We start from the raw sequence: 72,089 nt of genomic DNA on the forward strand, positions 1-72,089 counted from the left end.
AAAAAATATGACATAGTTGTCATGGGAGATTTCAACTATCCAGACATTTGTTGGGAATCTCTCTCAGGCAAAACTAACAGGTCAAGGAAATTCTTATCCTCTCTTGCTGACAACTTTATCTTCCAAAAGGTAGGGGAGAAAACAAGGGGAACTGCTACCTTGGATCTAATCCTTATAAACAGGGAGGAAATGGTTGAGGAGGTAAAAGTGGCTGGAACCCTAGGAGGTAGCGACCATGCTATTTTAGAATTTTGGATAACTAGAGGCGGAAGACCTGTGAAGACTCAGACGTCAAGGTTAGATTTCAGAAAGGCAGATTTTAAGGGATTCAGAAAGATAATAGGAGGGATCCAATGGCTGGATATCCTTAAAGACAAAAATGTCCAGGAAGGATGGGAAATCTTGAAAAATGAAATTCTCAAAGCACAGTTGTTAACAATTCCGAAAAGAGGGAAGAATAGGAAGCATTTAAGGAAACCAGGATGGGTGAACACAGAACTTAAGCACATGCTAAAAAGGAAGAAAAAAATGTTTATAAAATGGAAAGAGGGAGGCATATCTAAAGAAGAATATAATGCTGTCTGCAGAATCTGCAGGGCACAAATCAGATTAGCTAAAGCTGAAAATGAATTGAGGCTTGCAAGAGATGTCAAAAGCAATAATAAAGGATTTTGGGGATATGTCAAAAGTAAAAGAAAAGTCAAAGATGCTATAGGATTTTTACAGGATGAAAATGATGAAATGGTAAGACAGGATGTTGAGAAGGCTGAACTTTTAAATTCCTATTTTGCATCTGTTTTCTCTCAGAAAGGAAATGTAACACCAACTGTTATTCACTGTCCTATTAAGGGAATAGAAGAATCCAGGATATCTATAAACAGAAAGATAGTGAGGAAACACTTAGCTAACCTAAATGAATTCAAGTCTCCAGGTCCAGATGAATTACACCCCAGAGTACTGAAGGAGATAGCAGAAGAAATTTCTGAACCACTCTCCATAATCTTTGAAAATTCTTGGAGAACAGGAGAAGTGCCAGAAGACTGGAGAAGAGCAAATGTTGTTCCTATCTTCAAAAAGGGGAAGAAGGTGGACCCAGGCAACTATAGGCCGGTGAGTCTGACTTCTATACCAGGAAAGATCTTTGAACAAATTATTAAACAACATGTAAGTCAATACCTGGATAAGAATGAAGTGATCAAACAGAGTCAGCATGGGTTTGTAACTAATAAGTCATGTCAGACTAACTTAATTTCCTTCTATGACGGTATCACTGATTGGGTGGATCAAGGAAATGCTGTAGATATAGTATATCTTGACTTCAGCAAAGCATTTGACAAAGTCTCTCATACAATCCTTATTGAAAAAATGACTAAGTATGGAATGGACAAGGCAACTGTTAGGTGGATTCATAGCTGGCTTAGTGATCGGACCCAAAGAGTGGTCGTAAATGGCTGCACATCCAGTTGGAAGAATGTCTCAAGTGGGGTACCACAGGGCTCTGTCCTGGGCCCTGTATTGTTCAACATCTTTATCAACGATTTAGATGAAGGAATTGAGGGTAAACTGATTAAATTTGCTGATGACACAAAGCTAGGAGGGATAGCTAATACTAGAGAAGAGAGAGAGAGGATTCAAAAAGATTTAAATAAACTGGAGAAGTGGGCAGTAACTAACAGAATGGTTTTTAACAGGGAGAAATGCAAAGTACTACATCTGGGCAATAAAAATGAAAAAAGCATATATAGAATGGGAGGAATAGGGCTAAGTGACAGCACATGTGAAAAAGACTTGGGTATACTAATAGATCACAGACTGAATATGAGTCAACAGTGTGATGCAGCAGCAAAAAAGGCAAATGCAGTTCTAGGATGTATTAACAGAAGCATACAGTCTAGATCACGTGAAGTCATTATTTCCCTCTACTCCTCTTTGGTCAGACCTCATCTGGAATATTGTGTCCAGTTTTGGGCACCACATTTTAAAAAAGACATCAACAAACTGGAGCAAGTTCAGAAAAGAGCGACCAGAATGGTGACCGGTCTGCAAACCCTGTCTTATGAGGAAAGGTTGCAGGATTTGGGAATGTTTAGTTTGCAAAAGAGAAGACTGAGAGGAGACTTAATTGCTGTCTACAAATATCTAAAGGGCTGTCACATTGTAGAAGGATCAACTTTATTCTCATTTGCACAAGGAAAGACTAGAAGCAATGGGATGAAACTGAATGGGAGGAGACACAGATTAGATATTAGAAAAAACTTTTTGACAGTTAGAGTGATCAATGAGTGGAACAGGCTGCCACGAGAAGTGGTGAGTTCTCCTTCAATGGAAGTCTTCAAACAGAGGCTGGACAGACATCTGACTGGGATGATTTAGCGAATCCTGCTTTGAGCAGGGGGTTGGACCAGATGGCCCAGGAGGTCCCTTCCAACTCTACGATTCTATGATTCTATGATTCTATGACTACCAACAAATTTTGCAGCATAATGTAGGGCCCAGTGTGAGAAAGCTGGGTCTCCCTCAGAGGTCATGGGTCTTCCAGCAGGACAATGACCCAAAACACATTTCAAAAAGCACTAGAAAATGGTTTGAGAGAAAGCACTGGAGACTTCTAAGGTGGCCAGCAATGAGTCCAGACGTGAATCCCATAGAACATCTGTGGAGTGATCTAAAAATGGCAGTTTGGAGAAGGCACCCTTCTAATATCAGGGACCTGGAGCAGTTTGCCAAAGAAGAATGGTCTAAATTTCCAGCAGAGCATTGTAAGAAACTCATTGATGGTTACCGGAAGCGGTTGGTTGTAGTTATTTTGGCTAAAGGTTGTGCAACCAAGTATTAGGCTGAGGGTGACAATACTTTTGTCTGGCCCATTTTTGGAGTTTTGTGTGAAATGATCAATGTTTTGCTCTTTGCTTCATTCTCTTTTGTGTTTTTCATTTAAGACAAATTAAATGAAGATAATAATAATACCAAAGAATTTGTGATTGCAATCATTTTCAGGAAGAAACTGAGTATTATATGACAAAATTGCAGGGGTGTCAATACTTTTGGCCACAAGTGTATATATGATCAAACTTGTTAACCAGATAAATCAAGTCAGTTGTGGTAGGGCATTCCACAGTCTTACTGCTCTAATTGTAAAGAACCTATTTAGCTGCTGGAAATGGCCAAAAAGAAAAATAGCTCTCCTTTGCTTCTGAACCATGCCATGTGCCCAAACAGAAATGTATGACTACATAAACGGTAGTGCGCAGTAATTTATAAGGGTACATTTTTCTTTGTAGGCATTATAAAAATGAAACACTTTGATATACCGTATATACTCGTGTATAAGCCGAGTTTTTCAGCACATTTTTTGTGCTGAAAACGCCCCCCCTCAGCTTATACATGAGTCATTGTCCCAAAAGCCGTGGGGGGAGCGGTGGAGCAGCAGGTCACAGGAGGCAGGAAATGATGGATGCGGCTGTAACTGTGCCCGCTGCCAAAAAAATATGAATATTCACTGCACTGGCAATGTATATTTATTTCTCTTATAGCGTGCATAGTTACAACTGGAGCCTCCGGTTTCCAGCAGCTGTAAAAAAAAACCTCCCACTTACCTTCCCTGCGCACCCTCGCAGCATGTTGTTCTGGCATGATCGCTCAGCCGCAGGAGCTGCTGAAAGCTGGAACAACATGCTGCGAGGGTGCGCAGGGAAGGTAAGTAGGATGTTGGGTCTTTTTATGCTTCTCTCATGGGGAGCCATGCATACAAGGATAGGGATGAGGAGCCATGCAGACAAGGACCGGGATGAGCCATGCATACAAGGACCGGGATATGGAGCCATGCATACCAGGACTGGGATGCGGAACCATGCATACCAGGATGGAGATGCAAGGACAATGCATACCCGGCTCATACTCGAGTATATACGGTAAGTCAACTTATTTTTAATTACCAATGTAATTTTTCATTTAAATACAGCCCAATGTTAAAGAAATCGCTGCGACATCTGTGGCATAAAAATGTTCATCACATCCCTAGATGAATTTGTTGAGGAGTGTAGTTTCCAAAATGAGGTCACTTTTGGAGCTTTTCTGATTTTCTGGCATCTTGAAGACTCTGCAGGTGATGCATGCAAATTGTTCCAGTGAAATCTGAACTCCAAAAGCCAAACTTAATTTCTTCACTCCAGAGCCCTGCTAAAGACTAGTTTCTGCCCACATATGGACTATTGTTACATTTGGGAGAATTTCTTTTTTCATATTACACTGTTCATATTTTGCTACTACCCCTTGTGAAAAACTAAAAATTGGAGAATAAAGCATAATTATAGTGGAAAAAAGTAATTTTGAATTTTTGAGTCTCAATGTTCTAAACTTATATGAAGACCATTATACACCTAAATAAAATCTTTGAGAGGTTTAGTTTGCAAAATGGAATTACTTGAGGGGTCTCTGCTGTTAAAGCACCTTGGTGACTCTAAAAAGGCAACATGGAGTCCACAATCTCTTCTAGCCAAACTTGCGCTCCAAAAATCAAACAGCACACCTTCCCTTCTGAGTCATGCCATGTGCCCAGTCAGTATATACCAACCACATATTGGCATACTCAGGAGACATTGCTTTACAAATTGTGCAGTCCACTTTATCCTGATACTCTAGTGAAGGGAAAAATTGGGGGCTAAAACAACATTTTTGTGGAAAAAACAATTTTTTGTTGTTGTCATATTCCAATGTTGTAAAATTTTGTGACGCACCTGAGAATTCAAAATGGTCACTACACCCGAAGACAGTCCTTGAGGGGTGCAGATAACAAAATAGGGTCATCTGTGGAGGGGGAATTCTGCTGCTTTGGCACCTTAGAGCTCTGTAAATGTGACATAGTGTCTACAATCTATTCAAGTGAAAATTGCCAGTCTAAAAGTTCAATAGCGTTTTTCCCTTCTCAGCCATGCTGTGTGCCCAAACAGTAGCTTCCAACCACAAATGGGGTAGCTCTTACTCAGGAAGCATTGTCTTAGGCTAGTTTCACATTTGTGCCTTTTTGCACAGCATTTCGAGCGCACTTGAAACGCATTAAAAAATGCTTGCGAGCGCATGTAAAAGCAGAGATTTTTTGACGCATCAGCGTGCCCATGACGACAAAAAAATGCAGCGTTTGTATATGTTTTCATGCGTTTTTGTATGCGTTTGCATTTTTTAGGCGCATGCATTCTCTAGGTGTCCCATTTCACAGGAGAAAAATCCTTGAAAAATTCTTGAAACAGACTCCACCAATGGGACACCAGTGGGCGTGTCATGGGAATGCTAGACCCTGTTACAGCTGAATTCTTCAGATTTGTTTGCTTTTTCCCTTGCAAACATGGATCTGCATTGGAAGACTTTTCACATTAACTTGGACTTGGACATCGCGCTGGCTCAGTCTTTTGCATTTGCTTGCCAGCAGCAAAGGGAGAGAGAGAGACAGTGAAGGCAGCAGTTGGGGCGTTTATGGATACATCCGATTATTGAACTCCTGGAGAGCCGTGGATCGTACCACACCCTCTACAGCGAGCTGCAGGGAAACCCAGAAAAATGTAGTGACTATACCCGGATGTCCCAAGAAAGCTTCAGGGATTTGCTTGCTCATTTTCAAGGAGCCATCTGGAGACAGGACACACAACTCCGTTGTGCGATTCCTCCTGAGGAACGGCTCCTGGTCACATTACGGTGTGTAATATTTAAAAACCAATGCCTGCGTAATTGTTTTTGGTCTGCCATGTACTATTTCAAAGCCTGCAGAATTATTGGTCTGCCATGTACTAATATTTTTACATTTCAGTGTTTTACAAAACTCTAGACATAAATATTAATTTTTATTCTTTCTCTGTTTGGCAGATTTCTGGCTACTGGAGAGACCCTATCTTCACTCCACTTCCAGTACCGGCTTGGAATCTCCACCTTGTCGGGAATAGTTGCCGACACCTGCCGGGCTTTATTGGACGTTCTCTGTCCAGAATTTATGCCCCTGCCCACCGCGGAAAAGTGGATGCAAATCACTGAAAGATTCTGGACAGTCTGCAATTTCCCCAACTGTTTGGGAGCGGTGGATGGGAAGCACATATGGATAATAAAACCCAAAAGAACAGGCTCTGAGTACTATAACTATAAAAATTACTTTTCTACAGTACTCATGGCCATTGCGGATGCAGACTGTCTGTTTGTAGCGGTGGATATTGGGGCATTTGGCTGGGGGAATGACTCACAGGCTTTTAAGAACTCTGACATGGGCCGTAGTTTGTATGGCAACCATTTTAATTTCCCCACGCCATGGCCTCTTCCCCACACCGAAGGTCCGACACAGCCATTTGCAATAGTTGGGGATGAGGCATTCCAAATGTGCCAAAACCTTCTGAAACCCTACTCCAGTCGTGACTTGGACCACACCAAAAAAATCTTTAATTACAAACTGATCAGGGCCCGAAGAACTATATAGTGTGCTTTTGGTATTCTTGTCTCCAGATGGTGCATTCTTGGCACAGCCATTAATCTAAATCTGGAAAAAGTGGATGAGGTGGTGAAGGCGTGTGAGGTTCTTCATAATTTTGTGATGGCTAAAGAGCACCCTAACTTTGAACTCGAAGAACCAGCTACAAACCCATTGCGTGAATTCACTCAGCACCCTCTCTGGTCATCCGTTGAAGTTGGCCAAATGAGGGACCAATTTGCGGCCTACTTTATCTTTGATGTAGGACGTGTGGAATGGCAAGATCAAATGGTGTGAAATTGTTTTCTCGTGTGTATGTTAATAAAAAACCATTTTGATACCTGTACCGAGTGAACTCTGTTTTTATACACTCCAATACAATAATCACCTGCCCAGGTGTACCAGTGAATTCATGATGCTATGTTTTGCTCATCATGAATGTACTAGTACTCATGGCCATGTGACTACACACACACAAGTTGTATGACTTTTATCATCTCTATAGTTTGTGTTCAATGTGCAGCGACGGTGGAGATAATACAACTAGAGTTGAGCGAAACGGGTCCGTCAAATTCATAAGTCGCCGACTTTCGCTAAAGTCGGGTTTCATGAAACGAAACCCGACCATAGCGTGAGGTCGGCCATGAGGTCGGCGACCAGAGCGCCAAAGTCGCATTTCAAATGATTCTTCCAGCGCCCTTTTTCAGCCAATGATGGAGTACGCACACTGTGGGCAATGCGATGACATGGGCAGCGGTCACCACCATCTTTGAGTAGGGCATGCAAGTGATTGGCTTGCTTTGTGTGGCATCACAGGGGCTATAAAAGGGCGTGAACGCTGACCGCCATCTTACTTCTGCCGATCTTAGCATAGGGAGACTTTGCTGCTGCTAATTCTGAATAATAATATTGTTATTTTATTGTCAATTTTATCTATTAATATATTGATATTTTATAAGGATTGTATTATTTGGTACCATATTATTAATTTCTATGGGCAATATGTATATGTTATATATATATCCTATTTATTAATATATTAATATATAGGTCCTATTTATGAATTATATATACTTTTATATTTATATTCATGTTTATGATTATTATTATTATCGTTTATATTTTATTAATGTATATATATTTATATATTCTTATTATAGTAATTTACTTCTTCTTACCTGGGTGATCTTTTGCTGTGGCGTCCTGGAGTTGACTGGCGTTGCTGTTGTTTTTTCTGAAGATGCTTTGATGAAAAGAAAGAATATATAATAAATACCTGGCATATCTATATTGTTATGTTTATGATATATATATATATATATATATATATATTATTTATTTCACTGTTATATTATTATATTATTTTTTATTGTTTACTATTTATTATTATTCTTTATTATTTCTCCTTTTTTATATTTCACATTGTATTTTCATTATTATTATTTCATTCATTATTTGTATGTATACATTTCTATATTTCTTGACCGGTATTGTGATATTTATTTTTCTTATTTGGCACATATTAGCAGTTATTTATTGTAGGATTTTTTATTATTTTATTTATTTTTTATTTTTTGATTTTTGTAATATTCCTTGTTTAGCTTCTTTGTTTACATGGTGTAGGACCTTTTGTACCATGTGATTACTTCTGTCCAATCCCGGGACTTTAGTATTTACTATCAGGAAATTCACAGGACCTTCATACCACGTGACTTCACTGTCCAATGACAGCGGACTGAGTGGAACGCACGCTGATGTCACTCTCCAGGGATCCCGCCCGCCATGTCTGCGTCCCTCAGCGCCGCATCTCCATGCTGCGACGTAGGGGGATACACGTGGGCTGGCGGTGGGGGTTTGCCTGGTAGCAGATGATGCTAGTGCACGTCATGCTACACTTGCTCTTCTCTCATTGGTTATTTTGCCCTTTTTAAACCTCCCCATTCTGGATGATGCCATCCCCTGACGAAGGTACGCCGAAACGCGCGTTGGGGCTGGCACATCCCGGGGACCCTTGCAGCATAGAGGTACAGCACTTAGTATTGATTGTTCATTTACTCACAGTTCATCTTTGGCACTTTTTTACACTTTGTGTCACCTCTATTGTGTTGAGTTGAGCTATAGGTTGCTCTCTTATTTATCACATATCAGTTCATTGCTGCGCTGGTTTTTGCATCAAGCACTTTATAGTACTAGCTTGGTTGGTTTATACATTATAGCACGGTCACTTTATACATGTATTGATTTATTTATTTATTTATATAATGTACCCTTGCACATCCATTTACATTTTATTGTAAAATTTTGGTCCCCGGTAGTGCCTTATCAACAGCATTGGCCCTCTTTCCGGTATATATATATTTAATTTTATCCATTTATATGTATGATAATTATCAATAAATAAATTTTGGACATTTTTTCGGTGTTTCGCTGTTTTAATCTTATCATCCCGAGTTGTCTCTCTTATATTCCATGTGTGCAATTGTTGTATTATATTGTGATTTTAGCATTGCACTTTTTCCTTGAGTCAGTTTTAATTTGATTCTGAATAAGGGAGAGCGTTAGGCAGGGAAGAAGAAAAAAAAAACTGCTTCTGCTGGTAGCGATTTTCACTGTACAACACAACAGTTTGTGTGCAGTGACAGGGGAGGATATATTTTTGTGCATCAGCTCTGTTGGTTATTAGGCTGCCTTATAAGGCTCCCTGATAGCTGCATTGCTGTTTGCACACTGCTGTGCAAACTCCTTTTTTAAAAGCAAAAATACTTTTCTTCCTCTTTTCTGCACAGTTACCAAGCGTTCATTTTTCCACACTTTTGTGTGCAGCAGCCCTGCTTATTAGGCTGCTTGCTGCCATACTTGGACTGAGAGCATCATTGTCAGCCTCCTAAAATCTCTAGGGAGATTCAAATTCTCCCCAATACTATATACACCTTCTACCTTGTCATACACCAGCCAATTTCAGACTGTTTAATTGAGGTGTAATCTATAGTGGGCCTGAGATAAAAGTTCAGCCTCCTAAAATCTCTAGGGAGATTCAAATTCTCCCCAATACTATATACACAATGTACCTTGTCATACACCATCCTATTTCAGCCTGTTAAATTGAGGTGTAATCTATAGTGGGCCTGAGATAATTGTTCAGCCTCCTAAAATCTCTAGGGAGATTCAAATTCTCCCCAATACTATATACACCTTGTACCTTGTCATACACCAGCCAATTTCAGCCTGTTAAATTGAGGTGAAATCTATAGTGGGCCTGAGATAATAGTTCAGCCTCCTAAAATCTCTAGGGAGATTCAAATTCTCCCCAATATTATATACACCTTGTACCTTGTCATACACCAGCCTATTTCAGCCTGTTAAATTGAGGTGTAAACGATAGTGGGCCTGAGATAATAGTTCAGCCTCCTAAAATCTCTAGGGAGATTCAAATTCTCCCCAATACTATATACACCTTGTACCTTGTCATACATCAGCCAAATTAAGCCTGTTCAATTGAGGTGTAATCTATAGTGGGCCTGAGATAATAGTTCAGCCTCCTAAAATCTCTTGGGAGATTCAAATTCTCACCAATACTATATACGCCTTGTACCTTGTCATACACCAGCCTATTTCAGCCTGTTAAATCGAGGTGTAATCTATAGTGGGCCTGAGATAATTGTTCAGCCTCCTAAAATCTCTAGGGAGATTCAAATTCTCCCCAATACTATATACACATTGTACCTTGTTTTACAGTACCATATAGCTGGTGGTATTTTGGGTACATTTTTCAAAAAATGAGGAAGTATGGTGGAAGAGGCCGTGGAAGTGGGCGGGGGTTGCCAGCTGGTATTGATGGTGGTGGTGGTGCATCTGCTGGTAGTGGCAAAAGCACAATAGCAGCTAAGGCAGGAGGTGTTGAGCCTGCATCATGGTCTGGCTCCAGAAGGCCTGGAAGGCTACCTTTTCTGGGAGTAGGTTAACCGCTTTTAAAGCCGGAGCTCAGGATCTGGTTTTGGCTTACATTGCCGAAACAGACTCCAGCTAATATGCCCTCCTCTTCTGAAGTTTCAAAAAATGCAAGCACTGAGTCGTCAAGTGCTGGCTCCTGGTCAGGAAGAACCCCTTTCCTTGTGTCCTTCACCCCCACCAAAAGTGAATGATGCAGCAGGCCACACTTCACATTAGTCCACGTAGCTCTTTCTCACATACCTTGCCTGGGTTATCAAGTCAAATCGTGAATTCCCAGTCCAAGATGGATCTGACATGGAGTGTGGGTCGCCAGCCAGGGCGTGAGGTTAATCGGTACCGGACCGGTGTCTCAGAGGGATGTGTCACGGTGGTGGTGACCCGGTCCGTGGCCCTGGGCGTCCATGCAAAGGGGTGAACAACGTTTATAGGTGAATGATACGTGATGCCACCTGTGGTTTCTGATCAGACTGACCAGTGCTGCAGTGTCACTTCTCTGGGACAGATGTTGTGGTGCAGCTAAGATGTAGAAGCCCTGCACAGGTAGGGCCGTAGTCGCAGGGCAGATGAAAGAGTTGGTAGATGGTGTGCAGTGCAGGATGTAGCAGAGCCATGCGCCAGGCGCAGGAGAAAGATAACAGACACAGTCGTGCAGTTCCTTTACCTGTACTTGGTAAGTGCCGTCCAGGACCCAGTACAGATGGAGAAGGAGTTGGTCAGCCTGGAAGCAAATTAGGAATTCTCTCTCTGCAGATAGGTAGTGTGGCCTCCGTTCTAGCGCTTATCTGAGGTACTCGCAGTACTGAGTTCACTGAAGTTCCCCCTGTTGACTCTCTTTTGGAACTTTCTCGTATGGCAGGCAGCTGTAGCCTTTTCCTTCTGGCTCACACACGTCGCTGCTGGGGCCTCCGAGCCTTAGTTGGCAACAGAGCATTTACAGCTGCTACTTCCTCCGGTTTCTGCTGCAGGACCGTCAGTGTCCCTACAAACTCGGAGACCGGAATCCGGACCATGCGCTCCAGCTAGGAGTGAGCCTTAACTCTGCTCATCCTCCAGCTCCCCTTCTCACGTCCACACACTTCCCCTTCCCTTCACAGACTGCCCTAACTTCCCTCCTCCCGACCACAGAGAGCAGCTCCTCAGCAGTCAGGTTCAGAGCTCTCCCTGCTGGCCTGGAGTGGGAACTGTGTTGTGTGTTGGCTTAACTGCTAGAGAGATCCTTCGTTGCTCCCAAGCATGACATCACACTCCCTCGGAGGAAGGTAATGCTACTGTGGTGACCGTACTCCTGGGGGAGCCACAAGTACACTGATGCCCAGCCACTGCTAGATGATTCTGCTGGTACATTGACCCAGACCACTACATTCCCCTTGCACTCTACACAGCCAGAATCTGACCCTGATGAAACTCAGGTTCCCCTTCCCGCATACTATACCACCTTACACGTTGACAAAGAGGAAGGTGCAGATGAAAGTGCAGGTTCCTTGAGCAGGTGGGGGGGCATACTCATGGGCGACGGCACTGGCACAGGGCCCCTCATAGTACGCAAAAGTGTCTCTGCTGGTGGGAGCACCCACCCACTATCAGACACACCGCCGTACTATGAGGGGCCCTGTGCCAGTGCCGTCGCCAACGAGTGGGCCCCCCTGCTTGCTCAGGATCACAGCACTTGCAAAGTTGAAATACTTACCTCTCCCTGCTCCACCGCCGTGACGTCTTCCGCATTTCCTGACAGTGACATTCTGGTCAGAGAGCGCGATGACCTCACGTCTGTACGCCCTCTGCCTAAACAGTCCAAGTGCAGAGAGATGGAAGATGGGGACGACGAGGAGTCGAGAGTACAGGGATTCCCTAGCGAGGAGACTTATTTAATTGTTTTAAAGGTTGGGAGCAATTTTTGGGGAGCACTATACTCTGGAGAATGATATATCGGGGCCCACCATACACTGGAGCATTCCAAATGTGGACATCAGACACTGGAGCAGCATTTACAGGGCCCATTATACACTGGAGCATTAGAAATGGGGCCCATTATATATGGAGCATTATTTGGGCCCATAAGACACTGGAGCATCATCCATGGGGCCCATCATATACTGGAGCATTGTAAATGGGGCAGATTATATATGGAGCATTATTTGGACCAATCGTACACTAGAGCATCATCCGTGAGGCCCATCATATGCTGGAGCTTTCCAAATGGGGGACATCAGACACTGGAGCAGCATTTACAGGGCCCATTATACACTGGAGCATTAAAAATGGGGCCCATTATATATGGAGCATTATTTGGGCCCATAAGACAGTGGAGCTTCATCCATGGGGAACAGCATATACTGTAGCATTATGTGGAGCTCATCATATACTGTATCAAACATTATATGGGACCAATGATTCTGTATGGAGAAATATATGGGCCTCATTACTCTGTATGGTGCACTATGCGGTGGCCATAATACTGTATGGAGTAACATACTGTCCGTTTTTGGAGCTATTGGAGAATTTAAAATGGATATCAATCATGTGATGTAAGAAGTGAAGTATTTTTCATTGTACTGTACCACTATTTCTCTGCCGTATCAGAGGATCATGAATTGTGGCATGTGTTAAAGGAGCCCAGTGACAATCTTTGGCCCTGGGCCCACGAAAATCTGGAGCCAGCCCTACCCCCCCACAACTTTAGCCAAATAACCCCCAGTTTTCAATGCCTAACTATTATTAACTATTATTATAAAGTAAATTAAGGTTGACAAGCTTAAGTAATAAGAATTGATGTTTTTGGCATTAAAATGGGCACTGTAGGTGTGTTTCCTGTCCTCCACTCACTGCCGACTTTTCTTCCCCATTGACTTGCATTGGGTTTCGTGTTTCAGTCGGCCTTCGACTTTTCACGATAATCGGCCGATTGTGTTCTATCCGATTTTTGCGAAAGTCGGGTTTCATGAAACCCGACTCGACCCGAAAAAAGGCAAAGTCGCGCATCTCTAAATACAGCTAATATTTGTATCACATGGCCTGATGTTACAAATATTGATTTTGGGATGCAATTTTATCCTTCACTATAAATATTACTTGTAGGATCTCCACTGTGACTACAGTATGAACGCAGACTCGAGAGATGATAAAGTTTATACAACTTCTACAATCCCCATGCTGGGTGTCATGGTGGCGTTATCACACCTGGGCAGGTGAATACACATATGAGTTAAACTACAGCAGTCTGCATGCAATAGATAATGCAGACTGAAGCAATGCTGAAGGCTAACTCATACTGTATGTGTATTCACATGCCCAGGTGTGATAAATAGTTATGATACGAGGCCAGGGTATTGTACATATGATGTGTATTTTCTCCATCATCTCTTCAGTCTATTCGCCACAGACTGAATAGATGATGTGGTTAATTGCAAGGTATATCTAGAATCCCCGGCCTTGTGTCACAAAGAGTGAAATAATGATGGTCAAAACACGTCATCATCAATTCACTCTTTATGATTCATGGCAAGGTAACAATAGATATGCCTCGCACTCAACACCATCCTCTATTCAGTCTGTGCAATATTTGCAGACTGAAGAGAGTGGTGGTGAAAATACAAGTCATATAGTGGTGTTTTTGACTACACATATCTCACAAGAAACATGTGTCAGGTAATGGAGCCATGTGGTGGCAAAAACACAAAGTGGATGGCGCAGTGTGTACAGCGCAGTATGTGTAGCCGGCGAAAGACACATTAATCAAACATTATTGTGGTAAACCATAACTGAACATTTATTTTAAAAACAAAAAAAATCTTTTATTTGGAGCGACATTTTGGGGAAGATGGAGGAAATTTTGGGGTGTGGAGAGATGAGGAATGGCTTAAAGGGGGGGAAGGGGTTCTAGGGGAAGGGGCGACTAAATTAGTGGGGGAAGGGAGCTCACGGATGGAACTGGAGGTAGGTTGAGACACAGTAGGAGGTGATGGGGAGGGAGGGTAAGAGTCCTTCTCTTTTTGCCTCCTGTTGTCTTGTGGGTCCTGCCTGGAGCGCCTGCTACTTGTGGACCTCCTTGTGCTGGCTGACCGCCTGGAGCTGGTATCAGCAAATATTGAATGTGGGTCACCCCTCTGCTGCTGATGCTTAGTGGTGGCTGTGGCAGTGCTGGTCCAGGCAGGAGGAGCCATGGTGGTGCTCAAGGCAGGAGTATCGGTGGCGGTGGTGGTGCTTACAGTAGGAGGAGCGGTGGCGGTGCTGCTATCAGGGGGAGCGGTGGTGGTGCTCATAGCAGGAGGAGCGCTGGTGGTTTTCCTAGCAGGAGGAGCGGTGGCGGATCTTCTAGCTGGAGGAGCGGTGGCGGTGCTCATAGCAGGAGGAGTGGTGGCGGTGCTCCTAGAAGGAGTAGCGGTGGTGGTGCTCCTAGCAGGAGTGGTGGCGGTGCTCCTAGCAGGAGGAGTTGTGGCGGTGCTCCAAGCAGGAGGAGTTGTATCGGCAGAGGTGCTCCAAGCAGGAGGAGTGTTTTCTGCGGCAGTGTGCCAAGCTGGAGGACTTGTGGTGGTGGTCGTGCTCCAAGCAGGTGTGGTGGTGGCGGTGGTGGTCCAGACAGGAGCAGCGCTTGCCATGGTGGTGGCAGTGGAGTATTCAGCAGCACTCGGACTTGGGGTGGTGTAGTGGCATCCGGCTTGGCTTGGAATGCAGGTTGCTGTGCAGTGGTATGCAGCAGAAGTCGGTAGTGACGTGAAACGAGTCAGTGGTGGCACAGGTGGAAATGCCACCACTGACTGCTGCCCATTCTGACTCTGCTGCATAGCCTGCAAGAAAGCATTGTTGCAGGTCTGCATCACAGTCATCTGGAGATCTGGACTAAAGTGTTCCGCCATGGCCCGTTCAATTTTGCTGAAAAAATGGTGCTCTGGTCTGTTGAGGTCGGCTTCCAGACGGTCAAGGCGACTGTCAACAGAGTGGAAGCAGTGGTCCATGTGGTTAATACCGTGTTCCATGAGGGCAAAACCACTTTCCACTCTGTCTGCCAGCGGCTTGAGGCCATTCTGAAAGGCCGAGCCCAAGTGAGGGAACTCGAGCATGACATTCCTGTCCGAGGCCCTCTGCCGCTGGCGGGAGGTGCCCGCAAAACCAGTGGCAGAGACCTGGAACAGGGGAAGACCTGGCATACCAGCTTCCTGGTCTCCAGTTGTCTGTGTTCCTCACCTACAAGATGCTTCCTGGCAGTCGGATGGCTGGGACGGGTCCGAGGTCGTTGATGAAGAACTGCTCCAGGGACAGGTTGCAGGGTGCTGCTCCAGGTGCTGTGAAAAGAAAAACATTAGTATCATGCATTCACAAGCGCCAACTGCTGTGGAATAGAAAAGCACAGATTAAAAAACAATACAATACAACAAAATACTTTCACTCTGGTGGCAAGGACCAGTCTTAGGAACGCCAACTCGCAATGATATCGGTATTTTGTTCTGGTCCTTGCCGCTGAACCACTGAGAACCTGGCCCTCAACACGAACATCTCTGTTGAAGCGGTTCTTTATCGAGCGTCAACGGGTTCTGACTTTGTTCACTGTGGGAAAAATAAAGAAAAAAAATTATACAATACACTGATGGCAAAATCTCTATCATGACATACACCAGTGTGATCATGGCCAACAGTCAATGCGGCACCACACAGCAATACAATAGACAATGCACTCACTGTTGGCCATGATAACACAATTGTATATCATGCTAGAATATATCTAGCATGACACGCACATGTGTGAACATGGCCAACAGTCAATGCGGCATCACACAGCAATACAATAGACAATGCACTCACTGTTGGCCATGATAACACAATTGTGTATCATGTTAGAATATATCTAGCATGACACACACCTGTGTGAACATGGCCAACAGTCAATGTGGCATCACAAAGCAATACAATAGACAATGCACTCACTGTTGGCCATGATAACACAATTGTGTATCATGCTAGAATATATCTAGCATGACACACACCTGTGTGAACATGGCCAACAGTCAATGCGGCATCACACAGCAATACAATAGACAATGCACTCACTGTTGGCCATGATAACACAATTGTGTATCATGTTAGAATATATCTAGCATGACACACACCTGTGTGAACATGGCCAACAGTCAATGTGGCATCACAAAGCAATACAATAGACAATGCACTCACTGTTGGCCATGATAACACAATTGTGTATCATGCTAGAATATATCTAGCATGACACACACCTGTGTGAACATGGCCAACAGTCAATGCGGCATCACACAGCAATACAATAGACAATGCACTCACTGTTGGCCATGATAACACAATTGTGTATCATGTTAGAATATATCTAGCATGACACACACCTGTGTGATCACAGCCAAGAGTCACTGCGGCATCACAGAGCTTTGAAATACTTACAAAAATCCTTGCGGACCCTGGTACAGGCGTTGTCCCAGCCATCCATCAGCACTGCGGCCACCTCATTCCAGAGCTGCCGGGTCACCAACGTGTTCACGTGCTGTATATCATGGCTGTCCCACAACAGGACACGCTCCTGGACCAGGTTAATCAGGGCGTCATTGTCCAGAAAGATGTCTTCATCCCGTTGTGGAACCTAGAAAAAAAAATTAGAATCTTGGAAATATTTGTAAATTAAAAAGATAGAAAAACATACAAAAAAGAAGGAAGATTTAAGATGAAAAACAGGACAGAAAAAAAGCCAGGGGAAAAAAAATGGAAATTCACAGTCAGTCTATACTTACAGCCCGTCTCACTGCCGACATTTGTCTTGGATGCTCCTGCACTTCGGACTCTGGAAACGTGTCTGCCGATGTCTGAAAAAGAACAAAAATTAATTTTAAACATGTGTACATGTTGAAGCAGATACTTACCCAAATTGTAGGGAAGGAAGATACTCACATCACATTCTGCTTGGGCCAGTTCACCACGGGGCGGCCAATATTCATCCCCAGAAGACATGCTGCAATAAAAAAAATAAAAGGCGTTAGTACATAATACATTTAAAAGGACAGGCAGACATTAGGTTTTAAAATACTCACATTCTTGAAGTTGCAACTTTGCTCCAAATGCAGAAAGGGTTCTGGTCTCTTGCAGGCTGTCTGTAGAGTATTGTTCTGCCACTGCAAACACCTTCTTTTATCTACACTATCCCCAAATCAATGTTGCTTTGTGTAGAAGGTGGTTTAAACCAGTGTCTAGACATTATTTACTCAAAAATCGCATGCACTCATAAGCGCTGGAGTGCGCATGACCAAGCGCACGCCTGCGCTCCCATAGACTGTAATGTGTTATTTTGGTGCATTCCATGCGCACGTGATCGCACGCGTTTTTTTGACGAGGTTGGGCGGAACAAAAAATGCAACATGTAGCATCTAGCGCATCTGGGCGCACACCTGGAAAAAGCGCATGCGCACGAAAACGCTGATGAACGCGTGCAAGCGCTAGACCATGCGCCCGCCATGTGAAACATAGAGGCGCATGGCGCATGCGACCGACAGCGCACAATGCGCTTTGCGCAAAAACACTAATGTGAAACCAGCCTTACAAATTGTGTTGTCAACTTTATCTTGCTACACTTGTGAAAGGGAAAAATTTGGGGCTAAAACAACATTCTTGTGTAAAAAACCCATATTTTTTAATTTTCACTTCCCAGTGTTAAAAACTTTTGTGAAGCACATGCGAGTCTGAAATGGTCACTACAGCCCAAGATCATTTCCTTAAGTAGTGCAGTTTTCAAAATTTGTTCTTGTCAGGAGTTTCTTCCGTTTTGGCACCTTAGGGGCTCTGCTAGTGTGACACAGTGTCCAGAATCAATTGCAATCCTACCATTCTGTACTGTGTAATCAGCCTAAACATTACATTCAGATCACATGAGGTATGAGCGCATTCAGTAGTATTTGCTTAATATATTTTTCAGTGCATTCTTTCTCATTACAGCTTGTGAAAATAAAAAAATGAGGCTAAACAATACTTTAGTTGAAAGAATGCAATTGTTCAGTTTTTCATTCCAGTCTGCATTAATTCCTATGTAGCTCATGAAGTGTTAACAATCTTCCAGAATGTAGTTTTGAATATTTGGAAGGATGCAGTTTTTAAATGGTACCACTTTTGGAAGTTTTCTGACTTATTAATTGCTTTAAGTAATTTCAAACCTGAATAATTCTGTGGAAAAGGTCTTTCCCCTAACTGTTCCCACAAAGTTGAAAGCATAAATTTGTTTAAAATGTCTTGGTATGCTGAAGATTTCACTTTTATGGAACTAATAGGCCTAATCAAATCCCTGAAAACAACCCCATAACATTATCCCTTCAACAATCTTTATAGTTGGTACAATGCTGTCAGACAATAGCATTCATCAGGCTTTCTCCAAATTCAGATTTGTCTATGAGACTGCCAGCTACAGAAGCATGATTCCAGACCTCCAGTGGTGACTTGATTGGTTAGCTAAATAACTACAAGTTCCAGGGACTCTAAGCGAGGCTGATGAGCAAAGCGAGGACTGCATTTTAAGTGAGGACCTGCAAATAAATGCATAGTTAAACAAAATATCATAGTTCAACAGAAAAGCACAGCTTGGTGTTTTCCATACAGTTTTCCATTTTTTTCTGCTTTTATCTGTACTGTTTGTCCCCATTTAGTATGTATTCCTTGGACAATGCTACCAGGTGTGTATCTTGTGAGATGTATGCATGCCTTGAACAGCTGTTTGAGGAAAATCTGTCCCTCTAAACATCTGTGCTAGATGTCAGCATGCTACATATTTGGAAGCCCAGGTAATGGATCTAAACATGCAGCTTGAAACACCCAGGAGCATTGCAAAGTTGGAGAGGAGTAACAGCTCACTCAGCATGCTATGTCTGGGGCCAGCGATATGGAGAAGGGTGGAGGCTGTGAAGATCAGAAGTAGGTTGCTGGGTAACAGTTAGGGTAACAGTTAGAAGGGGTAGGTGGAAAAGTGCCAGGAGGTCTAGTCCTGATCTGGCACAACCTAGTAAATATGCCTGTTTGGATGATACTAGGAATGCAAGTCCAGGACTAGGATCACTACAGCAGGAGCGTTGCTCCAAGGAACCAAAAAAACAACTGTTGTAGGGAAGAGGGAAATATGAGTGCAGGAAAAGCCAGACATGTTATAGGACTCCATAATTAGGCAGAGAGAAGGGGTCATCTGCCACCGAGAACATGAATGCCAAACAGTGTTTGCTGGGTGCTCGGGTTTGGCATATTGTGGATTGGATACAGATTGCTGGGTGGGGCTGAGGAAAACTCAGCAGTCATGATACTCATCGGTACCAATGACAAGGTTAAAGGGAGGTGGCAGTTCTTTAAAATGATTACAGAGAACTAGGAGAGAAGCTGAAGGCCAGGACCTCCAATGTGGTGGCCAAGACCTTCAATGTGGTGTTTTCAATAATACTGCTGGTGCATGAGCATCACTAGAAAGACAGTGGGAACTTAGGGAGATAAATAAGTGGCTTAAGGGGGTTTTACACATAGCGATATCGCTAGCAATATCGCTAAGGCATCACCTATTTGGTGATGCAGCAGTGATATCGCTATGTGTGATACTTACCTCCGACCGGCTCCCCCGCTGGCTGTCGCTGATCGCGCAGTTCCATTTCTCGTCGGGCGCTTCCTGCTGGCGCCGACGAGCGACGCGTGGACTTGGACGGGAGGACGTCAGGATCGCCTTGTCTGAAAGGTAAGTAACGACAGCTGTATCCCTGCTGCATCGCTGTGAGATCTGCCTGTTTGGCAGCTCAGTGGCGACCATTTACAGATGCACCAGCGATCCTGACCGGGTCGTATCGTGGTCGGGATCGCTGGTGCATCGCTAAATGAAGAGGGGCCTTTAGAAATTGGTACAGAAAGGTAGGGTTTGGGCTCATGGGGAATTAGACTGACTTCTTTGTCAGCTACAGGCTCTACAGTAGGGATGGGCTGTGCCTTAATGGAGTGCATGCAGCTGTGCTAGGGGAAAAAATGGTCAGATGGATGGAGGAGGCTTTTAAACAAGGATCTGGGGGAGGGAGGGTAGCTGTGCAAATAAGGGGATAGATAGAGCAGACAGAGAGAGATACAGTAAAGATCAATGAGGATTTTGGGGTTGGAACATGCAAGGAAAGTAGAGAGGTAAGTAGGAGTAATAAATGTACTAACATTAATAAATGTGCGCAAACAAAATGAATGAACCAGAGACTTATATCAGACACAGATTACGATTTGATGGGCATTACAGAAACCTGGCTCAATGAAAATTGTGACTGGGTAACAAACATAGAGGGTTATACTACATTTAGAGAGGACAGAAAAGAAAAAAACGTGGAGAGATGTGTATTTTTGTTGAATCCAACATGGGATCAATGATGATATTGGGGTAGCAGAGACAATGTAGAGTCAATATGGGTAAATGTACATGTGGATGGCAATAATAGAAAGCTGCTAATTGGAGTTTCCTATAAGCTTCCTAATATACAGGGAGATAATGAAATGTTGCAGCAAATTAAAAAGGCAGCATATAATAATAGGTTCCTTTCCATGAAGGATGGTAATGAAATGTCCAGCAATAAAAAGAAACCATTATGGATAAATAAGACTGTACAAAGTTTAATAAGACAAAAACAAAGGCATTCAAAATCATGAAGGCCGAGAATACAGAAATAGTATTTTAGGAGTATAAAGATCTCAATAAGAAATGTAAAAAATCAATCAATCTAACAAAGTTAGCTACTGAAACGCAAAACACCAGTGATATTAAAATAAATCCCCCAAAATTTTATAAATACATTAATGTAAAAAAAAGGATGGTATCGGCCCCACAAAAGATGATAATAACAAGATAATTATATAGGACAAAGAAAAAGCTGAGATATTACACAGGCACTTTTCATCCGTGTTCACCAATGAACAGACTGCTCCAGGGATCATTCAACAAGGCAAAAATCAAAGTTCACTACCTCATATAACTAGTTTAACACAAGAAGAAGTACGCCTGTGTCTGAGCAATTTAAAACATTGACAAATCCCCGGCCCAGATAGCATTCATCCACGGTTATTGAAGGAATTGAGATCAATAATTGACAGACCAATATGTCTTCTCTTCTTAGACTCTCTTGTAACAGGGTTGGTACCGCAGGATCACAGGATGGCTGATGTGATATGGATATTTAAGATGGGTAAGAAGGTGGATCCAGGCAACTACTGTCCGGTAAGTTTGACATCGATAGTGTGCAAAGTTTGAGGGCATTATAAGAGACTAGCTATGAACCCCTTCTACGCCCGGGTGGCGAGCATTTTTATTGGTATATGGTCTCGCATCCTGGTATGTGTTGCCACCCTCCTATCCTGGTATGCATGGCACCCCTCATTCCTATCCTGGTATGCATGGTACCCTCACCCCCCAATCCTGGTATGCATGGTACTCCTTCATCCCTATCCTGGTATGCATGGTCCCCTCACCCCCTATCCTGGTATGTATGGCCCCCTCACCCCATATCCTGGTATGTATGGCCCCCTCACCCCCAATCCTGGTATGTATGGCCCCCTCACCCCATATCCTGGTATGCATGGCCCCCTCACCCCCAATCCTGGTATGCATGGTACCCTTCATCCCCCAATCCTGGTATGCATGGTCCTCTCACCCCCCAATCATGGTATGCATGGTACTCCCTCATCCCTATCCTGGTATGTATGGTCCCCTCACCCCTTATCCTGGTATGCAGGGTACCCCTCATCCCCAAGTCCTGGGATGCATGGTCCTCTCACCCCCCTAACCTGGTATGCATGGTCCCCTCATCCCCTATCCTGGTATGCATGGTACTCCCTCATCCCCCGATCCTGGTATGCATGGTACTCCCTCATCCCTGTCCTGGTATGTATGGTCCCCTCACCCCTATCCTGGTATGCATGGTACTCCTCATCCCCCAATCCTTGTATGCATGGAACCCCTCATCCCCCAATCCTGGTATGCGTTACCCCTCATCCCCCAATCCTGGTATGCATGGTACTCCCTCATCCCTATCCTGGTATGCATTGTCCCCATACCCCCTATCCTGGTATGCATGGTACCCCTCATCCCCCAATCCTGGTATGCATGGTACCCCTCATCCCCCAAACCTGGTATGCATGGTACCCCTCATCCCCAAATCCTGGTATGCATGGTACCCCTCATCCCCTAATTCTGGTATGCGTTACCCCTCATCCCCCAATCCTGGTATGCACGGTACTCCCTCATCCCTATCCTGGTATGCATTGTCCCCATACCCCCTATCCTGGTATGCATGGTACCCCTCATCCCCCAATCCTGGTATGCATGGTACCCCTCATCCCCCAATCCTGGTATGCATGGTACCCCTCATCCCCCAATCCTGGTATGCACGGTACCCCTCATCCCCCAATCCTGGTATGCATGGTCCCCTCACCCCCCAATCCTGGTATGCATGGTACCTCTCATCCCCCAATCCTGGTATGCATGGTCCCCTTACCCCCAATCCTGGTATGCATGGTACCCCTCATCCCCCAATCCTGGTATGCATGGTCCCCTCACCCCCCAGTCCTGGTATGCATGGTACCTCTCATCCCCCCAATCCTGGTATGCAAGGTCCCCTCATCCCCCAATCCTGGTATGCATGGTACCCCTCATGGCGCCGAAATGTATTTGTAATTTACATATTTAAATTAATCTGAAGTGGGTACTGTGGCGCCTGCGCACACCGCGCTGTCCGGCGCCGTTTTCTTCAAAAGGTCTGAGGAGTGTGGGATTGTGCGGCCGTAATTGGCGCCCAATTTCGGAGCCACCACCCGCCGTCTCCTGACTTCACAGCGAATACCCAGGTAATCTTTTGTGCCTGCTGTGATGACAGGAGAAGGTGGGTTGTTGCTCCAGAATCGGCGCCTGCGCATTCCTCTCTTTCCGGCACCATTGTCTTGAAGACACACTGCAGTATGTCTTCCCCAAAATGGAGCCGGAAAGAGCGGACTGCGCATGCGCCGCTTCCGGAGCAACAGCCCGCCCTCTCCTGTCATCCCAGCAAGATGCAAGACCACGCGGCCACACCAAATCGGTAAGGTGTCGTGTCGGCGGGGGGTGCGTCTACCGCGATCTCCGGGGGGGTGCGTCTTCTGAGATCTCCCGGGGGGTGCGTCACTCTGTCTGGAGCCAGACTGCACAGGTGCGTCGTGCTTGCGCAGTCTATAAAGGCTTCAGACAGAGTGACGCTTAGCCCATTATATTATAGATGACCTACAGATAGAGTTGAGCGAAATGGGTCCGTCAAATTGATAAGTCGCTGACTTTTGCTAAAGTTGGGTTTCGCCAATCGAAACCCGACCATAGCGTGATGTCGGCCATGAGGTCGCCGACCCACACGCCAAAGTCACGTTTCCCATGATGATTCCAGCGCCTTTTCTCAGCCAATCATCAAGGACACACACTGTGGGCAACTCAATGACATCGGAAGCGGCCACCACCATCTTAGAGAAGGGCATTCGTGTGATTGGCTTGCTTTGTGTGGCGTCACAGTGGCTATAAATGCCCTGACCGCCGACCGCCATTTTACTTCTGCCGATCTTAGCATAGGGAGAGGTTGCTGCTGCTGATTCTCAATAGGGAGAGCGTTAGGCAACAAAGAAAATAAAAATGGCCTTCTTCTGATAGCAATTTCAACTGTACAGTTAGTGTGCAGTGACAGGGGAGGATTTTTGTGTGTGCAGCAGCGCTGGTGGTTATTAGGCTGCCTTATAAGGCTACCTGATAGCTGCATTGCTGTGTGCACACTGCTGTGCAGACTACTTTTTTAAAACCAAAAAAACTTTTATTCTGAATTTCTGCACAGTTACAGAGCGTTCATTTTTTCACACACCATATAGAGGTGTACGCTCCTCACACACTACCGTGTACCTGCTGGTATCACGGACATATACATGCTATCTGTGTGTGACTCCGTAAAAAATAGATGGAGATTTTAAATTTTCCATACATACACCGTATAGAGCTGTCCGCTTCTCAAACAGTATCATATATCTGCTGTTTGTATTGCGGTCAAATCTATACAGAGACAGCGTGTGTGTGTGAGACTCCGTAAATACATATACGGACATTTCAATTTTTCCATACACCATATAGAGCTGTCCGCTTCTCAAACAGTATCGTATATCTGCTGCTTGATTAAGATCAGATCTATACAGAGACAGCGTGTGTGTGTGTGACTCCGTAAAAAAATAGATGGAGATTTAAAATTTTCCATACATTCACCATATACAGCTGTCCGCTTGTCAAACAGTATCGTATATCTGCTGTTTGGATTACGGTCCAATCTATACAGAGACAGTGCGTGTGTGTGTGAGTGTGTAAATACATAGATGGACATTTCCATTTTTCCATACACCGTATAGAGCTGTCCGCTTCTCTAACAGTATCGTATATCTGCTCTTGACTCGTCAAAAAATAGACGGAGATTTAAAATATTCCATACATACATCGTATAAAGCTATCCGCTTCTCAAACAGTATCGTATATCTGGCGTTTGTCTTATGGTCAAATCTATACAGAGACAGCGTGTGTGTGACTCCGTAAAAAAATAGACAGAGATTTAAAATTTTCCATACATACACCGTATAGAGCTGTACACTCCTCACACACTACCGTGTACCAGCTGGTATCGTGGACAAATACATGTTATCTGGGTGTGACTCCGTGAAAAAATAGACGGAAATTTTCATTTTTCCATACATAAACCGTATAGAGCTGTCCACTTCTGATACAGTACCGAATATCTGCTGGTTGGATTACGGTCAAATACATACTGGGTGAGCGTCTGTGACTAAGGAAATATATACGGAGATTTAAATTTTTACCTACACCTTATACAGCTGTACGCTCCTCATACAGTACCATATATCTGCTGGTATTTTTGTCACATTTTCACAAACATGATGAAGTATGGTGGAAGAGGCTTCGAGCGTGGGCAGGGGGGCAGCTGGTACTGATGCTGGTGGTGTTGCATCTGCTGGTTATGCCAAAAGCACAATAGCAGCTAAGGCAGGAGGTGTTGAGCCTGTGTCATCATCTGGCACAAGAAGGCCTGTAAGATTCCTTTTTCTGGGAGTAGGAAAACCGCTTTTAAAGCCGGAGCGTCAGGAACAGCTTTTGGCTTACATTGCCGAAACAGCCACCAGCTCCATTGCCTCCTCTTCTGAACTTTCAAAACCTGCAAGCACTGAGTCGTCAGTGCAGGGTTCTAGTCAGGAAAAACACCTTTCCTTGTGTCCTTCACCCCCACCAAAAGTGAAGGATCTGGCAGCCCACTCTTCAGATTACTCCATGGAGTTCTTTTCACATACCTTGCCTGGGTTATCCAGTCAAATCCTGAATTTCCAAGTCCAAGATGAATCTGACATGGAGTTCACTGATGCACAGCCACTGCTAGATGATTCTGCTGGTACATTGACCCACAGTACTACATTGCCCTCGCAGTCTACTGAGCCAGAATCTGACCCTGATGAAACTCAGGTGCACCTTCCCACATACTATACCACCTTACACAGTGACACAGAGGAAGGTGCAGATGAAATTGAAGAGGAGGTGACGGATGACCCAGTTGTTGGCATCCATTGGGGGAAGAGGGTGCCACTGGCAATAGCTGAGATGAGGAGAAGGATCCACAGCAGGCATCGACATCTCAGCAGCGGTTACCTGGCAGGCCCGTAGCTGTCCAAAAATGTGGAGCAAAAACCAAAAGAGGTGCAGGATAGCTTGGCCACACAAACAAATTAGCACAGCGTGCAATCTCTGAAAATTTATACCATAGTAGGAAGAGTGCAGTGTGGCACTTCTCTGCCCAAAATCCTACTAATGAGGCAAAGGTTATCTGTAAAAAGTGCGGAAGGACCTTTAGCAGAGGGAAAAATCTCTGAAATTTGAATATCAGTTGCATGCTTAGACATTTAACCACCATGCACTTGCAAGCGTGGACGGACTACAAAACCTCAGGTACCACATGTGCACCTGCTCCGACTGAAGGTAGCCAGCAACGCTCCATCACTTCCCCCACTGTAAGACCACTGCCACGGGTAAGTACACCACCAGCAATAAATGTTGAGGTGTCGTCGCAAGGCCAAAGCAGTCAGGGAATCACAATGGTTTTGCAACGAAACACCGAATCTAGGCCATCACCACCAACACCATCACCAACCCCCTCTCAGTCCGTCCTGTCCACCGCTAGTTCCCCCATATGCAGCTCTCAAGTCCAGCTCACCCTAGCAGACACTCTGAGTAGGACAAGCAAGTACTTATCCTCTCATCCATGTACACTGTCTTTGAATGTCCCATGCTATGACCTACCCAGTCGGCACTTCTTTTCTTGAAAAGCCATCCCTGCCCTCCTCCTGCATGTGAAAGACCGCATTGTCCATGCACTCAAACAATCAATGAGTGGAAAGGTGCACCTCACAACAGTTGCATGGTCCAGTAGACATGGCCAGGGCCATTATGTGTCCATCACTGCGCACTGGGTTAATGTGGTGGATGCAGGATCCACAGGGGACAGCAGCGGTGGAACAGTGCTGCCTAGCCCACGGTATAGGAAACAGTTGGCTGTAGGCGTTCGACCCTCCTCCTCTTCCAGAAGCGAAAGCTCATCCACAGAGCGCAGTCGCACGAGCACTCCATCCGCAGCTACCAGTGTTGCACACGAGGTGTCCCACTATCAAACAGCTAGTGGTAAGCGGCAGCAGGCTGTTTTAAAGATGATGTCTTTGGGCGACAACAGACACACCACGGAGGTACTGGCCGACTACTTGCAGCGACAAACTGAGTCATGGCTGGGCAGTCAACATCTTGAGCCAGGCAAGGTAGTCAGTGATAACGGCAGGAATTTTGTGGCAGCCTTAGCCCTTGCAAAACTCACACACATACCTTGCCTGGCTCACACTTTGAACCTGGTGGTGCAATGCTTCCTAAATAATTATCCAGAGTTAACAGCCCTGCTCCCAAAGGTGCGAAGACTGTGCTCGCACATCCATCGCTCGCCCATACACTCTAGTCGTAGGCAGAAGCTGCAGCGATTGCTCCACCTCCCCAAGCACCACCTAATCATAGACGTTGCAACAAGGTGGAACTCCACCCTGCACATGGTTGAGATACTGTGCGAACAGAGGCAGGTTGTAACGCATTTGTGGGAGGATACACGGCCAGGCAGTTTGAGGGCAGACATGGAGTTGTCGGGTGTGCAGTGGTCAAAGCTGAAAGACCTCTGTAAAGTCCTTCAGTGTTTTGAGGAATGCACACGGCTGGTAAGTGCAGACGACGCCATCATAAGCATGAGCATCCCACTTATGCGTCTGCTCATGCAAAGTTTGACGCACATTAAGGATCAGGCGTCTGCAGCGGAGGAGGAACAGGAGGAGGAGGAGGGAAGCCTTGATGACAGTCAGCCATTGTCTGGTCAGGGAACTGTCCTGGATGAGGTGGTGGAAGAGGAAGAGGAGGAGGAGGATTAGGGGAATGATTATTTTGGGGAGGAGGATGCTTCTCTGGGGGCAAGAGAAAATGTTGGCGTGGCAAGGTCAGGTACAGGGTTTGTGCATGACAGGAGGGATGTGGATTTGCCAGAAGGTGCTCCTCACCCACCACTGCCAGTGCATGCATCATTGACACCTGGAACATTGGCGCACATGTGTGATTATGCCTTGCGGGATCCTAAAAAGGGACCCCCGCATTGCCAAAATGATGAAGGATGGCAAGCATCCTCGATCCACGCTATAAAGGCAAATTACACAACATCATGCCAAAGGAGAACCTAGAGATAATATTGGCTAACAAACAAGCAACTCCGGTGAAACGTTTGTTTGAGGCATTCCCAGCACACAGCAGCGGTGCTGGTTCTCCCACGAGCCGAAGTGGGCAAAATGGAAGAGGTGTTCGTGGTGCACACAGCCGAAGTGGCGTTGGAGACAGGGGTTTCATGACCATGTTGTGGACCGATTACTCAAGTACCGCTCACACGACTGGTAATACTGCATCGATTGCAAGTGACAAGAGACAACAGTTGTCAACTATGGTTACAAACTACTCCAATATCGATGTTCTCCCTCACAGGTCATTCCCCTTTGACTATTGGGCCTGCAAACTGGACTCCTGGCCTGAATTGGCACAATATGCCTTACAGAAGCTCGCTTGCCCTGCTGCTAGTGTGCTATCTGAAAGAGTCTTCAGTGCTGCTGGATCAAACCTGACAGGAAAAAGAACCCGTCTGTCGACCCAAAATGTTGATGATTTAACCTTCATTAAAATGAACCATGCATGGGTTTCAAAGGATTTTGTCCCACCTTACCCTGATGACACATAGGTTGCCAGAAATTTGGCCTGCTTTTGTCCTCCTCTTCCTTGGACTTGTCAAATTTGCAGCTGCTGAATGTACAGCTTACACATCAACATATGCCATTTTTTAAATCTCCCTAACTAGGCTTCCCCCCAAGGGCTGGGGTCACCACGTGGCGCACCCAGGCAAGTGCCATTGCTCTGAACAGGTGGGTGGGCCCACTCTTGGGCGACAGCACTGGCACAGGGCCCCTCATAGTACAATACAGTGTCTCTGACAGTGAGGGGGCCCAATCTCCGTCAGACACACCAGCATACTATGAGGGGCCCTGTGCCAGTACCGTCGCCCACGAGTGGGCCCCCCTGCTTGCTCATGGCCACAGCACTTGCAAGTTGCAATACTTACCTCTCCCTGCTCCACCGCTGTGTAGTACAAATTGGGTGAACTGATCAATGATGGTTAAGATGTAGCTATGGCCTGTCCTGCTGGTCGCTACCTTCAGATGATCAATGGCTACCATTTGTAATGGACGTCAACTCACAATTGGATGCAGTGGTGCTTTATGATCAGCTTTCACAGTTTTCCCAGTCACAGACGTGTGACATTCCTGCCACCATTTTTCAATGTCTCCTTTCATGGCAATTCAATAGAATCGCCTACGGCCTGTGGCTTCTGTCTTTTGCACTCCAAAGTGACCAGACACATCATGATAGGCAGTGAGGACCATGTCTACATCTCTCCCTGTGATCACAATTTGATGGAGATGAGTAACGGTGATGAGATCCACGCTACTGCGATACAGAAATCCTTTCTTCACAAATAACCATTTTCGCTGTCTCCACAGACAAAGTAATTGAGGGTCAGCAATGCCTTTGTGAAATCTACCAGGAGGTTTTTCCATGAACAGTAATTCTCAAATTTCTGCAAACACTCAACTTTCCATCTGTACTTGTATCTATCTAGTTTCCAGTAGCGGAGAGTCTGGACTGGCTTACTGAGACTGAAATATATACGAAGATTTAAAAGTACCCCAACAATGTATACTGGTGTACGCTTCGAATACATTTCCCTTTTTCTACTTTTTATATTCTGGTGTAATCCATACTGAGCCTGTGAGTGTCTGTGTCTGACTCCGGAAATATAGACGGAAATTTACAATTATCCCTAGACTGGATACACCAGGTATCTGCTGATACAGTACCTTTGTTCTCAATTTTTATTACAGTATAATCCATACTGACTGAGCGTGTATGGTTTCCTCCTTCTATATATACGGAGATAAAAATTTTACCCTATACTATATACAGCTTCTATCTTGTTATACAGTACCTTTGTTTGACATTTAGTATTACGGTCAAATCCATACTGAGTAAGCGCCTGAGGGTGACTACGGGAATATCTATAAAGAGATTTAAATTGTACCCTATAATATATATACTTGATATCTTGTTATCCAGTACCTTTTTTTCAACATTTTGTATTATGGTCAAATCCAGACTGAGTGAGCGTCTGAGGGTGACTCCAGAAATATATACCAAGATTTCAAATTTGCCCAACACTGTATACAGCTCTACGATTCTGATACAGTACCCTTTTTTGCTATTTTGATTCTGGTGTAATCCATAATGAGCCTGTGAACATCTGTCTGTTACTCCGGAAATATAGTTGGAGATTTAAGATTACATCCACACTGTATACAGCTGTACGCTTGTGATACATTACCCATTTACTGCTTTTTATATTCTTGTCTAATCTATACTGGGCCTGAGAGCGTTTGTGTCTGCCTCCTGAAATATATACGGAGATTCAGAATGTTTAAACTATGCTATACAGTATATACCTTGTATCTGGTGATACTGTACCCTTTTTCAACTTTGTATATTATTGTGTTATCCATAATGAGCCTGTGAGCATCTGAGTATGACTCATGAAATATATACGGAGATTTACAATTATCCCTAGATGGTATAGAGCTGTACGCTTCTGATACAGTACCATATATCTGCTGGCATTTTGGGTACATTTTCACAAAAATTAGTAAGTATGGTGGAAGAGGCCGCGGACGTGGGCGTGGGGGGCCAGCTGGTACTGATGGTGGTGACGGTGCATCTGCTGGTAGTATATCTATATAGCAGTAAGTGAGGTTAAAAAATAACTTTTAATAAATAACTTAAAAGCTCCAAAATAATGTCACCAATAGTGATTAAAAGGATGCCATTTGATGGGTAATCCCTAGAAAAAGATGGGAACCACCCAACCGCATCAATCAGGATATAAAATGTTGCTGATGTATCATGTCAGGCAACAGTTTGTATACATGAAGAGAGAAGGAAGATCCGGCACTGGAGACTTAACAAAATCCACGATAAGTTTTATTCACATAATTTCATGATAATTTCTCTGAGGAAGAACCTGGTGTAAGGTTCGAAACGCGTCAGGCGTGGGGGGTCTGTTTTCCCCTTTATGGTTTTATCATGAAATTATGTGAATAAAACTTATCGTGGATTTTATTAAGTCTCCAGTGCCGGATCTTCCTTCTCTCTTCATGTTTGCAACACATGGTGGTCAGCCATTTGATCCCTAGGCACGACCGGCTTACAGGACTATTTTGGTGAGCACAAAATTTCCCTTTCCCCTTCCTAATTTTCTAAACAGTTTGTATAAAGGATACAGCATTTAACAGTTAGCACACAATGCCATAACCAATTGCATATATGTATATTGTGTTTGGCTAAACCAAAAAAGATTTATAGCCACGAGATACAAGAAGGTGAGATATATAAAATAGGAACAATCTCACTGGTTTTTGCAGACGGCCAGGAGTCTCCAGGGATACTCTGTATACACACAGGGAGGTAGCGATAGGAAGACAATACCCTGTCAAATCCCTCAAAAACTAGCCATCATCTGATCCCCAGACTCCTGCCCTTACAAGGGCAGTCCACAGCTCACCCTATATTGCACATGCCCTGCACTTTCCCTTAGAAGAGCGTCCCAACGCGTTTCATCCAAGTAAATCTTCAGGGGACTAACTTGTTGCAAAGTGCCATAGTGCTAAAGCTCAAAACATGGATCCTTCCACTATAAATGTTGTCTGCTGTCTGCAGAGAGTGGAGGACAAAGGGCATATTTATATGGTAAAACCATCAACACCTGATACCACTGTGTCACACAAAACCTCACTCCCATATCTGATAGGTCAAACGTCCGTCATTAAGCGGTTCAGCATCTGTGGAACGCACGCCAAAATCGGCGCTGACTCCGCCCACACCAGCATCACGAGTATCAGGCAAATCAAAGGGAAGAAAGATGCCCCACTTCCGGTTGGACCACCAAGATGGAGAAGTGCCCCACTTCCGGTGACGTTTTTAAAGGTGAACCGCCACAGATGTAAATGCCACACTTCCGGTCAGCGGACATACTGAAACAATGCCCCACTCCCGGTAACATCTCATCTGCGGCGTCGCCTAATACTGTCAGCGAGCAAAGCGCTTGACCGGCGCTAACTCCACCCACACCAGCATCACGAGTATCAGGCAAATCAAAGGGAAGAAAGATGCCCCACTTCCGGTTGGACCACCAAGATGGAGAAGTGCCCCACTTCCGGTGATGTTTATCTGGAGGCGGATCGCCTCAGATGCAAATGCCACACTTCTGGTGATGTTTTTTGAGGCGAACCGCCACAGATGTAAATGCCACACTTCCGGTCAGCGGTAGAGTTGAGCGATACCGTCCGATACTTCAAAGTATCGGATCGGAATGGATCGGCCGATCTTAAAAAAAAGTATCGGTATCGCCGATTCCGATACCGGAAGTCCCATTCAAGTCTATGGTACTTCCGGTATCGGAATAAGAAAAACCCTGTTTTTGCCTTGTACAGCCTCTCTGGGGTCTGTACGGGCCTTTCGGGGGGCTGTGCCGGCCTGCCAGGGGGTCTGTGCAGGCTCCGGTGGTCTGTGCCGGCCTGCCGGGGGGCTGTGCCGGCCTGCCGGTGGTCTGTGCAGGCTCCGGTGGGCTGTGCCGGCCTGCCGGGGGGCTGTGCCGGCCTGCTGGGGGGCTGTGCAGGCTCCGGGGGGCTGTGCCGGCCTGCCGGTGGTCTGTGCAGGCTCCGGGGGGCTGTGCCGGCCTGCCGGTGGTCTGTGCAGGCTTCGGGGGTCTGTGCAGGCATCGTCCGATGGGACTACAAGTCCCATCGGGCGATGCCTGCTACCATGACAGTGATTGACACATTAGCCAATGATGGGACAGTAGTAGTCCCATCATCCGGCTAATGTGTTGAATGTAAAAAAAAAAAAAAAAAAATTACATGCTACATACATACAACATGCATACTACATGTAACATACATACTACATATATACTACATGCAACATGCATACTACATACATGCTACATACTACATACATGCTACATTCATACTACATATATACTACATGCAACATACATACTACATATATACCACATGCATGCAACATGCATACTACATATATACTACATGCTACATACATACTACATATATACTACATACATGCTACATACATACTACATATATACTACATGCATGCTACATACATACTGCATGCTACATACATACTACATGCTACATACATACCACATATATACTACATACATACTACATGCATGCTACATGCTACATACATACCACATACATACTACATACATACTACATGCATGCTACATGCATGCTACATGCTACATACATAACACATATATACTACATGCATGCTACATACATTCTACATGCTACATACATACCACATACATACTACATACATACTACATGCTACATACATACCACATATATACTACATCCATACTACATGCATGCTACATACATACTACATGCTACATACATACCACATATATACTACATACATACTACATGCATGCTACATACAATACATACATAGACATACAGTACATATAACATAGAGTAACATACTTACCAATACTTGTCACATTGTTCCCCGAAGCCATTGTCTTTTACGGAATAAATATTAACATAACAAACCACAAAAATACTCACCCACGATCCGAAGCAGTCCACGAGTGTGTCCCACGATGATCTTGGGTAGAGAACTGCAGCATCAGCTGATGCTGCCATTCTCTACGGGCTGCAGGAATCCAATGACGGAAGGTAGGTATCCTTCCGCACTGTATTCCTCCGCCACTTAAAAAAAAAAAAGTCCCTAGTCTCACTTTATGCCATTGCTGTGTGGGAATTTCCCACGCAGCAATGGCATAAAGTGAGACTAGGGACTTTTTTTTTTTAAGTGGCGGAGGAATACAGTGCGGAAGGATACCTACCTTCCGTCATTGGATTCATGCAGCCCGTAGAGAACGGCAGCATCAGCTGATGCTGCAGTTCTCTACCCAAGATCGTCGTGGGACACACTCGTGGACTGCTTCGGATCGTGGGTGAGTATTTTTGTGGTTTGTTATGTTAATATTTATTCCGTAAAAGACAATGGCTTCGGGGAACAATGTGACAAGTATTGGTAAGTATGTTACTCTATGTTATATGTACTGTATGTCTATGTATGTATTGTATGTAGCATGCATGTAGTATGTATGTAGTATATATGTGGTATGTATGTAGCATGTAGTATGTATGTAGCATGCATGTAGTATGGATGTAGTATATATGTGGTATGTATGTAGCATGTAGTATGTATGTAGTATGTATGTAGCATGCATGTAGTATGTATGTAGTATGTATGTAGTATGTATGTAGCATGCAGTATGTGTGTAGCATGCATGTAGTATATATGTAGTATGTATGTAGCATGTAGTATGTATGTAGCATGCATGTAGTATGTATGTAGTATGTATGTGGTATGTATGTAGCATGTAGTATGTATGTAGCATGCATGTAGTATATATGTGGTATGTATGTAGCATGTAGCATGCATGTAGTATGTATGTAGTATATATGTGGTATGTATGTAGCATGTAGTATGTATGTAGCATGCAGTATGTATGTAGCATGCATGTAGTATATATGTAGTATGTATGTAGCATGTAGTATGTATGTAGCATGCATGTAGTATATATGTAGTATGTATGTAGCATGTAGTATGTATGTAGCATGCATGTAGTATATATGTGGTATGTATGTAGCATGTAGTATGTATGTAGCATGCATGTAGTATGTATGTAGTATTTATTTATTTTTTATTTTTTTTTTACATTCAACACATTAGCCGGATGATGGGACTACTACTGTCCCATCATTGGCTAATGTGTCAATCACTGTCATGGTAGCAGGCATCGCCAGATGGGACTTGTAGTCCCATCGGACGATGCTTGCACAGACCCCCGGACATCAGCACAGCCCCCCGGCAGGCCGGTACAGACCCCCACAGGGTGCACAGACCACCGGCAGGCCGGTACAGACCCCCACAGGGTGCACAGACCACCGGCAGGCCGGCACAGCCCCCCGGCAGGCCGGTACAGACCCCGGGCAGTCCACACAGCCCCCCGGCAGGCCGGCACAGCCCCCCGGCAGGCCGGCAGAGACCCCTGGAAGGCCCGAAATGACGGCGCATCATGATGCGCACACACCGCGCATCATGATGACATCATTTCGGCTGTCAATCAACTTTGAACTTCCGATTCCGATGCCGACTTCCGATATTGAAAAAATATCGGAAGTCGGTATCGGAATTCCGATACAGCAAGTATCGGCCGATAACTGATACTTGCGGTATCGGAATGCTCAACACTAGTCAGCGGACATATTGCAATAATGCCCCACTTCTGGTAACATTTCATCTACGGCGTCGCCTGATAATCCTGTCAGCGAACATAGAGATTGACAGGCGCAACCACAACAAGGGAGAGCTGAGTAACTCCCATCAGGGACACAAAAATAGATAAAACCAAAAATGAACTCCTTTCCAAAAAGGCGCCACAAGGGCACATAAATAGAAGACAGTAGTCCAGCTAACATCAAATACAGAAGGGTAATTAATAGTGAGTAAAGTGACAAATCATAGAAGTTAAATGACAACAGAAGATACATATATAAATGAATACATATGTATATACACTTGCAAAACCTGAAAATAGGTGACTAATTAGTGATTTAGGCTTAATAACGTTCCTACGTATGGATCAAAAAAAGGGGGGGGGAGGAGGAATTCAAATAAAACAATTATAATTAATTTGTTCATTGAGGCCCTTAGGTGCCACCGTATCCAAATAAAAAATCCACTTTGCCTCATGTTGCAACAGCAACTGGTCCCAGTTGCCCCCTCTCTGTGGCTTAAAGACCCTATCAATGGCAGTAAAGCTGAGATGCGCAATCTGACCTTGATGTGCACCATGAACATGTCTAGCAATCGGCGTATCCCTTTTGTGTGTTACATCTCCCACATGTTCGCCAATCCTCCTCCTAAATTCACGGATGGTTTTGCCGACATATTCCAGTCCGCATTTACAAGTAACCTTATAAATGACACCCTTGGTGCTGCAATTCATGAAATATTTAATGGAGTAATTCTTCCCAGTCACATTACTCACAAAATCCCTACATGCCCCAATGTGTGAACAAGCCACACAATGACCACATTTAAAACAACCTATGACATCACTGTGGAGCCATGTTCTATTCACTGGATTGGAAAGATGGCTACGCACTAGTCTGTCATTCAACGACCGTGCTTTTCTGTATGTGATCATAGGGGAATCACTCAAGTAGGGAGAAAGGTCACTGTCCATCTGTAGGATCGACCAATGTTTCTTGATAATATTCCTCACAGGAATTGCACCATTATCATAAGTTGTAATAAACCTAAGGGTATCATTCCTCATAGGTTTCTTATTATTAGTGTTCAATAGTTCAGAGCACATACGACTCTTAGCTCCTTGGTAGGCCTGTTTTAACACCTTTTTGGGATAGCCCCTATTCAGGAATCTATCCCTTAAGTCCCTAGCCTGGGACTCAAACGTCGACATGTCAGAGCAGTTCCTCCAAATTCTGAGATATTGTCCCTTAGGAATGGCTCTCTTTAAATGTTGGGCGTGGTGGCTCCCCCAATGTAGTAGGGAATTAGTAGAAGTTGGTTTTCTATACAGTACGTTGATGTCCCCACTTCTCCTTTCTCATTTTTCTCAATCAGAATATCAAGGAACGGCAATCTTGTTGTCTCGAAAACGGCAGTAAAAAACAGGCCTATATCATTGTGATTAAGACCAGCCACAAATTCATCAGCTGAGCCACCCCACACAATGAATATATCATCTATGTTCCGTGTCCATAACTCAGGGACACGGCACATAGGAGAAGCTTCATCTAGTTCAGCACCAAAAACCAAAGTCTCTTCCCACCAGCCGAGGAGGAGATTCGCATAAGCCGGTGCACAGGGGCACCCCATAGCGGTCCCCCTCAGCTGGTGGTAAACCTAATTGTTGAAAACAAAGAAGTTTCTGGTAGAACAAGTATAGATGTTGAGGCGCTGTATTCATCTATTCCACATGTACATGGTTTGCAAGCGGTTAGATATTTCTTGAACACTAGGGGTTGTCAATTCCAAGAACATAACCTTTTCATACTGGAGCTCCTTCGGTTTTGTTTAACCAGAAACATCTTTGTTTTCAACAATAAGGTTTACCACCAGCTGAGGGGGACCGCTATGGGGAGCCCCTGTGCACCGGCTTATGCGAATCTCCTCCTCGGCTGGTGGGAAGAGACTTTGGTTTTTGGTGGTGAACTAGATGAAGCTTCTCCTATGTGCCGTGTCCCTGAGTTATGGACACGGTACATAGATGATATATTCATTGTGTGGGGTGGCTCAGCTGATGAATTTGATGAATTTGTGGCTGGTCTTAATCACAATGATATAGGCCTGTTTTTTACCGCCGTTTTCGAGACAACAAGATTGCCGTTCCTTGATATTCTGATTGAGAAAAATGAGAAAGGAGAAGTGGGGACATCAACGTATAGAAAATCAACTTCTACTAATTCCCTACTACATTGGGGGAGCCACCACCCCCAACATTTAAAGAGAGCCATTCCTAAGGGACTATATCTCATAATTCGGAGGAACTGCTCTGACATGTCGACGTTTGAGTCCCAGGCTAGGGACTTAAGGGATAGATTCCTGAATAGGGGCTATCCCAAAAAGGTGTTAAAACAGGCCTACCAAGGAGCTAAGAGTCGTATGCGCTCTGAACTATTGAACACTAATAATAAGAAACCTATGGAGAATGATACCCTTAGGTTTATTACAACTTATGATAATGGTGCAATTCCTGTGAGGAATATTATCAAGAAACATTGGTCGATCCTACAGATGGACAGTGACCTTTCTCCCTACTTGAGTGATTCCCCTATGATCACATACAGAAAAGCACGGTCATTGAATGACAGACTAGTGCGTAGCCATTTTTCCACTCCTGTGAATACAACGTGGCTCCACAGTGATGTCATAGGTTGTTTTAAATGTGGTCATTGTGTGGCTTGTTCACACATTGGGGCATGTAGGGATTTTGTGAGTAATGTGACTGGGAAGAATTACTCCATTAAATATTTCATGAATTGCAGCACCAAGGGTGTCATTTATAAGGTTACTTGTAAATGCGGACTGGAATATGTCGGCAAAACCATCCGTGAATTTAGGAGGAGGATTGGCGAACATGTGGGAGATGTAACACACAAAAGGGATACGCCGATTGCTAGACATGTTCATGGTGCACATCAAGGTCAGATTGCGCATCTCAGCTTTACTGCCATTGATAGGGTCTTTAAGCCACAGAGAGGGGGCAACTGGGACTAGTTGCTGTTGCAACGTGAGGCAAAGTAGATTTTTTATTTGGATACGGTGGCACCTAAGGGCCTCAATGAACAAATTAATAATAATTGTTTTATTTGAATTCCTCCTCCCCCCCCCCCTTTTTTTTGATCCATACGTAGGAACGTTATTAAGCCTAAATCACCAATTAGTCACCTATTTTCAGGTTTTGCAAGTGTATATACATATGTATACATTTATATATGTATCTCCTGTTGTCATTTAACTTCTATGATTTGTCACTTTACTTCCTATTAATTACCCTTCTGTATTTGATGTTAGCTGGACTACTGTCTTCTATTTATGTGCCCTTGTCGCGCCTTTTTGGAAAGGAGTTCATTTTTGGTTTTATCTATTTTTGTGTCCCTGATGGGAGTTATTCAGCTCTCCCTTGTTGTGGTTGCGCCTGTCAATCGCTATGTTCGCTGACAGGATTATCAGGCGACGCCGTAGATGAAATGTTACCAGAAGTGGGGCATTATTGCAATATGTCCGCTGACCGGAAGTGTGGTATTTACATCTGTGGCGGTTCGCCTCAAAAAACGTCATCGGAAGTGTGGCATTTGCATCTGAGGCGATCCGCCTCCAGATAAACGTCACCAGAAGTGGGGCACTTCTCCATCTTGGTGGTCCAACCGGAAGTGGGGCATCTTTCTTCCCTTTGATTTGCCTGATACTCGTGATGCTGGTGTGGGCGGAGTTAGCGCCGGTCAAGCGCTTTGCTCGCTGACAGTATTAGGCGACGCCGCAGATGAGATGTTACCGGGAGTGGGGCATTGTTTCAGTATGTCCGCTGACCGGAAGTGTGGCATTTACATCTGTGGCGGTTCGCCTTTAAAAACGTCACCGGAAGTGGGGCACTTCTCCATCTTGGTGGTCCAACCGGAAGTGGGGCATCTTTCTTCCCTTTGATCTGCCTGATGCTTGTGACGTTGGTGTGGGTGGAGTTAGTGCCGATTTTGGCGTGCGTTCCACAGATGCTGAACCGCTTAATGATGGACGTTTGACCTATCAGATATGGGAGTGAGGTTTTGTGTGACACAGTGGCATCAGGTGTTGATGGTTTTACCATATAAATATGCCCTTTGTCCTCCACTCTCTGCAGACAGCAGACAGCATTTATAGTGGAAGGATCCATGTTTTGAGCTTTAGCACTATGGCACTTTGCAACAAGTTAGTCCCCTGAAGATTTACTTGGATGAAACGTGTTGGGACGCTCTTCTAAGGGAAAGTGCAGGGCATGTGCAATATAGGGTGAGCTGTGGACTGCCCTTGTAAGGGCAGGAGTCTGGGGATCAGATGATGGTTAGTTTTTGAGAGATTTGACAGGGTATTGTCTTCCTATCGCTACCTCCCTGTGTGTATACAGAGTATCCCTGGAGACTCCTGGCCGTCTGCAAAAACCGGTGAGATTGTTCCTATTTTATATATCTCACCTTCTTGTATCTCGTGGCTATAAACCTTTTTTGGTTTAGCCAAACACAATATACATATATGCAATTGGTTATGGCATTGTGTGCTAACTGTTAAATGCTGTATCCTTTATACAAACTGTTGCCTGACATGATACATTAGCAACATTTTATATCCTGATTGATGCGGTTGGGTGGTTCCCATCTTTTCTAGGGATTACCCATCAAATGGCATCCTTTTAATCACTATTGGTGACATTATTTTGGAGCTTTTAAGTTATATATTAAAAGTTATTTTTTAACCTCACTTACTGCTGTATAGATATATTAAGTTTTGGGGTGAGATATATGTGTCATTTTTGACAAAAATTGGCATTCTTTTGCTGTATTTCCTGCATCTGCTGGTAGAGCCAAAAACACAATAACAGCTAAGGCAGGAGGTGTTGAGCCTGCGTCATGGTGTAGCTCTGGAAGGCCTGTAAGGCTCCGAATTCTGGGAGCAAGTAAACTGCTTTTAAAGCCGGAGCATCAGGAACTGGTTTTGCCTTACATTGCTGAAACAGCCTCCAGCTCTATCGACTCCTCTTCTGAAGTTTCAAAAAACGCAAGCACTGAGTCGTAAGTGCAGGCTTCTGGTCAGGAGCAACCCCTTTCCTTGGGTCCTTCACCCACACCAAAAGTGAAGAATGCGGCAGCCCACACTTCAGATTACTCCATGGAGCTCTTTTCACATATCATGCCTGGGTTCATTCTAAATGGGGCACATTATATATGGAGCATTATTTGGGCCCATCATACACTGGAGCCTCATCCATGAGGCCCATCATATACAGGAGCATTCCAAATGGGGGACATCAGACACTGGAGCAGCATTTACGGGGCCCATTATACACTGGAGCATTAGAAATGGGGCCCATTATATATGGAGCATTATTTGGGCCCATAACACAATGGAGCATCATCCATGGGGCCCATCATATACTGGAGCATTCTAAATGGGGCAGATTATATATGGAGCTTTATTTGGGCCCATCATCCACTGGAGCATCATCCATGAGGCCCATCATATACTGGAGCATTCCAAATGGGGGACATCAGACACTGGAGCAGCATTTACGGGCCCCATTGTACACTGGAGCATTAGAAATGGGGCTCATTATATATGGAGCATTATTTGGGCCCATAACACACTGGAGCATCATCCATGGAGACCATTATATACTGTAGCATTATGTGGAGCTCATCATATACTGTATGGAACATTATATGGGACCAATTATTCTGTATGGAGAAATATATGGGGCTCATTATTCTGTATGGCGCACCATGTGGTGGCCATAATACTGTATGGAGCAGTGTTTCTCAACTCCAGTCCTCAAGACCCACCAACAGGTTAAGTTTTCAGGATATCCTTAGCATTGCACAGGTGATTTCAACACCTGCTCAAGCATTAATTCCATCACCTGTGCAATACTAAGGAAATCCTGAAAACATGACCTGTTGGTGGGTCTTGAGGACTTATGCTGTCCGTTTTTTGAGCTATCGTAGAATTTAAAATAGATATATCAGTCATGTCATGTAAGAAGTGAAGTATTTTTCATTGTACTATACCTATATTTCTGTGCCGTATCAGAGCATCATGAATTGTGGTATGTGTTAACCCCTTCATGACCAAGCCTATTTTGACCTTAATGGCCAGGCCATTTTTTGCAATTCTGACCAGTGTCAGGAACGCTTCAACGGATCCTAGCGATTCTGAGATCGTTTTTTCGTGACATATTGGGTTTCATGTTAGTGGTAAATTTAGGTTGATAATTTTTGCGTTTATTTGTCAAAAAATCAGAAATTTGGCAAAAATTTAGAAAATTTTGCAATTTTCAAATTTTGAATTTTTATTCTGTTAAACCAGGGAGTTATGTGACACAAAATAGTTACTAAATAACATTTCCCACATGTCTACTTTACATCAGCACAATTTTGGAAACAAAATATTTTTTTGTTAGGAAGTTATAAGGGTTAAAAGTTGACCAGCGATTTCTCATTTTTACAATAAAATTTACAAAACCTTTTTTTTAGGGACCACCTCACATTTGAAGTCACTTTGAGGGGTCTATATGGCAGAAAATACCCAAAAGTTACACCATTCTAAAAACTGCACCCCTCAAGCTACTCAAAACTACATTCAAGAAGATTATTAACCCTTCAGGTGTTTCACAGGAACTAAAGCAATGTGGAAAGAAAAAATGGACATTTTAAGTTTTCCAACAAAAATTTTCTTTTAGCACCATTTTTTTCATTTTCACATGGGAAACAGGATAAAATGGATCCTAAAATTTGTTGGGCAATTTCTCCTGAGTACAACGATACCTCATATGTGGTCATAAACCACTGTTTGGGCGCACGGCAGGGATCAGAAAGGAAGGAGCGCCATTTGACTTTTTGAATGGAAAATATGCTGGAATATTTAGCGGTTGCCATGTCGTGTTTGGAGAGCCCCTGTGTGCATAAACATTGGAGCTCCTCCACAAGTGACCCCATTTTGGAAACTAGACTCCCCAAGGAACTTATCTACATGCATAGTGACCACTTTGAACCCCCAGGTACTTCACAAATTGATCTGTAAAAAAAAAAACTTTTTTTTCACAAAAATTTTCTTTTAGCCTCAGTTTTTTCATTTTCACATGGGCAACAGGATAAAATGGATCCTAAAATTTGTTGAGCAATTTCTCCTGAGTGCACAGATACCTCATATGTGGTCATAAACCACTGTTTGGGTGCACGGCAGGGCCCGGAAGGCAAGGAGCACCATTTGACTTTTTGAATGGAAAATTAGCTCCAATCGTTATCGGACACCATGTCGCTTTTGGAGAGTCCCTGTGCACCTAAACATTGGAGCTCCCCCCCAAGTGACCCCATTTTGGAAACTAGACCCCCTAAGGAACTTATCTAGATGTGTAGGGAGCACTTTGAACCCCCAAGTGCTTCACAAAAGTTTATAACACAGAGCAGTGAAAATAAAAAATATTTTTTTTTCCTCAAAAATGATTTTTAGCACACTATTTTTAATTTTCACAAGGCTAACAGGAGAAATTGGACCACAAATCTTGTTGTCCAGTTTGTTCTGAGTACGCTGGTACCCCATATGTGGGGGGAACCACTGTTTGGGCACACAGCAGGGCTCAGAAGGGAAGGAGCGCCATTTGACTTTTTGAAATGCAAATTACTTCCAATCGTTAGCGGACACCATGTCATGTTTGGAGAGCCCCTGTGTGCCTAAACATTGGCGCTCCTCACAAATGACCCCATTTTGGAAACTAGACCCCCTAAGGAACTTATCTAGATGTGTGGTGAGCACCTTGAAGCCTCAAGTGCTTCACAAAAGTTTATGACGCAGAGCCATGAAAATAAAAAAAAAAAAATTTTCCCTCAAAAAATTATTTTTTAGTGCGCAATTTTTTATTTTCACAAGGGTACCAGGATAAATTAGACACAAAAATTTGTTGTCCAGTTTGTCCTGAGTACGCTGCTACCCCACGTGTGGGGGGGAACCACTGTTTGGGCACACGTCGGGGCTCGGAAGGGAAGTAGTGACATTTTGAAATGCTGACTTTGATGGAATGGTCTGCGGGCATCATGTTACATTTGCAGAGCCCCTGATGTACCTAAACTGTGGAACCCCCCGACAAGTGACCCCATTTTGGAGACTAGACCCCCCAAGGAACTTATCTAGATGTGTGGTGAGCACCTTGAACCCCCAAGCGCTTCACAGAAGTTTATAACGCAGAGCCATGAAAATAAAAAATATTTTTTTTTTCCTCAAAAAAAAAATGATTTTTAGCCAGCAATTTTTTTTTTACAGCGGTAGCAGGATAAATTGGACCCCAAAAGTTGTTGTCCAGTTTGTCCTGAGTATGCTGATACCTCATATGTGGGTGGGGACCACTGTTTGGGTACATGTCGGGGCTCGGAAGGGAAGTAGTGACATTATGAAATGCTGACTTTGATGGAATGGTCTGCGGGCATCATGTTACATTTGCAGAACCCCTGATGTACCTAAACTGTGGAACCCCCCCACAAGTGACCCCATTTTGGAAACTAGACCCCCCAAGGAACTTATCTAGATGTGTGGTGAGCGCCTTGAACCCCCAAGTGCTTCACAGAAGTTTATAACGCAGAGACGTGAAAATAAAAAAAAAAATTTTTTTCCTCAAAAAAAAGATTTTTAGCTAGCAATTTTTTTTTCACAAAGGTAGCAGGATAAATTGGACCCCAAAAGTTGTTTTACAGTTTGTCCTGAGTACGCTGGTGCCCCATATATGGGGGGAACTATTGTTTGGGCACACGTAAGGGCTCGGGATGGAAGTAGTGGCGTTTTGAAATGCAGACTTTGATGGAATGGTCTGCGGTCGTCATTACGTTTGCAGAGCCCCTGATGTGCCTAAACAATAGAAACCCCCCACAAGTTACCCCATTTTGGAAACTAGATCTCCCAAGTAACTTATCTAGATGCCTGGTGAGCACTTTGGACCCCCAAGTGCTTCACAGAAGTTTATAACGCAGAGACGTGAAAATTAAAAAAAAAATATTTTCCACAAAAATATTTTTTTAGCCCTCAATTTTTTATTTTCCCAAGGGTACCAGGAGAAATTAGACCCCCAAAGTTGTTGTGCAATTTTTCCTGAGTACGCTGATACCCCAAATGTTGGGGTAAACCACTGTTTGGGCACACGTCGGGGCTTGGAAGGGAGGAAGCACCGTTTAACTTTTTGAACGCAAAATTGGCTGGAATCAATGGTTGCACCATGTCGCGTTTGGAGACCCCCTGATGTGCCTAAACAGTGGAAACCCCTCAATTCTAACTCCAGCCCTAACCCCAACACACCCCTAACCACAGCCCTAACCCCAACACATCCCTAACCCTAATTCCAACCCTAACCATAAACCTAACCCCAACTTACCCCTAACCCTAATCCCAACCCTAACCATAACCCTAACCACAAGCCTAACCCTAATTCCAACCCTAACCCTCTTTCCAACCCTAACCCTCTTTCCAACCCTAACCCTCTTTCCAACCCTAACCCTAACCCTCTTTCCAACCCTAACCCTAACCCTCTTTCCAACCCTAACCCTAACCCTCTTTCCAACCCTAACCCTAACCCTCTTTTCAACCCTAACCCTCTTTTCAACCTAAACCCTAACACTCTTTTCAACCCTAACCCTAACCCTAATGGAAAAATAAAAATAAAAATAAAAATATTTTCTTTATTTTATTAGTTCTGCCTACCTATGGGGGTGATAATCGGGGGGTTTATTTACTTTTTCTTTCATTTTGATCACTGTGAGAGTGATCAAAATGAAAGAATGGAATCTGCAGCCGACATTTTCCAAGATGGCGGCGCCCATCATCCGGACCCGAGGGATACCGGGAGGGACAGGGGGACTCAGGAGGTATCGGGGGGGTGAGGGGGGGATCGGAGGCTGGCGGGGAGCAGAGGGAATGGGAGGGGGGCAGATGATGACAGCGGCGGCAGATCGCCGCTGTCATTCAGTTGCGGGGGGGCGATCGCCGGTGGGGGGGTGGAATCGGTGTCTCCAGCCATGTCCAATGCTACAGCAGCGTCGGACATGGCTGGATTGTAATATTTCATCAATTTTCATTGATGAAATATTACTATCGCTCTGATTGGCTGTTTCACTTTTAACAGCCAATCAGAGCGATCGTAGCCACGTGGGGGCGAAGCCACGCCCCCTTTGGTGAATTACAAAGCCCCCTGTATCTGCGGGTCAGGTGACCTTTCAGTGACCTAGGTCACCTGACCCGCAGGGGGGCTTTAAAGTCATGACGCCACATAGGCGTCACTGGTCAGATTTGAACCAGGTTTCATGACGCCTATGTGGCGTCATTGGTTGTGAAGGGGTTAAAGGGGCGCACTGACACTCTTTGGCCTGGGCACACAAAAACGTGGAGTCAGCCCTACCCTCCCACAACTTTAGCCAAATAACCCCCAGTTTTCAATGCGTAACTATTATTATAAAGTAAATTAAGGTTGACAAGCGTAAATAATATGAATTAATGTTGTTGGCATTGAAATGGGCACTGTAGGTGTGTTTCCTGTCCTCAACTCCCTGCCAACTTTGCTTCCCCATTGACTTGCATTGGGTTTCGTGTTTAAGTCGGACCCCCGACTTTTCACTATAGTCGGCCGATTTCGTTCGACTCGACTTTTGAGAAAGTCGGGTTTCATGAAACCCGACTCGACCCTATAAAAGGTAAAGTCGCTCATCTCTATATTGCAGAGAATAATATGGTAAATGACAACCAGCACGGATTCATGAAAGATAAGTAGTGTCTAACCAACATGTTGGGTTTGTATAAGGAGGAAATTGAAAACATAGATGTTGGTAATATGGCTGATATGATTTATCTGGACTTTGCAAAGGCATTTGATACTGTATCGCAAAACAGCCTTATACTGAAGCTACAGAGGCAAGGACTAGGGGAAACTATATGGGTAAGGAATTGGGTAAAAGGAAACAAAATCATCGTAAATAGTGCATTCTCTAAATGAGATGAAGTCAGCAGTGGGGTACTGAAGGGATCTGTGCTAGGACTAATTCTTTTTAATCTTTTTGTTAATGACCTTGTGGATGGGATTGAGAGCAAAGCGTCAGTCTTTGCTGACGACACCAAACTATGTAGGATATTAAAAACTGACCTTGACAGTACAATATTACAGAACAATCTGGATAAGCTGTCTGAATGTGTAGGGAAGTTGAACTGACAGACAGACCTGCCTGTAGTGAGAGGCAGAGGTGTAGCGCAGTGTAGGTGTGAAACCGCTGAGATAAAGAGAAAAGGGTGCCGTATTATAGTTTGACAATTAGTCATGCCCCAGTACCATGTACCCCCAGAAGAATAGAACGATGCTGACGATGACCTGATAGGTTAGGGCCACAGTTATAGTGGTCCGAATTAAAAAGGGGTCATGGAAAAGGAGAAAGGTGGGAGGTACAATCCTGCAGAATATTGCAAGATTGTCGAGGATGACAATGGATAAAGGAAGGGGGAGTGTAGGGAAGTTGGACTGACGGACAGACCTGCCTGTAGTGAGAGGCAGAGATGAAGCGCAGTGTAGGTGTGAAACCACTGAGATAAAGAGAAAAGGGTGCCATATTATAGTTTGACCATTAGAGGGCAGTGGAGAGTGTAAGAGTGGGACTGAATAACTGCCATTGTTCAGAGAAACTGTCAGGTGATGGTGGGCAGTGTTACCAGAACAGAAAGTATAAAAGGCTGAGGGAAGGTTCTTGAAGGGTCAGTCAGCGACAGGAGACACAGTAGAGAGGAAGTTCTGCTGAGGAGAAAGAGACAGTAGAAAGGCTCCGGAGGGGACTGACAGTTGAGACAGTCACGGGGGGTGGCCCAGAGGACAGTAGCCACAGACGAAGACAGTCTGGGGGTACCAAACGGACGGCGTACTTAGATTGGTAAAGCACTGTGGTGGATGGGCCTAGGGCAGCCACAGTGAGAAAAGCCACGAAGAATGCCACGACAATAGTAATAAAGAAGTGAAGGTACCCGGGTCTGTGTACAAGAGAAGTGTGAATTTGCTGTGGTGAATTGCGGTGGTCGTCAGAAAGACGGCCAATAAAAACGGACCTGGTGAATACAAATTCTGTCTCATTCTCATGTTTGTCTGCGGCAAGACGTGGGTCACCCCCCCAGTCGGTTACCCTACCTACATTTGGCGTAGTTGGCAGGATAATTGCCGCAAATACAACACCTTCAGCGGCAAGCCTGTCACAAAGTACCAAAGGACCCCAAGCTGTACAAGGTGAAGATTTTATTTTCCTTGTGGATTACAAATTGGGACTGTGTCTAGGAATTGCTGGCTGTCATTAAGTGGATTCAGAGCATGAAAGTGTTCTGTCAAAATGGCTGTGGCATTTCAGCGTCAGGAAGAGACACAGGAGTTTGCAGCCATATTGGACAATCTGGGACTATGTCGCATCCACCCCTGGGGGGAGCGGCCTACATCAGGAGACAGCCGCCCTCCCATGCTGGACATTGAAAGACGGGTGGATAGGCCGACCAACGCCCCACCCATGAGTGGGAGTGGCCCAGGTGAAGAGACTGGGTGCAGCTGCTTGGCGCCATTGTGCTTCAGGAACTCGGGCGAGATGAGACGCTGCAGCTGCCGTGGCCTCGGACGCCTGGAGTGGAAATGGCATCAGCAGGTTGAATCCCATCGGAAGACCTACCCCTGGGAGCCATTCTCGATACCTCGGACCTTGTTGGAAGCGCCGCTGGAAGAAGCGGCACGAGTTCACCCCGCGGAACCACCCTGCGGCCGGCCCTGCCGCGCTCCATCTTCCGGCCGTGGCCTATTCATCGGAGCCTGCTGCCACTTCGGGCCCGCCGCAGATCACCGCGGCCTACTTACCGGCATCCGCGGCCGCTGCTGTCTCATCCGCGGCCTCGGCTGTGGCCTACTCACCGGAGCCCACGGCCGCCTTGATCACAGCTGCGGCCAACTCCACAGCCTAGCCGATAACACCTGTGGCCATTTCTGTCAATGACAATGACCTGATAGGTTAGGGCCACAGTTATAGTGGTCCGAATGAAAAAGGGGTCATTGAAAAGGAGAAAGGTGGGAGGTACACTCCTGCAGAATATTGCAAGATTGTCGAGGATGACAATGGATAAAGGAAGGGGGAGTGTAGGGAAGTTGGACTAACGGACAGACCTACCTGTAGTGAGAGGCAGAGGTGTAGCGCAGTGTAGGTGTGAAACCACTGAGATAAAGAGGAAAGGGTGCCGTATTATAGTTTGACCATTAGAGGGCAGTAGATAGTGTAAGAGTGGGACTGAATAACTGCCATTGTTCAGAGAAACTGTCAGGTGATGGTGGGCGGAGTTACCAGAACTGGAAGTATAAAAGGCTGAGAGAAGGTTCTGGAAGGGTCAGTCAGCGACAGGAGAACAGTAGAGAGGAAGTTCTGCTGAGGAGAAAGAGACAGTAGAAAGGCTCCAGAGGGGACTGACAGTTGAGACGGTCACGGGGGGTGGCCCAGAGGACAGTAGCCGCAGACGAAGACAGTCTGGGGGTACCAAACGGACGGCGTACTTAGATTGGTAAAGCGCTGTGGTAGATGGGCTTAGGGCAGCCACAGTGAGAAAAGCCACGAAGAACGCCACGACGATAGTAATAAAGAAGTGAAGGTACCCGGGTCTGTGTACAAGAGAAGTGTGATATTGCTGTGGTGAATTGCGGTGGTCGTCAGAAAGACGGCCAATTAAAACGGACCTGTTGAAAACAAATTCTGTCTCATTCTCGTGTTTGTCTGCGGCAAGAAGTGGGTCACCCCCCCGTCGGTTACCCTACCTACAAATGGACAAATACTTGGCAAATGAGGTTTAATGTTGATAAATGTAGAGTAATTCTTCTAGGATCCGATTGCTGCATATACATTAAATGAGACCATACTTGGGACAACAGAACAGGAGTAGGACTTGGGTATTCTGTCTACAAGTAAGCTGAGCAGCAGTACTCAATGTCAAGCAGCAGCCACAAAAGCAATAAATAGAGTAGGTGTATAAATAGATAAAATTCCGTAATCCCAACGTATTGTTACCTCTTTTTAAAGTATTGGATTGAGTTTTCTGCTCCTCATTTTAAAAAGGATATTCAGAAGTTCAAATGTGGGCAGCTAGATTATTACAAGGGAGGGAATGCATCTCATATGATGAGCGGTTGGAAATGTTGGAATTGTTTAGCTTAGAAAACAGACATCTCAGTAGAAAGTATATTTATATGTATAAATATATGTGTGGTCAGTACAAGGGACTGAAAGATAACTTATTCCTTCCAAAGACCATACTAAGGACCAGGCAGCACTCATTATGGGTGAAAAAAAGATTATTCCGGCAGCTAAATTGGAAAGGGTTCTTTACAGTTAGAGCAGTCAGACTGTGGAATGCCCTAACATGAGAGGTAGCAATGGCAGACACTATAACAGCTTTTAACAAAAAGGGCTGGATGGTTTTCTTAGTACACATAACGTTATGAGTTATAGTTAATTTAGTGATAGAATGTATAATTAGTGGAGAAAGCCTCCATTTGATGGACCTAGGTCTTTTTTTCAACTGAAATAACTATGTAATACGTATGTAGCTATGACTGAGATGATTCCTTCTGATGAGTGGCATTGGACTTTGTGATGTAAGGTTTGCATGGAACCCATTGGAATCCTAGAGCAGTTTTGGAGCTGATGTTAAAGCCAGAGGAGTTTTGTAACTCCGCTCTTATTGAGAGATCAGAGTATTGGCAAGTTTCAAGCACTATGTGTCTCAGTACTTGCTCCGATCTGTAACGTAACATGGTCTGTCACAAAATTGCTGTGGGTCCTAAATGTGTCCAATTTATAATTATTCCACTCACAGTTGGTGGAATATTTAAGAGAGAAGTCATTTCAGAAACTGTGACCATGGGACTGAATGAAAAACCTTAATTTAATGATTAAAGGGTGGGTGTACAAAGAGTTCTATTTAGTTTATACATTTTGATCACTTTTAGATCAGCGATATGTATTCACACATTTGAACACTAGATGTCACACTTGTTCTTTTAGTTATAAACAGTATTGGACACATCCATGAATCATGCATTATTAGCAAACTCCTGAATTATTCTATAAGTATGCAGTCAAGAGATAAGTAAACAATAAGAGATAAGAAGTTGTGAATTACCACGGGGAGTCTTTAAGTCTAAATACATAATGAGGGATACTTTGATAAAGCACTAACAAATGAAATTTTCAATCTTAGACACCTATTCCTTGTGAATCTGAGCTGAATAAACGAGAATTGACATATTGTTTTTTTGCGCTTAATTTACCCTGATAAGCTAATTAGTAGTAGTTAAAGGAGCACTTCTGAGAACATCTTCTTTCTCAGACAGAGAGGTAACTTCAGCTCAGACAGGGCAGGATCCTCCATGCATGAAACCTTGCAATGCGTCAAGAGATAATTGTCAACGGAAGAAAAACTCCAGCAAAGGGAGGAGATCCATAAAAACGTGAAGTTTATTAAAAAAAAAAATCGACAAATCCATAAAATCCTGTAGGGTAATTAACCGCAGCAAACAAGCTTCAGACATAGTCCTTATTATACCTGTATGGGTAATCAACCATCTTCTTGTTCCTCTCCTCTCTCATTTAGATGCTCCTTATTGTGTCTTGATGTCCTATCGCGCTTGCCCCTCAGTTCTTACATTTTTAAGATCTCTATGTAATCAACATAACACATGAAATTAAAGTCTTCAGGGAAACAAGGTAAGAGCACGATCTGCGCAGACTGACAAGGGAAGTCACACTAGATAGATGAAGGGGCAGACAGGGCAGGTGGCATGCACCGTAACATTCGACATCGTAGGTAGCGAACCTTGCTGGAGCAGAAAAGCAGATAATGCATATGGGTCATCACAGAGTTATATAAGTTAAGAAAAGAGAAGAAATTCATTAATTTTACCTAGAGAGCAATATTTAAAAAGGTAATAGTCAAAACGGCTTTTAAAAAAATCCAGTTGCAAAAAAATAAGAGCTGGTATAGTGAAACTTACATATTATTAAAAAGATATGGCTGTTTCAACTATAAATGAAAGAAAAAAAATCATCTGGTCATCTGAACAAGTGCATGACAAAATTGTCAATGTGTATATTAATGTGTTATGGGCCTATACACATTCTAACTTGTGCGCATGTCTGTACTATGCATATACATGTTCTTAATGTGTAAATGCGCGTGTATAGTGCATTAGCTTGTGCATATTTTATTTTAACATCCGTAATGTGGTGTCTGATGGATGGTGGCCCTAGACACAAGTCCGGCACGTTACTGTCAGAGCTAAACAAATTTATTCAAGTGGAACTGAATTACACTCAATTATACAAAAGAAAATCAGGATTTTTGAAATTACTGATTGTTGTAAATTTGCTGTGCTAAATCGTAGACAGCTGGCAAAAGTAAGAAAAATATATACTGTATATATATATATTTATTGCACCAATCAACTGTCTGGCCCTTCTGCTGCTTGCAGAGTCCTCAGAGTCGGCTTTTCTTTCTCACTCCATTGTAGGCGGAATCTCCCAGCTTGTTAACTCTAAGTTGGAACTTCCAGCTATGATAAGGATCTGCACACGTTGCGGATTTTTCTGCGGATCCGAAGCATTTTTGGATGCATGGAATTGCACCAAATTCGCAAAGTAGTTCCCAACTAAAGATAATCTATGGGAATCCAGAATTGGTGTGCACATGCAGTGGAAAAATCCGTGCAGATTCGCAGCATTTTATTTTCCACAGCATGTCAATTCTTTTTGCATATCTGTAGCATTCCTACACCCATTGACTTCCATTGAGTCAGTCAAATCCACAGCAAAACTGCAGGTGTAAGGCTGGTTTCACATTTGCATCTGTGTGCGCAGCGTTTCATCCGAAGCAATCAGGATGCATCATGTGTACCTATCTTTAACATCATGTACGCAGGGCCATGCATTTGCATTAGTTGACATGCGTCAGCGTATGCATGTGTCGTTTTTCTGTGTGCGGCCGGGTCCGACGAACGCAACATGTTGCATTTTTGGAAGCGGCAAAAATCTGTCAAATATGCGCAATCATGCACATGCGGATGAGTGCGTAAAAGCACATTACTGTCTATGGGAGCGCATGCGTACGCAAGGACATGCATACGCATGCCTTTGATACACATGCGTTCTACAAAATGTAAATAGAAATACCATGAGACACGCCCATTTTTGTCTAATGTCATATCGAACGCATACACATAAACAACGCAAACGCATGCAAAAAACACATGCAAACGCAGCATTTTTTGGTGTCATGTGTAAGATGATGCAGATAAAAACCCTGAGTAAACATGCGTTTGCATGCATTTTTGCATGTATTTGCGGATGCGGATGATATGTTGCGGACTCAAACGCTAATCTGAATCTAGCCTGAAAAGATTTGTGAATTTGCCGTGGATGTGTGTGTGAAAAACATTGCAGAAAGGCAAGAGGAAGAGTGTGTAGGCGGAGAATATATGTGTGGGCAGAGACCATATGTGTGTGGAGAAGATGTGCGTGTCTGTCTGCGGGTGTCTGTATGTATCTGTGTGTGTCTGCGGGGGTCTGCGGGTGTGTCGTGTGTCTGTGTGTAGGCAGGCATCGTTCGATGGGACTACTAATCCCACCCGGCTATGTCTTCTGTCACAGTAGTGTCATAGTCATAGTAGTCCCATCATCCAGCTACTGTCTTGAATAGTAAAAAAAAAAACAATTTACATATACACATACTCACCAAACAGCTAATTCCCAACACCCTCGTTCTCCTGCAAAAAAAAAAACAATAATCCAACACAAATACTCCCTGTTCCGATGTAATCCATGTAACAACGAGTATACTGCAACGATCTCCCATGTAGAGTTGTCACATCAGGACATATGATGCTCTACAGGAGCTCCGGTGATACAGTGACATGAGGTAATCCTCCCGCAGTGGATCACTCTGCCGTCTAGAGATCATCGCAGTTCGTCCTGTCACTTGCGGCACCTCTGCGTGAGAAAATTCTCATGCAGCTGTAGTGCCGTAAAGTGAGATCACAAACTCTGTTGAACTACACTGCAGCAGTATTATCTACGATCAGTGTGTCATCAGAGGCCCCGTAGAGCGGTCACATCTCCCAATATGACAACTCTACATGGGAGATCGTCGTAGGACACTCGTTATTAAATGGATTACATCAGAACAAGCAGTAATTGTGTTGGTTTATTATTTTACTTTTCTCTGCAAGAGAATGAGGGCGTCGCAGGAATTAGGCATATAATATATATGGCAAACTCTGTTGCGTTTTATTTAATTAAAATATTTTATTATGGCTGTGCCTTTATTTAACTTGTAACAACTATAGGATTAGTAATTGATAGGTGTCTTATTGACACCTCTCCATTACTAAGCCATGGGCTTGATGTCACCTTACAATACAAAGGTGACATCAACCCCTCAACTATTACCCCACTTGCCACCATTACAGGGCAAGTGGGAAGAGAGAGGCTAAGTGCCGGAATTCGCGCATCTTAGAGATGTACCATTTCTGGGGTGGCTGAGAGCTGGTGTTTTTAGCTGAGGGGTCCAATATCCATGGCCCCTTTCTAGGCTATTAATATCAGCCCGCAGCTTTCTGCATAGCCCCAGAAAGAATTGAGACAGATGGTGGGCAACCTCTTGCTGCCCACTGTCTGGTCCTCTAGGCCTCTTCTTTCAAATAGAAGCAGATTGGTCTTCTGTTATGATACCTCCACCTCTTGATCTTATGCACTTGGGACCACTACCACTGACACAACTGTTAATCCAGCCACACGTATGGAGACACATGCTGCATGTTTGCATAATAGCTATATGTACAAAGTGGCCAGTGCAAATTTATTAGGTAAGTTTATTCGAAAGGTTTAATTTCTTCATTTGATGAACATTGATCCCCAGTGTTGGACTGGGTTGCCAAGGGTCCACCAGTAACACTGACTTTGGGGGCCCACTTTTCACCTGTATACAAATATTACACGACACTGGTTAACAAATTTACCTATATCTCTATATAATAATAAACATGTTAGTTTGGTTAATGAATGAAGAGATGCTGCTTTTTTCTGAACAGAGTGAATCTAGTGACAAGTACTGCCCATACAGTAAGGTTGGGGGCCTTGATTTTTACAGGGGCCCACCAGGGGATTGCCCTGTTCCCCTATGGGCCAGTCCGAGCCTGCTGATCCCCATTGCTACAGTTTCATCTGGACACATCCTTATAAGAAAAAATTACTTGATAAAGAAGTTCAAACATCTGAGGTAACACCATACAGAAAAATAAATATCTGGCTCACCCGCAATTAAATGTTAGGGATTTATCCAACATGCACAGAGCTCCTCTGCATCAGGCAGCCTTCCCTATATAACCCATGCTCCAGTATTCATGCAAAATCTTCTCATTTTATTACTGATACTTGGTTAAAATTTTCCTGTCAACATTAAGGAGGGTGTGGCCTATTGAAACACACTGACATTTTTTTTTTTACTTTTTTGTGGAATTACTGGAAGATTTTAAATATGTATCAATAAAGAAATGAGAAGCTTTTACAGGAATAATGGAGTAATGCAAAGAAATAACATTCTGGAAGTTCATTTGCAACATTCACCTGCAAGCTCTTCTGCATTTCTTGATTTATTTTTTTTAAAATATGGTTTGCATAGTTGTTTTTCAAATATATTTCAATATTTTGTGTAAAACCTATTTCTGATCTACTAGTGCCCACACGATGCCACCTACATACTTTAACGTACATTATACAGTGCTTCACAAAAAATGTATGAGAAAAGAAAATTCACTGAGTCACTCACTTCTGTCAGTTTTTTGCAAATGATATAGAATTATTTCCTAGTTATCTCTGCATATGGGATAGCTCAGCAACAACCAGTATAGCTACGGCTACCTTACCAATTTCCAAAGAGGATGTAAACGTAAAAAGGACCTTATAAACTTATATCAAAAGTCCTAATTGCCCCCTTCCTCCTCCCCAAAAACTAATAATATTCGGCGGGGTCACACAAGAGCATATCTCACAACTTTCCAGCTTTTACAAAGTAACTTTGCTCCTATTGAAGTCCTTTAGTGTTCCCACTCACTCAGATACCCCTTTTATGGCCCCCAAAGCACCGTATGATACCCCCAGAGTCAGGCCCATATTTGTCACTAGGCACCAGAGCATCCAGCTGAGGGCATTTAGCAAAATGCACTCGCTGCACCTTTGAGAGAAATGAAGCTTGTGTGCGCACTAGGCGCGCCACCAGGAGCTGCGGAACACACAACAACAGGAAGCAATTTGGGGACCATGCCGAGGGCCGGGGTGGTGAAAAAGCCGGCATCCATGCAGGGAGGGACAAGGGGACAACATGCAGGGGCACCGGCAACATTGCTACATTGAATGTCATATTTCAATAGGTCAGACAGTGTTGGTGGGAATATTTTATAGAAGAGAATAGAGTGAACACCATGTACCATAAGTGAAACAGTGTGGGGTAATTTTTTGTGCAGGAAGCACAATGTGAGGTAATTATTCAGGGGCATATGGCTTATTTAGGTCACAGCGTTGGTGGTTATTCTTATTCAAGAACATGATAATGACATTCCTATTTTTAAAGGCACTGTTTCGGGATGTGCTGCAGAAGACCAGAAAAGATGGAAGCCTTCAGAGATGAGCTGTGGCTGTGAGAAGTCATCACTGAGTCAGGTACTTAGAGCTTAGGTGCACATACATTGGTCAGCAGCAGTCTTTCAACAATCGCTGATCTGCTATATCAAGCCAATCAGTAGTCGCTTAATAACCGGTTTACACAGGATGTGACCTCACTTTCTTGTACACAGAACGATCAGCATAATCATCTTGTGCACATAGAAAAGCATCAGCAGCGCATGTACACAGGACAATGTGTTGATGAGAACGATGAGATCTAAAAGGGATATTCCACCTCCAAAATGCCAATTTGTCTGCATACACATTTATTTTGGGGACATAGCTCAAACATATACAGTTTTAACTTAATATTTTATTTAATATATATGCAAATTAGAGCGTTTCTGCCTATACCTTCATGCACTGTTTCACACTCCTAATTGCATATTAAAGCCATTCCCTTATAATTGACAGTGGTCCTTTAGTAAGACCAAGTGCTGTCTAAAATAACTTTGCATTTCTGCACTTTTGTACTTAAACTAGAGGAGCACAGTAGCTCTCCGAGTGCCAGTGTGAACACATGTGTCAAACCGCCTTGTGGGATGCAGGCCTAGTATCTCAGAGGGTGGTTCAGTCACGGTGACTCCGTTGGCTCTAACAATCCCTAGGCTAGGTGGCAATTATAAAAGGGGGAGTTTACAGATATATGAGGCTGAGGGTTACGTTTATACCTGCAAGGTATGAGGCCGCGGAGGAAAGAAGCATACACCGGAGGATCCGTGCAAACTTGAAAGATGAATTTTACTGAAGGCTTGAAACAATTCTTATGTTTTTCCATAAAACAGTCATGGATAACAGATACAGTCATGGATAACTGTGCTGCGTGAAGGGGGAGGATTAGCTGACCTTAATTGGATCAGAGTATCTGGATAATCTGCTGCGCAGCTCTGCAGCTCCTTCACTTGTCTCAGCACTTTGTTGCTGTAAACGCGGGCCACTCCAAGAAAAAGGTGCTTTGTATTACCCGCTTTTTCTAGATGAGGAGCCTCAATTTCCTACCTCCTCTCACCACCAAGACCGCACGTAACAACGTTTTCAGTCTCTCACACCACCTCCAACTGCCACTTATTTTCCAATCAGAAAAACAAGTTGTAATGCCAAACTAAGGCAGAAGAGGGCAGCATAGTACTACAAGTTGTAATACCAAAACAAGGCAGGAGAGGGCAGCATGATAAGTAATTTACCTCTTCCCAAGGCAAAACAGAAAACCGTTGACACAAATGCAATCACATATTAGTAATGGCTTTTCTGGTCACTGCATATACACAATGTGACTGCAGGTGCATTCTGAAGCATGGTTACTGCCTGCTTTAGGTTTAATGAGGAGGAAGGGTATTGAGGTAAGCAGACACAACATCACAACATCTTGTCCACTCCTCCAGGTGCACCGAGTGGCAGCCACAGACAGGATCCAGGGATCAGAATGTGCCCACATAGCATGCACACTCGCACTAATACTAGGGGCATGCTACTGTGCTCCTCCAGTGCAAGCGCAGATAGGTGAACTGACGTTAGACTCTGCTTGCTCTTACCAACAGATCACTACCAAGATAAGGGCTTTAAAGAGACTCTGTCACCAGGTTTTCTCCATATAAAGTATGGCCAGCACTTATAAGCTCTTTGTTACTGCATTCAGGTATGCTGTCTGTATGTCCCCAATCTCCTATGCAAGGCACAAAAAAATTGCTTTTATTATACCCACAGACGGCGCGGTCCGGTCCGATGGGTGTTTCTCTTCTTGATTCGGTGCATCCTCGCTTGTTATAATCGCTGTCCTCCTTCCTTGCTTCATGTGGCTGACGTGTCCAATGTCATCCATGCAGCGTCTGCCATTGCATTCCTGAGCCATCGCACTTCTCTCTGCCCTGCCAAGGGCAGAGCAAAGCTCAGTAGTGTGCATTCGCCAGCTTTGCCTACATATCATCAGCGCTCTTTTGCCTTTCGTGGCTCATGCACACTACAGTACTATGCTTTGCCCTTGGCAGGGGCAGAGAGAAGTGCGCCTTCGCAAGAGCGGAATTTGTGCACTTCCATGGGGTCTTTTGAGCAATCAATGGGGGGCTCAGGTTCCACCCCATGATGCCTCTTCTTCACACTGAGCCAACTTCAGACTCGTAGCAATCTACTGAGAATTAATGGACCTACAACATAAGATATTGTCTAAAGACTAAGTTAATCTTTAAATGTTTAATAAAAACTCATGACTAGGACCAAGCAGTACTGTGATTCCTGTATAGTTCCCAGTCTGATGATGGCTGGTAATAACTTCACGCATCTCCTTACCATTGTTAAGACATACTGGGAGTTGTAGATTAATGCAATACAATTGTATTTGAGGCTGGCCAGACATTACAATTGATTGCTGAACTAAGCTTGGCAATGTATTCATGTACTGATGGAGGTTCTGGTGATGTATTACTGTATTGACGGTGGTTCTTATAATGTTTTATTGCACTGACTGTTGTTCTGATGATGTTTAACTGTACTGACTGTGGTTCTAGTGATGTATTACTGCACTGACTGTGGTTCTGCTGATGTATAACTGCAATGATGGAGGTTCTGGTGATGGTTTACTCTACTGACTAGTTTTGGTGATGCATTACTGTATTGACAGTGGTTCTGGTGATGTATTACTGCATTGAAGAAGGTTCTGGTGATGTTTTACTGAACAGTTGGTGATTCTGGTGATGGATTAATGTACTGACAGTGGTTCTGGTGTTGTGGTCATGTAGATGCTGTAAACTTTAATTTATGAGACTTGATACTAAAACATTTTAAGGTCAGAGTGCTGAACTAAAAATACAACTGTCTGAATGTCTGCTGGCTGAACAAGAAATTGACTAAAGCCCCATACACTTTAGACAGCTGTCCAATCATTCTGCCAGCAGCTATCTTGCCCAGCTCTCCCATATACCGGTGGCACGGTGGCTCTGTGGTTAGGGTCCTGGGTTCAAATCCCACCAAGGACAACATCTGCAAGGAGTTTGTATGTTCTCCCCGTGTTTGCGTGGGTTTCCTCCGGGTACTCCGGTTTCCTCCCACATTCTAAAGACATACTGATAGGGAATTTAGATTGTGAGCCCCATCGGGGACAGTGATGATAATATGTGCAAAATTGTAAAGCGCTGCGGAATATGTTAGCGCTATATAAAAATAAAGATTATTATTATTATACAGGACTGCTCACTCTGCTGAGCGTTCCTTTGTTCTCCATGAGAGCCGATGTTAGACAACTCTCGCAGCAGCTTATCACTTAAAAAACAAAAGGAACTACAGTCCGAAATCATACATGCTGGATTCTTTTCTCCCCTGACAATCATCAGTCAGAGGTCCCCATGCACCTTGGACTGTCAGAGGAACCTGTTGGTATTAGTGATTTTGGCCAAGTTTAGTCTGTGTATGGGGCTCTTTACTATTATTTGAATGGTATCTTTACCGTCAGAGTATGTGTGTGAGTAGACTGCAGGCACATAGGATGCAGTAACGGACTGTACACAGACCAAGGGTAAAAGGGGTTTATTATACAGTAGAAACTCCACACAGGGAGAAAATGGAGGGATAATATCCCCTAATACAGCAAAATGCTAATGAGGATAACTTAAGGAATAGGGACTAGTAAAGCCGACAATACAATAAAATATAACTTATCACTCAGGCACCAGTCACGGTTGAACTTCTGTCTGTGACTGGTGCTCCCTAGATTGCATCACAGTGGGGGTCTGTCACAATCCTGAGGTAAATGATGTAGTGTCTTTTGACGTTGGCGGTGTTCTCCCGTGGTCCTGGCGATGGCGGAGAATCCACGGGATCCTGATGCGGGTCATGAGTCCAGCAGATGAGGTGATGAAGAGGGATACAATCTTATCCTCAGCGGTGAGTGTCCCAACACTATGGAGATTTTCAGCACTGCCCAACACAGTTTACAATGGGCAGCCCAGTTCGCTGTTCCGAATCGACACACGCCTAAGTCCCGTTCACAGACCTTGTCTCTCACGGTCAGTACTGTCAGCGGGGGCAGCTGTGGCAGCGATATCAGCTGTGTCAGCGGTGTCAGCAAGGGCATTGATGTCGGCTGGGACAGTGATGTCTGAGCGGTACTCAGTCAATGGTCTCCTGTCAAAGTGCTCTGCCAACCCAGGCTCTGCTCTGCCCAGACGCCTCTCAGCTGATGTTACCTCACAGGCGTCCCGCGCACCCGAAGTTCCTGCCCAAGCTGTCTGGTCACTCGCGCTGCAGCTCTGTCCGCTTAGCCCCCCCATTTTCTCAAACACAGAGTACGGTCTGGAGTCTCAAGCTTTTTACCCCGCAATATAGGTGATAGCCCCGACGGTTCCGAACCATTCATGGAGGAGACATGCCTAGTTAGTTCCTTCCCCTTACATGTGCACACAACTTCTTTTAGACATCTGTGAATCCGTGGAGTTTTTCAGATAGAAGACATTTCAGGACGCATAATCGTCATTTTATCTCGAAGAAACTTTATTTTTGCTTCTTTTCCAACATCTTTTTTATGTGTTTTTGTTTTTTTTAACTGGACCAGTCACTTCTTTTAGCCGATATATGTATCAGGAACCTGAAATGGTAAAAACAAAAGACTGAACATATGAACAGTGAGTCATTTTTACATTCCAGTGTATGAGTTCATTCTATTTAGCATATATTTAGAACTTTTTCAGACCCATTACAGAGTGTATTTGCCAGAAAAAAGCTCTGCATGTGGGTCGCCCCTCACACCCAGGGCAGCGGGATACTCGGTACCGGGCCGGTGTCAGGGGTAATGTGTCACAGCAGCGGTGACCCGGTCTGTGGCCCTGGGCGCCCAATATCAATGGCGGTAACGTTAATGGTGTTAAAGTTTATTGGAATAGTTTGTGACGCCACCTGTGGTGCTCAGCATGTGTGATGTCAGGTCGACGCTGCGGGCAGATCCTCTGGGACTGATGGTATGTGCAGCTTAGATGGTAAAGCTCCCCACAGGCGGAGCTGTAGTCCCAGGGCAGTGTAGATGAAGTAATGGCGGGGAGGCGCAGTTGGTGTAGGTGGAGGTACCCAGGTGTAGCGGTGCTGGAATAACTGGAGGACGCCAGAGTATGCGGTTCCAAAGCTTTACTCACTGTTTACAGTTCACACAACGGCCTGCCCCCGCACTGTGTTCTTCAGGTCAGGGCCCCAGTCAACCTCCAGGCAGGATAGGATTCTCCCCTCCACACTCCGCCAATATGTACCTCACTGAACGACTCCTCCAATGCGCCTTTAGGTGCGAAGCACTCCAGTACTTAGTTACCCTAGAATGCCTCTCTCTAGGTGTTCCTAGTCTCAACTTGCATGATAGACAGCTGTAGCCTGCTTTGGGGACTCCTCTCTGCGTCCCAGCTCACTATCCAGTTGCTGTTGTGTCCCAAGTCTATGATGGGAGTAAGGCGTTAGTGGCGCACTACTCCTCCCGTGTCTGTTGCCAGACATAAAGATCCAATCAACCTCGGGGACCGGGCCCCGGCCATTGCGCTCTGAACTGGAAGGGTTCTCTCTCTTTCTCAACCTGCTTCCCACCGTCCTTCTATTCTCCTTCGTTCCGATCTGTTCTATCTCTCTTATGGAATCTGTAGTCTCCCATCTACGTCTCTTTCTCCTTCTCTTCCTTCCCGTGCCAGCTGGCCCAGTTCACTGGGGCAGCTGCAGCACTCCTTCCTCCATCCCTTCTTCCAGGGATCCCCACTCCTCACCGACTGACTCACTGACTGACTGACTTCAAATCCTACACCTTCCCTCTCTTTTATAGCTAACTCCACCTGCCTCCCCAGCACCTCTCGTGTTACGAAGCCAGGGACCACAAAAGGCACCCTATGACCTTTCCAGCATAAAGCATGGATGGGTCCCTGCTGAACTATCCTGTGTGTGGGGTGCAGGTGTTGGAATGTGAAAGGGAGTTCCCACCCTACCTGGATGGTGGGGTACCACACCTTAGGAGAAGGTGCAGTACCTCTGTGGCGACTGAAGCCTCAGGGGCGCCACACATGCATATACCCTTAGCCTGACTGATCAGCAGGGGGAGTGACCACTTAAAGTGCTTAAGACAGCATGAATTCCAAATGCGACCCTGCCCACAGGAACCTCAACACAGTATTATTCCCCACACACAGTATGATGGCCCTGACAAAACCCTCGATACTGTATAATGGTCGGTTATACAGTATAATTTTACCCCATACCTCCTCACAAAGAATGATTTTACTTATTTATTTTGCTCACTTATATAGTGCCGTTAATTCCACAGCACTTTACAGACATCAACATCACAGTCCCATTTGGGGCTCACAATCTAAATTCGCTATTAGCATGTCTTTGACTGTTGGATGAAACCGGAGTACCTGAAAGAAACCCACACAAACATGTGAAATGTGGATGAGGGAAAACCACAAGACGAGGGGCAGAGTAACAATCAGCAGACATGAACAGTGACTGCGACACTGAAAGTAGTAAGGAGTTCAAGGACCTACGATCATGTGACTGCAGGGGGTGGGGCTTAGCATCCTATTGCTGCAGATGATGTAATGTACTAACTGCAGGGATACTGTAGTAGAGGAGAGGTAAACGCAGGTCAGACAAGCAGAGGTCATAAACAGAGAGGGTGGCGCGGTACCAGAGGGATGAGCAGAGAATAGTCAAGTCACAGGCAGAGAGTCATACACAGAGAAGGTAGCGCAGTACAAGAGGGACAGGCAGAACTCGTAACAGGGATGGAACCGGATCAGAACCAAGCAAGCAACAAGTTATCAGGCACAAGGCACACGTACGCAAGAGGTCAACTAACTCAGCCAAGGGCAGGAGTATAACTGACACTGGACCTAGGTCGAGTGGCCACTAAATAGCCGCCCTCTGCCAGAGAGAGGCAGAAACAATTAACCCCTGTCTGACCAGGACGGGCCAGAGACAAAACCCCGTCCTGGATCATGACAGTACCCCCCTCTTAACAGGGGGCCACTGGACCCCCGGGTCTCTCAGGATACTTGGCATGAAAGGCCCGGACTAACCGATCCGCATGAACCAATCGGGCAGGAACCCACGACCGGTCCTCAGGACCGTAGCCTTTCCAATGCACAAGATATTGAAGAGCATGACGGACCAACCTAGAGTCAACAATTCATTCCACCTCGTACTCAGACTGCCCGTCTACCAAAGCCGGTGGTGGGGAAGGCAATGATCCCTCCACACAGGACCCCACAAGTTTCAAAAGGGCCCAATGGAACACATTGGGGATCCGTAGAGACGGCGGGAGATGCAACCAAAGCTACCAGGTTAACTGCTTCAGTAATTTCATAGGGACCAATAAATTTAGGTCCAAGCTTCGCAGAGGGGACCTTGAGCCTTATATTCTTGGTAGACAACCATACCTTATCCCCAACCTGGAACACTGGCCCCACGGACCATTTTTTGTCTGCAAAAAAACTTATATTTAGCCTGAGCCTTCGTAATGTTACTCTGGACCTCATGCCATACCTCCCCTAACCGCTGGATAGTCTCATCCGCCCCAGGACACCCAGAGTCCAAACGGGAGAACTCTCCAAAATGTGGATGAAACCCATAGTTGCAGAAAAAGGGAGATGTACCCGTAGACTGGTTACTGCGGTTGTTAAACGCAAACTCGGCCAAATGTAACGCAGTACACCAATCATCCTGTCGGGCTGACATCAGGCAACGCAGAATTTGCTCCAGAGACTGATTGGTCCGCTCAGTCTGCCCATTAGTCTCTGGATGATAAGCGGATGAAAATGACAAATCAATACCCAACCTCTTACAAAATGCCCTCCAAAATCTGGAAACAAATTGTACCCCCCTATCAGACACCACATTCAAGGGTACCCCATGCAACCGTACCACATGCTCAACAAACAATCTGGACAACGTTTCCGCATTAGGTAGAGCCGCCAAGGGTACAAAATGTGCCTTCTTACTAAACCTGTCCATCACTACCCAAATGATGGTATTACCCTTGGAAGGGGGAAGATTGGTGATGAAATCCATGGACAAATGGGTCCATGGTCTATCAGGAATTGGCAGTGGCACCAATTCCCCGGCCGGCCGGTTATGGGGGGTTTTCGCACGGGCACATTCACCACAAGCAGACACAAATTCCCCAAACATCAGAGGCTAAAGAAGACCACCAGAATATCCTAGAGATTGACTTCCGGGTAGCCGAGATCCCTGGATGTCCACCCAGAACTGAGTCGTGGAACTCCTGAAGGACCTTGAGATGAAATTGAGCTGGTACAAAAAGTTTATCCACCGGCTTAGCCGGTGGGGCAAGAGACTGAGCTTCCCGAATCTCCCGCTCCAACACATAAGAAATACCTGCCACCACCACCCCAGGCTGAAGAATTGAGGATGGAGGTTTGGGGGGGACACCAGATCCAGACTGCGTGACAAGGCATCAGCTCTGACATTTTTGGATCCTGGCCGAAAAGTGATGGAGAACTGTAATCGGGAAAAAAAAGTGACCATCTAGCCTGTCTAGGAGTCAACCTTTTAGCTGACTCAATGTAAGCTAGGTTCTTGTGGTCCGTAATTACGGTTATAGGATGGACAGCCCCCTCCAAAAAATGCCTCCATTCTTCAAAGGCCAACTTCACGGCCAGAAGTTCTCGATTCCCAACATCATAATTTCTCTCCGCAGGGGAGAATTTCTTAGAGAAAAAGGCACAGGGTCTCAAATTAGTCAAAGTGGCGGGTCCTTGAGACAACACCGCCCCCACCCCCACCTCTGAGGCATCCACATCAACAATAAATGGTTCAGATGGGTCCGGTTGAATAAGAACCGGAGCAGACATGAAACATTTTTTTAAAAACTGAAACGCTGCTATCGCTGCGACTGACCAATTCTTGATATCGGCCCCTTTTGAGTCATATCTGTGAGAGGTTTAACTACCTGTGAGAACCCCCTTATAAACTTGCGATAATAATTAGCGAATCCTAGGAAACGCTGCAGAGCTTTCAAATCACAAGGTTGAACCCAATCGACAATGGCCTGCACCTTATATGGATCCATGCGATACCCCTCAGCAGACACAATGAATCCCAGAAAAGACAGTTCCTGAGCAAAAAATAAACATTTCTCTAGCTTAGCAAAGAGACAGTTCTCCCGGAGCATTTGGAAAACAGCCCGAATGTGACCAATGTGAGCCTATTTTTCAGGTGAGTAGATAAGTATGTCATCCAAATACACAACCATAAAACGTCCAATAAAATCAGAGAACACATAATTGATGAAATTGTGGAAGACTGCTGGAGCATTGGTCAGGCCGAAAGGCATGACCAAATTCTCAAACAACCCTTCAGTAGTGAGAAAAGCAGTCTTCCACTCATCTACCTCCCGGACCCGGATAAGGTTACATGCTCCCCGTAGATCTAATTTCGAAAACCACTTAGCCCCAGACAACTGGTTGTACAAATCAGGAATAAGTGGGAGGGGGTAACTATTTCTCACAGTTATCTTGTTTAACTCTCAAAAATCGAGGCAAACCACCGTCTTTTTTCTTTACGAAAAAGAACCCCGCCGCCACGGGAGAAACAGAAGGACGAATGTGTCCTTTACGAAGACTCTCGGAAATGTATTCTTTCATAGCAGCCCGCTCGGGACCCGAAATGTTATACAAGCAGGCCTTAGGCAATTTAGCACCTGGAACAAGGTCAATGACACAATCAAATGGGCGGTGTGGTGGTAAAACTTCAGCCTCTTTTTCAGAGAAAACGTCCGTATAGTCCTTCAGATACTCCGGAATACCTTCCAGACCAACGGACGACACAGACACAGTAGCAAGACATCTTTCAGAACAATTAGGTCCCCATTTAACAATATCCCAGGAACCCCAGTCAATAATTGGGTTATGCCGTTGCAACCAGGGAAACCCTAACACCAGGCCAGCAGAGAGGCTATCGAAAACAAAACATGACATACGCTCCTGGTGAAGGGCCCCCACCCTGAGGGTGAATTCCTCAGAAACAAAATGGAGACCGTCCTTGGTGAGAGATGTAGAATCAATGGCCATTATTTTTATAGGAGTCTCCAACCTAACTGTCCCTAATCTACAGCTGGCCACCAGCTTGGAGTCAATCAGGTTCAAGGATGACCCACAGTCCACAAAAGCCGAAGTAGGGAAAAAACTGTTCTTAACACCAAGTTGCAGCTTTAGCAGTATCTTAGAAAATGAAGAAAGGGGTACCTGAGAGTCTGAGTGACCTCCAAGATGATCACCCAGACTCAGCCGCTTGTTAGTCGGTGGGCAGGAGGGGCAGTCCTTTTTCCAATATCCAGAATCACAGCAGTAAAAACACAGTTTTCCAAAGTGCCGTCATCTCCTTTTTTTCTCTTTGAGGTTGATGGTTCCCTTCCTTGGGAGAATAATGGGGTCTCAATCTGCATCACTCCTCTCGCCCGTAGCCTGCGATCCATTCGGATGGCCTGTGTCATAGCATCCTCCAGAGAATCAGGTGGAGGGTGGAGTTCCAAGGCATCTTTCAGATGTTCAGACAGGCCTCTACGGAACAAGCCCTGGAGGGCGGCATCTTCCCAGAAGACCTCAGCAGCCCAGCGTCTGAACTCTGAGCAAAACCACTCGGCTGAGTGCTTCCCCTGACATACACTCATCACCATGTCCTCAGCCATACGCACCCGATCAGGCTCATCATAAATATGCCCCAGGGCCTCAAAAAATGCATCCACAGTCATACGCTCAGGGGCAGTGGTCGGAAGGGAGAAAGCCCAAGCCTGGGGGGCTCCCCTTAACAGAGACATAATGACCCCCACTCTCTGACTTTCATTTCCAGAAGAGTGCGGTCTTAATGAGAAAAAAAGCTTACAGCCCTCCTTGAAAATGTTAAATTCCTTTTTATCTCCAGAAAAGGTATCCGGTAATTTAACCAGGGACTCAGGGGAAACTAATGTAACATCTTGAGCCCCCGATGATAAACCCCCTGCACAGTGTCAGCGATCAGCTGCTGAAACTGAGCCAGGACTCGTTCCCCAATGAGTTTCTGAGACATCTGTGTCAGATGCTTTACCTGCTCAGAAAAAGCGTGCATAGGATTCATCACACACACAGGAGAGGAGAAAAAAAAAAAAAGGTAACGGTCATTTATAATGTCAGGATCCTGTCAGTGTCGGCAAACTGCCACGGCTGAGCAGGGTGACTTACCCACTGTTAGGGATGGCGGAACGCCCTAAATATAAATAATAGGAAGTGCGTTCGCCACCCGAGGTTCACCGTGCAGTAGGTGTAACAACCGCTGCTGAGTAATGGCAGACTCGCTATATGGCGGTATACTGCGCTCGGGTTAAACGTCACCCGGGGTGCACAGAGCGGACTCTGTTAACCTCACAGAGGCCCTAAAGCATTAATGCCAAGCCTGTTAGCTACACAGGTCTCAGCTGGCATGCACACACGGTATATGGTCACAGGACACGGCCCAAAACAGAGGTCGGTGTCCGTCTCGACCGACCGTGCGTGCGGCATCGCTACCGCGGATGCCGATAAGTGCTGCTAACTGCAGCGCGGCGGTAACTACTGCTGCTATACGATAGTGCTGTCAGGCGTGACACCATCGGACGCTAGTGCAGAGGTGCGGTATGCACTGTGGCCTATTGCTTGTCACTGACTGGCGCTGACTATCTCTCTAGTTCCCTATCCACATGCGTAGTATCAGAGGGAAGGAGTTTCAAATGAGTCAGTCACCAGAATCATACATCCGTCACCATTCACACATAGCAAGTATAGTCTATACTAGCGCATGGGCGAGCGGCCATGCAGGACTTTTATAGCCATACGCTTCCGGGACCTTCCAGACCTCTGAGATGGGCCAATCAGATCAGGACCAGGACCTGAGCACGTGTCCCCCGATCTTCACTGGGAGATCATCTCGTGGGCATGCCCAGTAGCGCGGCGAGAGGACTTAGCCTCTGGAGTGATTTCCTGCAAAGCAGGTTGCGCTACCATTGCAGGTCCAGAGGTGGCAGCAACATCCAGACCCAAAGAGCTGGTCTGAGCAGGGTGCCTGGATCGCCGAGATTGCTGTGAAGGTCCCTGAGCAGTCGGAAAGGAATGGGAGACCGCTGAATATAAGGCTCTGGATTCGTGCTGTGCAGCTGCAAGTATCCGATGCCTAACACCCACACTATGGGAGAGCCCGGGGTCCGATACTGCAGTGAAACCTCAAGCAGACAGGACCTGCGACACTGAAAGTAGTAAGGAGTACAAGGACCTACGATCATGTGACTGCAGGGGGTGGGGCTTAGCATCCTACTGCTGCAGATGATGTAATATACTAACTGCAAGGATACTGTAGTAGAGGAGAGGGAAACGCAGGTCAGACAAGCAGAGGTCATAAACAGAGAGGGCGGCGCGGTACCAGAGGGACGAGCAGAGAATAGTCAAATCACAGGCGGAGAGTCATACACAGAGAAGGTAGCGCAGTACAAGAGGGACAGGCAGAACTCGTAACAGGGATGGAACTGGATCAGAACCAAGCAAGCAACAAGTTATCAGGCACAAGGCACACGTACGCAAGAGGTCAACTAACTCAACTGAGGGCAGGAGTATAACTGACACTGGACCTAGGTCGAGTGGCCACTAAATAGCCGCCCTCTGCCAGAGAGAGGCAGAAACAATTAACCCCTGTCTGACCAGGACTGGCCAAAGACAAAACCCTGTCCTGGATCATGACACACACCCATAGAGCTGAATGAAATGTAACGCCCAGTTGAATGATAAACAATTGATCACATTAGGCCCCAGAAATGTTGGCTAACTGTATTTCTTCAATGGAGTTAAGAAAATAAAAATGGAAGAAAAAAAGATTGTCTCTACATTCCTGCTAGTATGTGCAGAAATGTACAGTTTATAAGGTCAAAATTTGTGAAAAGTCCTCTTTAGCCCTGCATAGAAAATATGGCATATTAGATAGGAATATGGGAACAGAGGGCATTTTCTTCAATAATAAATAAATTCACCATTGAGAAGACTGTCAAAGATTAGTGACTAACCCTGTGTGAGTCAGGTTCCTATTAAAACAGATATAACTGGAAAAATATAAACTTGTAAAGCTCTGGAGAAGAACAGAAGCACGCACAAAATAGGGCAATACTGTCTGGTACAGGATAAGTGAAAGTGATGGTAACGCTCTCCTGAAGGTGCTGGATGCAAGCACAACACCTATAAAAGCATGGAAAAAAAGCCATTGCTGCTGCCTTGTGGCTGTAGGAAAGGCTTGTTCCAGATGCTTAATGGTAAAAAAGGAAACTGTCACATTTAGGATGGCTGTGCTGTGGGAATGAAGAGCTTTCGGATTCCAAATCGTTTTTTATTAATACCAACAAGCGTCTGCGCTGAACCGGCGCCTTCCTCAAGGTATACAACTATCTCCAACTCTGGCTGTCAGTTAAAGGACTCTGCTCTCATGATCACCATAATGTTCTTCTACATGATTGGGACATCATGTAGGCATAGGTTAAAAAAGTTCATTTAGTTTTAAACAAAGATGGAGTAAAAACATCATGTCATATTCATATTTTATGAAGATTTTAAATATAAAGACATCGGTTCATCAAAACTGACATTGTTCACACCGGGCTTGATGAGGGGCCGTGGTGAAATCAGGGGCGTGTGATTCATTAAGAGGCAATAGAAAGAAACAAACAGCTCTTCCTGGTGTGGTAACACAGAAATAACTGAGATACAGTTTATTGCTCACCTCACATAGTTGTGCTGCTGGCACAACACGAACATACGTCAGAATTCCACAAAGGGGTCCTGCTGCGCTAATGCTGCAACATCCCAGGACCGTACTGCATCCAAGGGAGCAACAATGAGAAAGCAGGAGAAACAGCTCCAGGAAGAACTGTTGAGGCTCACAAAGGAAACTCTAGGAGGCACTAGTGAGCACTCACTAGCTCCTCCCAATATTTTTTTCTGTGAGCCTCTACTGTTACCCCTGGAGCTTTTTCTCCTGCTTAGTCATTAAGAGTTACACACTTCTAATGAATCAGATGTGTCTGAAAACTGTTGTGCGTAACTATGGTGAAGTAAAATTTGTGGCGGAAGGAATCTCTCAGCTTGTTTGCATATATATATATATATATATATATATATATATACTGTATATATATATATATACACAGAGAGAGAGAGAGTATATATATATATGCATATTTATACACTTTACTCAGTTTTTGTACACTAAACATTTTTTGCATAGACATTTAAGAGTTAAAAATTTAGTTTCAGGTGTGATGATTTATACCTGTTTGAATGTAAGTGTTGCATGCCCAACCACACATGATACAAGTGAGGGCCAAAATGGCACGTACTGGGATGGCTCTTTTTTGTCCTCTGTGTTTGATATAGCTCACTGTTATTTTAAGAAGATTTAAATCAACATCATTGATTTTATTCCATTTTGGATGCTGGCATTATTTTCCTTCCTATTGTACTGTCTCTTCTACTGGCCATGCTGTCCTTATTTCCAGGGTGAGCTGCCTCCTTCATACATTTGAATGCTGCAGCTCAGCTTGTTTTTAATTTGATGAGAAGGCATCGCCACGCACCGATTCAACACTATTTCACCCCAGCTCTGCCCATTTTGATGGAGCTAGCTGAAACTGGCCGGAAAAGCGCCAAAAGTTGCAAAAGTTTTGCTCAACTGCAAATTTCACAAATAATTTGCAGCTTTGTAAATGGTTTTACACTAGAGTTCTAGCATAAGCACTTTGATGAATTGGGGCCAATATGTTTTAACCCCTTTCCAACATATGACGTTCTGGTACGTCATATGCCGATTCCCTGACTTTGATTTGGGCCCGCACACTGAGCTTGCATCTTTTACGGCAGAAGATGGCTGATTTAATAAGTCATCATGTGCCTTTAAGAGCTCTACTCACTGCTGTTAACCTGTTAAATGGCACTGTCAATCTCTGACAGCAGCATTTAACATATGCCGGCAGAGGCCGCATCATTCCACTTGCCCTTGGTGTCCTTGATGTGATCCCGCGGCACCTATTGGTTGTTATGACACCTGGGAGTCTGATGAAGACCCCTAAGCCTGTGAAAGCCAGTGTTTAGCCGTGGTTCATAGCAGATTGTGATTTTCACTATACATAGTAGTGCTTATGCACTGCTATGTATGCACAAGCGATTGGAAGATCACAGCTTCCCTAAGGGGACTAATAAATACAGTAAAAGGTGAAGACAAAAGGTTTTTAAAAATATTTTTTTGGCCACCACAACATTGCAATAAAATGTAATAAGAGGCAATCAAAATATCGCATCTAATACTATCGTATCCCAAAATCAGTAAAAAATAAACCCAAATCTCGAAAATTAAAAACGCTACAGGTCTCGGAAAATTTTCGAATGTGTTTTCACCACTTAAATAAAAAAAAACTATACATGTTTGGTATTTGCATAATTGTACTGACATGGAGAATCATATTGCCAGGTCAGTTTTACAGTATAGTGAACATGGTAAACAAAAAACACAAAAACCTATTGTGGAATTGAACTTTTTTACAATTTCAACACACTTTTCAGTGCATCACTTGATAAAATGCGCACGTATGTGCAAAAAAAGCATGCGGTTTTTTAAAAAAACGCACCAAAACCCGCAAAAAAGCACACAAACGCATGATGCGTTTTTTTTTCATGCGTTTGTGTGCAAAAACGCACAGCAAAAAAAGCGCAAATGTGAAAGTAGCCTTAGGCATCACATCACACTTTTCTCTTTAGGAGTGTTTTCTTGTCATACTGAGTGGTGTAAG

This window comes from Dendrobates tinctorius, unplaced genomic scaffold, assembly GCF_039654945.1.
Source record: "Dendrobates tinctorius isolate UK_male_01 unplaced genomic scaffold, ASM3965494v1 ptg000171l, whole genome shotgun sequence".
NCBI classification, from domain to species: domain Eukaryota; kingdom Metazoa; phylum Chordata; class Amphibia; order Anura; family Dendrobatidae; genus Dendrobates; species Dendrobates tinctorius.